This window comes from Pongo abelii, chromosome 14 (assembly GCF_028885655.2).
Source record: "Pongo abelii isolate AG06213 chromosome 14, NHGRI_mPonAbe1-v2.0_pri, whole genome shotgun sequence".
In the NCBI taxonomy this organism is placed as follows: Eukaryota; Metazoa; Chordata; class Mammalia; order Primates; family Hominidae; genus Pongo; species Pongo abelii.
The window spans coordinates 62337013-62409101 of NC_071999.2; the positions used below are offsets into that span (position 1 = coordinate 62337013).

The 72089-nt window shown below is 40.0% G+C and overlaps 4 protein-coding genes across 4 annotated transcripts; all 4 read left to right on the plus strand.

Annotated features, from left to right (window-relative positions):
- Positions 1-214: 214 nt before the first annotated feature.
- Positions 215-3620, plus strand: LOC129054533 (proline-rich protein 20E-like). Its single transcript, XM_054546129.2, has 2 exons — positions 215-266; positions 1281-3620. Exons 1-2 carry the CDS (start codon positions 215-217, stop codon positions 1892-1894), a joined length of 666 nt encoding a protein of 221 aa, XP_054402104.1. The 3' UTR covers positions 1895-3620.
- A 3947-nt stretch (positions 3621-7567) lies between these two features.
- On the plus strand, positions 7568-9285 carry LOC129049624 (proline-rich protein 20E-like). Its single transcript, XM_054529347.2, has 2 exons — positions 7568-7619; positions 8634-9285. The coding sequence occupies exons 1-2, from the start codon at positions 7568-7570 to the stop codon at positions 9245-9247; spliced, it is 666 nt and encodes a 221-aa protein (XP_054385322.1). The 3' UTR covers positions 9248-9285.
- A 5635-nt stretch (positions 9286-14920) lies between these two features.
- LOC129054521 (proline-rich protein 20E-like) lies at positions 14921-18326 on the plus strand. The gene is made up of 2 exons (XM_054529348.2): positions 14921-14972; positions 15987-18326. The coding sequence occupies exons 1-2, from the start codon at positions 14921-14923 to the stop codon at positions 16598-16600; spliced, it is 666 nt and encodes a 221-aa protein (XP_054385323.1). The 3' UTR covers positions 16601-18326.
- A 4301-nt stretch (positions 18327-22627) lies between these two features.
- LOC129054530 (proline-rich protein 20E-like) lies at positions 22628-24777 on the plus strand. Its single transcript, XM_054529572.1, has 2 exons — positions 22628-22679; positions 24143-24777. Exons 1-2 carry the CDS (start codon positions 22628-22630, stop codon positions 24754-24756), a joined length of 666 nt encoding a protein of 221 aa, XP_054385547.1. The 3' UTR covers positions 24757-24777.
- The last annotated feature ends 47312 nt before the right edge of the window (positions 24778-72089 follow it).

Here is a 72089-nt window from a genome sequence, read left to right on the forward strand (position 1 = left end):
CTCCTAATTTTCAGATCTCCGGAGCCAGCTGTATAGGAAGATCAGGTGTGTGTCTTGGTGTCCCTGAGGGGTGGATAGAGCTTGGATGGGTGCAGGTGGGGACAGAATCCTAATTCCCCTAGAAAGGCCATGTCCATCCCCCTGCCTTGTCACCCCCGTCTTCCTAAATCCGTTCTCTCTCGTTTTTCTCCCCAGCCCCTCCGGCAGATTGCTGATGGAGGAACCAAGGCGTTCCAAGCGGCTTCGCACCATGGCCCCTAATCAAGGTACATCAAACGCCTGACACTCTCTTTTGAACCTCGTTTGTTCCCCAATTCTTCCCCAATTGTTTAAATTCGAACTCAATCAAGCACTCTCTGTTTCACCTTCTCATGGCCTGCCTCAACCTGGGCCGGTTGTTATAAGTCAGCTCCCAGCTTCCACGTCGTCTGGGAAATTCCTTTCCCTCTTTTCAATTGTATCCCATTTCCCAAATCTGAGATTTCTTGTTGTTCTTGTTCTTGTTTTGTTTTGTGTAGTTTTGTTTTACTGTTTCTCTGTAGTGGAGCAAGTCCTCACGCTACATCTTGACCTGTAATAAACCAGTACTTCCACCTTGTTCTTTTCTGGAGGAATTGGAATTTTATGGCTATTGCCACATTGTTCTCCAAACCATTTCCCTTCCTACACTGAGTGTCCTAAATCTTTTAATCTTGTCTAGCTTCATAGATGCAAAAAAATAGAGCATCCATTGAAAGGAAATCATTTAAGATCTTGCTTATCTGAAACATCTTCATTCTACCCTCCCAGATTCTTCAGTGAAACTTTGGTTGGCTATGAAATTTTAGGTGGGAAATTCATTTCCCTTGAAATTTTGAAGTCACTTTCTGTTATGTTCTAGATTTGACTGCCGCTTTTGAGATGTCTGATTTTTGGGACGTGGAATCCTGGCCCTTTCCATGTCACCATTCCTTTCTCTTTCTCCCTCTCTCTAGAATCTTTTGGAATCTTCTGTCATCAGCACTCTGAAATTTTATGGTGATCTGTCTCAGTGACAATATACCTCTAATTTTCTTATACTTTATCCTTCTTTCCATCATTTTAGATTTTTGCTTTCTTCTCTGGGAGATCTTCTCCACTTCATTCTCAAATTTCCGTGGAGAGTTTTGTTTCTTCTCTCATAATTTTAGCATCAATGATCCCTATTTCCTCTGAGTATTTATTCCTAAAAGTATCCTATAACTGATTGATGGGTAAAATTCCTTCTATCTCTCTCTGCTCACACTCTGCTTCTCTTTTAGCCTCCGGTGGGCCTCCTAGAGAGCCAGGCTGCTCTGCTGTGGACCCTGAAGACTCCGTGGAAGCAGATGAGCCCGCACACCCAGCCCAACCCGCAAAACCCATTGCTTACGTGACACCCTTCAGATGGCAGCCCCCAGCTCCCACAGAGTCAGCTCGTCCGGCAGAGAGAGGCCGGCGCCGGGGAGGAAGCCGGCCTGCAGGGCGAGGCCGTGGCAGAGGCGGTGGGCCCCGCAGGGACGCTGGCCCGAGACGGGGGGCACAACGCTTGATGGGATCGGACGTGCACATCCAACTGGACCACCATGGAGAGCCAGGCCACCAGGGGGAACCGGAAATCAGGGAGACCGCAGCCTTCTCTCTTTCTGAAACAGGTCATCTGCCTGGAACTGCGCAGGAAGGCCCTGGCCCCGACGTGGCGCCACCTGAGCTGGGGCTTCAGGAGCCGCCCCCCGCTTCTGGGCCTCAGGCTGTCGCCGGGCAGCCCACGTTGACCCTCTATCCCTGCGTCGGATTTAGGGCTCTGGGTGACCCAGCTGTTTTACAAGTCATTCAAACCCCCCACGGCACCTATGTGAAGGGGGTCCCAGTGTTCTTCGCCGACATTGCATGCTGACCTCTATTTGCCACCCACGTTGTTCCCAGCCCCCCTTTCTTCCACCTGGACTTTCCCCCCAGCCCCAGTTCTGCTCCACTCCTCCCGTCCAAACCCAACCGGAGCCCTCACCTTGTGTAGTCAGAATGGAGTAACCACACCCTCCTCCCAGGATCCTGGCAGTAGTCCGTCTGCTTCCAATGCCCCTCTTGTCTCTGCTTTGCACCTTCTGTCAAAGTTACACATGCACGGAGTTCCTCAATGCTTGTTCAAATAAGCCAGCGGCCCCCCTAATCTTCTTGTGCTCATAGTAAAAGCCAATTAGAGATACTTGGAATGAAAAACAACGTTGTTGGAATCCAAAGTTATGTTGATGGTTTGCATCACAGAATAGACAGGACTGAGGAACGAATCAGTAAAAACTAGGTGCTTAGGCAAGAGAGAGACGGACAGTGTGAAAGAACAGTCATCCTGAGGACCGGAGGTCATCTAACATGGAGCTCTCCCGAGAGAGCCAGAACATGTGTATGACAGCAATATACAAAGAAATCATGGCCAATGATTTCTCCCAATGGAAGAAGTCTGTGAGTCCTGAGCAGGATACAAGAATAACACCCGTTGAGAGTATGAAGTATGGTGAAGAGAACATCCCAAAAGCTGCCTGAGAGCTGAGACTTACAAGGAAAGCAGAAGTAGGGTGACCTTAGACTTTGCCTGCCAGCATGGATGACTATGGAAAGCAATGGTGCAATATCCTCAGAGCTTCCAGAGGGAACTCACTCTGAATCTAGTGTTCTATGCGCAATCAAAGAAATTGTTGGGGAGAGAAGGAGGCAGGCAGTTTCCGCTCAAGGGCACGGCCACATGAAGGGAGGAATGGCATCCAGAAAAGGGAGGAAAAGGCAGAATCCTACTCAGACTGGACCTGAAGCCTGAGCTTCCCCTGAACTTAGACTACACAACTTATGACGTGCAAGCGGCTAAACCCCCTTTCTGTACAAGGCGACTGGAATGGAACTGTTATGCACAGTGAAAGTACAAGTCATGTTTTTCAGCCAGGAAAAAGCCAAACCAGACCACTTGGGAGAAGCGGGATGCAGCCACAGTCAGTAACCAGGGAAATTAGGAAACTGTATTATTAAGTCTAGATAAGTATGATTCTGGAAAAAGGATTGATGACCTAGAATTAAAATTCCAGAAGACATTGATATAGGCATGTGGGGCATGGGAAAATTCACAAGGAGCTAGAAGTTGCTAAAGTTCTTCTCTCATGCCTGGAGACGATATAGTGGCTGAATAGAAGAGCAATGAAACTCTAGACTCTGACACATTTTTAAGTCTCAATGCAGGTACCCGTTGGGAACCACTAAGAGAATTGGAATCAAAGAGATTGAGGAAAAAGGGGATCAAAGAAAATTTGATGAATCAAACAAAAGTTGTTAGGGGGGTTAACAGAAACAAGGAGAGTGCATGACTCACTGAAACCGCTGAATAAGGAATCGGCAATTCCATGGCAGCATCCTTGGCTTCCTCCTGACTTTAAGGGGAATATTTTAAATGTTTCACCATTAACCAAGATGTTTGCTGCAAGTTTTTCATAGATGTTTAAGTTGAGGTAGTTCCCATCTTTTCAGAGTTTGACAAAAGGTGTATTACGAATTTTTGTATTTTGTGTTCTATTCAGTAGGCTTTTATTAGCTGATTTTCACTCGTTTGTAAATGTCCAAATAAAATAAAGATAACTTTTTACATCAAAGATTGTTTTCTTGTGCATTCAATCCTTTTAAATAAACCTTTCTCTTAAGACTTGCTTTATACTACAGTTCTTTTACTAAAATTTCACCAATCACAAATATAAAATGTGTTTACTAAAAGCAGAAAAAAAGGTAGAAAAATAGTGTCTACGGTCTCTGTTCTCCATTCATATTGCATCTCTCCCCATAATCACATAAGTTTACACCAACAAACACATACAAGAAGAGCATCGTTTGTGGCTCGCGTTTAAAAACACCTGGCATGCCATGTGCCAGGGGTCATGCTGAAGTGACTATAGGGTCCAGGCGGGTAACGCGGGTGTGGTCAGGACCAGCGCCTCTGTGGAGCACGTGCGTCTCCAAAGTAGGAACAGGTGACTTTGTGTTGAAGCGTGGCGTGGATCACAATGAGCACTGTGCAGTGGGAGCTGCTTCTTGGCTTGCCTTTGGGGTCTGTCCTCCTTAAGCCAGAAAGCACCCTCACAGTCATCCTACACACATGTGCCACTATCTTCTTGCTGTATATCTGTCTGAAAGATGCACAGGTTTTACACTATGCAGGTGACGGTCCGCTGATACGCCGCTTCCAGGATATTTCTACCACCGAAGTGCTTCATTAAACATCTGTACGTGGAGTGAGACAGGGTCTCATTCAGTCACCCAGGCTGGAGTGCAGTGGTGCAATCACAGCTGAGTGCAGCCTGAACCTCCTCAGCTCAGGTGATCCTCCCACATCAGCTTGCTAAGTAGCTCAGACTCCAGGCAGGCTCCAAGATCTCTTGGTAATTTCTCTTGCTTTATTTATTCATTCATTTCTTGATTGATTTTCAAACAGAGTCTCACTCTTTCACCCAGGCTGGAGTGCAGTGAGTGGCTTCAGCTCACCGAGACCTCCATTCCCGGGGTTGAAGCGATCCTCATGCCTCAGCCTAATAAAAATAGAAAAATTAGCCAGGCATGGTGGTGGGCCACTATAGTCCCAGCTACTCAGGAGGCTGAGGCAGGAGAATCCTTTGAAGCCAGGAGGCGGAGGTTGCAGGAAGCCAAGATTGCCCCATTGCAGTGATCCGAGGTCATGCTATGGCACTGCAGCCTGAGTGACAAGAGGAAAAGTTTGTCTCAAATTGGAAAAAAAAAAAAAAGAAAAGAAAAAAAGAAAAAAAAAAGTTACCCAATAAGAAAGATAAAAGTGTTGAATGGAACCTTCATAAAAGAATCTATGGGTGTGGTCAGTGAGCACAGGAAACCCCAATAAGGATGAGAATAGGCAAATAAGCGTGGAGCATCCTGTGGTGCCAGGGAGAAAGGAGCAGCCCAAAACCAAACAAAACCAAAAGCTGCAGTGATGGGAGGTTGACAAAAGGACACAGAAGCCAACTAAAGGAGCTCCCGGTGGCCAAAGGTGGAAACTTTGAGTGACAAAGTAACTCACTAAATAATAAGTAATTGAATATTTAAGTTAAATATTTAACAAAATAATTAGTTCAATTATTAAATCATTCATCCCCTGAAGTATGGGATTATAAACCAAAGTATACAATAGACGTCCATAAGTCCATACTGATATAAATGAATGATTAAATAAATAAACACATGGGGAAGAATAGGCAAATCCTCCACCCAGGAGAACTCCAGATAATTTAGGTAGCTATTCCCCTGCAAGGAGATAAAGTATAACTTCCCTTTTTTAAAGTATAGGCTACAGGTAGTGACTTCCAAACAATACAGTAGAGAAAGAGTTGGGAAAATCACTTGATGGTGGAGAAACCTAATCAACACTGCCCCAGCCAGGTGACCAGGACTAATAGCAGCAGTGACAAGCCCTGCTGATGGTGCCTAGTCTAGACAGGATGGGATGGGAACGGCACTTTCCCTCTGCAATCTTCCTTACAAAAACATATAATTCCAGTCAGATCAGACGAACTTCAGGAGAGGACATCCTAAAATACATCTGACCAGTATTCAAAGTGTCAAGGTCAACAAAAACAAGGCCAGTGTGAGAAACTGTGACAGCCAAGGGGAACCATGACTCATTGTAATGTGGTACCCTGGATGGGGTCTTGGGACAGAAAAGGTAAGTTACGACAAAACATAGCAAAACCTAAACTCAGCGAAAAACACAAACCAGAAAAATAATTAGCCGGGCATGGTGGCTTGCCCCTGTGGTCCCAGCTACTCGGGAGGTTGAGCGGGCAGGATCTCTTGAGCTCGGGAGTTCCAAACAAGCCTGGGCACATAGCGAAACCTCATCTCTCCAAAAAATACAAAAATTTTCCCGATGTGGTGGCGCGCACCTGTAGTCCAGCTACTGCGGAGGCTGAGACAGGAGAATCACTTGAACTCATTCTCCTGTCTCAGCCTCCCAAGTAGCCGCAGTGAGCCGAGAACGCGCCACTGCACTCCAGCCTGGGCTACAGAGCGAGAACCCGTCTCTCTAAAAAACAAGAAGGCAAACCAACCAACTAACCCACTGTGGGTTCCCCTCCAGTGTCCTGGTGTCTTTCCTGCTGTCTTCCTCCGCCCGTGTGTGCACCCACAGCAATAAAAGACGGTGGTGTGTGTCTCACAACGCATCTCCAGCCCCATCGCCGTCTCTCTCTGAGCTCGACTCGTTTTACGAAAGGCCGTTTGACAACCTCACCGGGCAACTCAAAAGCTCCTTCAACCCGATGTGCGCAAGCCAAGCTCCGCGTCTTCCCATTCAGAGCAGGTTCTTGGTCCACCTCTGTCTGAATGAACGGGCGGGCTACCAAGGCCGCAGTCTCTTCTCCAAGGACTGTCCACACTGCGTCTCGCTTTCTCTTGTAAATTTCTCTCCCACCAGGGAACTTTCTCCTCCTCTACCTCCCTCAGTCTCAGTCTAATAGGACCCTGCGCCCAACCCCGAGGGCTGCAATAGCCTTCTTGCCTCTCCTGACTTATTCTGTGGACCCTGGGTTGGCTCTCCTTCACAGCCAGGCTGGTCGTTTTTGAAATGTGAACCCACTGCAGGACACCGTTCCATGGGTTTCCGCTGCCTTGGAACAAGACCAGCTCCTGCGCGGCCCCTGCCTCCACCTCGCACCACCTCTGGGCTTGGCCCTGGCCTCCCGTCCGTTCCCAGAACGTGCCGGACTCCCTTCCAGTCCGGGCCTCGGCACACTTTCTTCACTCCCCTGCCTCTCCCAACCCGGTTCAGGTCGACTCATTTCAAATTTTATGTATTCCACTTTTCAGCCCAAATATCCCGCCTTTGGATGCTTTCCTTGACCTCGCTCAGATGTAATCTAATCAAAATCTTCCCATTAGCCACTTTCAGGGCACCACACCTCCCTTTTCCTGGCACTTAAAGGTCGCTCTGCATTTTTTTCCTCAATGATTAGATTAATCAATCAACCACTGACTTCTAGAAATGGCGGCATCTCAGCAGGGCCCCATTTGACTGGCAGGGGACTGACCCAATGCACCTCGCAAGCCCGGCCAGGCCCGCCCCAGCGGGCCCCCCTCTGACGACGCCCTTCCCTTACGTGATTGCCTTGCTGCCATATAAGAGGGACCGCGCTCGGCCTCCAGCAGTCGGCTCTCTGCTGGGCTCGGAGCCAGAACCAGCTGCGCGCTCCTGCCTGCCTGCCTGCCTGCCTGCCTGCCTGCCTGCCTGCCTGCCTGGCTGCGGGAGGACGACCTCAGAGCTACAGCGGTGAACCTGTGGACACCTCCAGCTCCTCAGGCCTCTCTTCGTCGAAGAGTCTCCTAATTTTCAGATCTCCGGAGCCAGCTGTATAGGAAGATCAGGTGTGTGTCTTGGTGTCCCTGAGGGGTGGATAGAGCTTGGATGGGTGCAGGTGGGGACAGAATCCTAATTCCCCTAGAAAGGCCATGTCCATCCCCCTGCCTTGTCACCCCCGTCTTCCTAAATCCGTTCTCTCTCGTTTTTCTCCCCAGCCCCTCCGGCACATTGCTGATGGAGGAACCAAGGCGTTCCAAGCGGCTTCGCACCATGGCCCCTAATCAAGGTACATCAAACGCCTGACACTCTCTTTTGAACCTCGTTTGTTCCCCAATTCTTCCCCAATTGTTTAAATTCGAACTCAATCAAGCACTCTCTGTTTCACCTTCTCATGGCCTGCCTCAACCTGGGCCGGTTGTTATAAGTCAGCTCCCAGCTTCCACGTCGTCTGGGAAATTCCTTTCCCTCTTTTCAATTGTATCCCATTTCCCAAATCTGAGATTTCTTGTTGTTCTTGTTCTTGTTTTGTTTTGTGTAGTTTTGTTTTACTGTTTCTCTGTAGTGGAGCAAGTCCTCACGCTACATCTTGACCTGTAATAAACCAGTACTTCCACCTTGTTCTTTTCTGGAGGAATTGGAATTTTATGGCTATTGCCACATTGTTCTCCAAACCATTTCCCTTCCTACACTGAGTGTCCTAAATCTTTTAATCTTGTCTAGCTTCATAGATGCAAAAAAATAGAGCATCCATTGAAAGGAAATCATTTAAGATCTTGCTTATCTGAAACATCTTCATTCTACCCTCCCAGATTCTTCAGTGAAACTTTGGTTGGCTATGAAATTTTAGGTGGGAAATTCATTTCCCTTGAAATTTTGAAGTCACTTTCTGTTATGTTCTAGATTTGACTGCCGCTTTTGAGATGTCTGATTTTTGGGACGTGGAATCCTGGCCCTTTCCATGTCACCATTCCTTTCTCTTTCTCCCTCTCTCTAGAATCTTTTGGAATCTTCTGTCATCAGCACTCTGAAATTTTATGGTGATCTGTCTCAGTGACAATATACCTCTAATTTTCTTATACTTTATCCTTCTTTCCATCATTTTAGATTTTTGCTTTCTTCTCTGGGAGATCTTCTCCACTTCATTCTCAAATTTCCGTGGAGAGTTTTGTTTCTTCTCTCATAATTTTAGCATCAATGATCCCTATTTCCTCTGAGTATTTATTCCTAAAAGTATCCTATAACTGATTGATGGGTAAAATTCCTTCTATCTCTCTCTGCTCACACTCTGCTTCTCTTTTAGCCTCCGGTGGGCCTCCTAGAGAGCCAGGCTGCTCTGCTGTGGACCCTGAAGACTCCGTGGAAGCAGATGAGCCCGCACACCCAGCCCAACCCGCAAAACCCATTGCTTACGTGACACCCTTCAGATGGCAGCCCCCAGCTCCCACAGAGTCAGCTCGTCCGGCAGAGAGAGGCCGGCGCCGGGGAGGAAGCCGGCCTGCAGGGCGAGGCCGTGGCAGAGGCGGTGGGCCCCGCAGGGACGCTGGCCCGAGACGGGGGGCACAACGCTTGATGGGATCGGACGTGCACATCCAACTGGACCACCATGGAGAGCCAGGCCACCAGGGGGAACCGGAAATCAGGGAGACCGCAGCCTTCTCTCTTTCTGAAACAGGTCATCTGCCTGGAACTGCGCAGGAAGGCCCTGGCCCCGACGTGGCGCCACCTGAGCTGGGGCTTCAGGAGCCGCCCCCCGCTTCTGGGCCTCAGGCTGTCGCCGGGCAGCCCACGTTGACCCTCTATCCCTGCGTCGGATTTAGGGCTCTGGGTGACCCAGCTGTTTTACAAGTCATTCAAACCCCCCACGGCACCTATGTGAAGGGGGTCCCAGTGTTCTTCGCCGACATTGCATGCTGACCTCTATTTGCCACCCACGTTGTTCCCAGCCCCCCTTTCTTCCACCTGGACTTTCCCCCCAGCCCCAGTTCTGCTCCACTCCTCCCGTCCAAACCCAACCGGAGCCCTCACCTTGTGTAGTCAGAATGGAGTAACCACACCCTCCTCCCAGGATCCTGGCAGTAGTCCGTCTGCTTCCAATGCCCCTCTTGTCTCTGCTTTGCACCTTCTGTCAAAGTTACACATGCACGGAGTTCCTCAATGCTTGTTCAAATAAGCCAGCGGCCCCCCTAATCTTCTTGTGCTCATAGTAAAAGCCAATTAGAGATACTTGGAATGAAAAACAACGTTGTTGGAATCCAAAGTTATGTTGATGGTTTGCATCACAGAATAGACAGGACTGAGGAACGAATCAGTAAAAACTAGGTGCTTAGGCAAGAGAGAGACGGACAGTGTGAAAGAACAGTCATCCTGAGGACCGGAGGTCATCTAACATGGAGCTCTCCCGAGAGAGCCAGAACATGTGTATGACAGCAATATACAAAGAAATCATGGCCAATGATTTCTCCCAATGGAAGAAGTCTGTGAGTCCTGAGCAGGATACAAGAATAACACCCGTTGAGAGTATGAAGTATGGTGAAGAGAACATCCCAAAAGCTGCCTGAGAGCTGAGACTTACAAGGAAAGCAGAAGTAGGGTGACCTTAGACTTTGCCTGCCAGCATGGATGACTATGGAAAGCAATGGTGCAATATCCTCAGAGCTTCCAGAGGGAACTCACTCTGAATCTAGTGTTCTATGCGCAATCAAAGAAATTGTTGGGGAGAGAAGGAGGCAGGCAGTTTCCGCTCAAGGGCACGGCCACATGAAGGGAGGAATGGCATCCAGAAAAGGGAGGAAAAGGCAGAATCCTACTCAGACTGGACCTGAAGCCTGAGCTTCCCCTGAACTTAGACTACACAACTTATGACGTGCAAGCGGCTAAACCCCCTTTCTGTACAAGGCGACTGGAATGGAACTGTTATGCACAGTGAAAGTACAAGTCATGTTTTTCAGCCAGGAAAAAGCCAAACCAGACCACTTGGGAGAAGCGGGATGCAGCCACAGTCAGTAACCAGGGAAATTAGGAAACTGTATTATTAAGTCTAGATAAGTATGATTCTGGAAAAAGGATTGATGACCTAGAATTAAAATTCCAGAAGACATTGATATAGGCATGTGGGGCATGGGAAAATTCACAAGGAGCTAGAAGTTGCTAAAGTTCTTCTCTCATGCCTGGAGACGATATAGTGGCTGAATAGAAGAGCAATGAAACTCTAGACTCTGACACATTTTTAAGTCTCAATGCAGGTACCCGTTGGGAACCACTAAGAGAATTGGAATCAAAGAGATTGAGGAAAAAGGGGATCAAAGAAAATTTGATGAATCAAACAAAAGTTGTTAGGGGGGTTAACAGAAACAAGGAGAGTGCATGACTCACTGAAACCGCTGAATAAGGAATCGGCAATTCCATGGCAGCATCCTTGGCTTCCTCCTGACTTTAAGGGGAATATTTTAAATGTTTCACCATTAACCAAGATGTTTGCTGCAAGTTTTTCATAGATGTTTAAGTTGAGGTAGTTCCCATCTTTTCAGAGTTTGACAAAAGGTGTATTACGAATTTTTGTATTTTGTGTTCTATTCAGTAGGCTTTTATTAGCTGATTTTCACTCGTTTGTAAATGTCCAAATAAAATAAAGATAACTTTTTACATCAAAGATTGTTTTCTTGTGCATTCAATCCTTTTAAATAAACCTTTCTCTTACGACTTGCTTTATACTACAGTTCTTTTACTAAAATTTCACCAATCACAAATATAAAATGTGTTTACTAAAAGCAGAAAAAAAGGTAGAAAAATAGTGTCTACGGTCTCTGTTCTCCATTCATATTGCATCTCTCCCCATAATCACATAAGTTTACACCAACAAACACATACAAGAAGAGCATCGTTTGTGGCTCGCGTTTAAAAACACCTGGCATGCCATGTGCCAGGGGTCATGCTGAAGTGACTATAGGGTCCAGGCGGGTAACGCGGGTGTGGTCAGGACCAGCGCCTCTGTGGAGCACGTGCGTCTCCAAAGTAGGAACAGGTGACTTTGTGTTGAAGCGTGGCGTGGATCACAATGAGCACTGTGCAGTGGGAGCTGCTTCTTGGCTTGCCTTTGGGGTCTGTCCTCCTTAAGCCAGAAAGCACCCTCACAGTCATCCTACACACATGTGCCACTATCTTCTTGCTGTATATCTGTCTGAAAGATGCACAGGTTTTACACTATGCAGGTGACGGTCCGCTGATACGCCGCTTCCAGGATATTTCTACCACCGAAGTGCTTCATTAAACATCTGTACGTGGAGTAAGACAGGGTCTCATTCAGTCACCCAGGCTGGAGTGCAGTGGTGCAATCACAGCTGAGTGCAGCCTGAACCTCCTCAGCTCAGGTGATCCTCCCACATCAGCTTGCTAAGTAGCTCAGACTCCAGGCAGGCTCCAAGATCTCTTGGTAATTTCTCTTGCTTTATTTATTCATTCATTTCTTGATTGATTTTCAAACAGAGTCTCACTCTTTCACCCAGGCTGGAGTGCAGTGAGTGGCTTCAGCTCACCGAGACCTCCATTCCCGGGGTTGAAGCGATCCTCATGCCTCAGCCTAATAAAAATAGAAAAATTAGCCAGGCATGGTGGTGGGCCACTATAGTCCCAGCTACTCAGGAGGCTGAGGCAGGAGAATCCTTTGAAGCCAGGAGGCGGAGGTTGCAGGAAGCCAAGATTGCCCCATTGCAGTGATCCGAGGTCATGCTATGGCACTGCAGCCTGAGTGACAAGAGGAAAAGTTTGTCTCAAATTGGAAAAAAAAAAAAAAGAAAAGAAAAAAAGAAAAAAAAAAGTTACCCAATAAGAAAGATAAAAGTGTTGAATGGAACCTTCATAAAAGAATCTATGGGTGTGGTCAGTGAGCACAGGAAACCCCAATAAGGATGAGAATAGGCAAATAAGCGTGGAGCATCCTGTGGTGCCAGGGAGAAAGGAGCAGCCCAAAACCAAACAAAACCAAAAGCTGCAGTGATGGGAGGTTGACAAAAGGACACAGAAGCCAACTAAAGGAGCTCCCGGTGGCCAAAGGTGGAAACTTTGAGTGACAAAGTAACTCACTAAATAATAAGTAATTGAATATTTAAGTTAAATATTTAACAAAATAATTAGTTCAATTATTAAATCATTCATCCCCTGAAGTATGGGATTATAAACCAAAGTATACAATAGACGTCCATAAGTCCATACTGATATAAATGAATGATTAAATAAATAAACACATGGGGAAGAATAGGCAAATCCTCCACCCAGGAGAACTCCAGATAATTTAGGTAGCTATTCCCCTGCAAGGAGATAAAGTATAACTTCCCTTTTTTAAAGTATAGGCTACAGGTAGTGACTTCCAAACAATACAGTAGAGAAAGAGTTGGGAAAATCACTTGATGGTGGAGAAACCTAATCAACACTGCCCCAGCCAGGTGACCAGGACTAATAGCAGCAGTGACAAGCCCTGCTGATGGTGCCTAGTCTAGACAGGATGGGATGGGAACGGCACTTTCCCTCTGCAATCTTCCTTACAAAAACATATAATTCCAGTCAGATCAGACGAACTTCAGGAGAGGACATCCTAAAATACATCTGACCAGTATTCAAAGTGTCAAGGTCAACAAAAACAAGGCCAGTGTGAGAAACTGTGACAGCCAAGGGGAACCATGACTCATTGTAATGTGGTACCCTGGATGGGGTCTTGGGACAGAAAAGGTAAGTTACGACAAAACATAGCAAAACCTAAACTCAGCGAAAAACACAAACCAGAAAAATAATTAGCCGGGCATGGTGGCTTGCCCCTGTGGTCCCAGCTACTCGGGAGGTTGAGCGGGCAGGATCTCTTGAGCTCGGGAGTTCCAAACAAGCCTGGGCACATAGCGAAACCTCATCTCTCCAAAAAATACAAAAATTTTCCCGATGTGGTGGCGCGCACCTGTAGTCCAGCTACTGCGGAGGCTGAGACAGGAGAATCACTTGAACTCATTCTCCTGTCTCAGCCTCCCAAGTAGCCGCAGTGAGCCGAGAACGCGCCACTGCACTCCAGCCTGGGCTACAGAGCGAGAACCCGTCTCTCTAAAAAACAAGAAGGCAAACCAACCAACTAACCCACTGTGGGTTCCCCTCCAGTGTCCTGGTGTCTTTCCTGCTGTCTTCCTCCGCCCGTGTGTGCACCCACAGCAATAAAAGACGGTGGTGTGTGTCTCACAACGCATCTCCAGCCCCATCGCCGTCTCTCTCTGAGCTCGACTCGTTTTACGAAAGGCCGTTTGACAACCTCACCGGGCAACTCAAAAGCTCCTTCAACCCGATGTGCGCAAGCCAAGCTCCGCGTCTTCCCATTCAGAGCAGGTTCTTGGTCCACCTCTGTCTGAATGAACGGGCGGGCTACCAAGGCCGCAGTCTCTTCTCCAAGGACTGTCCACACTGCGTCTCGCTTTCTCTTGTAAATTTCTCTCCCACCAGGGAACTTTCTCCTCCTCTACCTCCCTCAGTCTCAGTCTAATAGGACCCTGCGCCCAACCCCGAGGGCTGCAATAGCCTTCTTGCCTCTCCTGACTTATTCTGTGGACCCTGGGTTGGCTCTCCTTCACAGCCAGGCTGGTCGTTTTTGAAATGTGAACCCACTGCAGGACACCGTTCCATGGGTTTCCGCTGCCTTGGAACAAGACCAGCTCCTGCGCGGCCCCTGCCTCCACCTCGCACCACCTCTGGGCTTGGCCCTGGCCTCCCGTCCGTTCCCAGAACGTGCCGGACTCCCTTCCAGTCCGGGCCTCGGCACACTTTCTTCACTCCCCTGCCTCTCCCAACCCGGTTCAGGTCGACTCATTTCAAATTTTATGTATTCCACTTTTCAGCCCAAATATCCCGCCTTTGGATGCTTTCCTTGACCTCGCTCAGATGTAATCTAATCAAAATCTTCCCATTAGCCACTTTCAGGGCACCACACCTCCCTTTTCCTGGCACTTAAAGGTCGCTCTGCATTTTTTTCCTCAATGATTAGATTAATCAATCAACCACTGACTTCTAGAAATGGCGGCATCTCAGCAGGGCCCCATTTGACTGGCAGGGGACTGACCCAATGCACCTCGCAAGCCCGGCCAGGCCCGCCCCAGCGGGCCCCCCTCTGACGACGCCCTTCCCTTACGTGATTGCCTTGCTGCCATATAAGAGGGACCGCGCTCGGCCTCCAGCAGTCGGCTCTCTGCTGGGCTCGGAGCCAGAACCAGCTGCGCGCTCCTGCCTGCCTGCCTGCCTGCCTGCCTGCCTGCCTGCCTGCCTGCCTGGCTGCGGGAGGACGACCTCAGAGCTACAGCGGTGAACCTGTGGACACCTCCAGCTCCTCAGGCCTCTCTTCGTCGAAGAGTCTCCTAATTTTCAGATCTCCGGAGCCAGCTGTATAGGAAGATCAGGTGTGTGTCTTGGTGTCCCTGAGGGGTGGATAGAGCTTGGATGGGTGCAGGTGGGGACAGAATCCTAATTCCCCTAGAAAGGCCATGTCCATCCCCCTGCCTTGTCACCCCCGTCTTCCTAAATCCGTTCTCTCTCGTTTTTCTCCCCAGCCCCTCCGGCACATTGCTGATGGAGGAACCAAGGCGTTCCAAGCGGCTTCGCACCATGGCCCCTAATCAAGGTACATCAAACGCCTGACACTCTCTTTTGAACCTCGTTTGTTCCCCAATTCTTCCCCAATTGTTTAAATTCGAACTCAATCAAGCACTCTCTGTTTCACCTTCTCATGGCCTGCCTCAACCTGGGCCGGTTGTTATAAGTCAGCTCCCAGCTTCCACGTCGTCTGGGAAATTCCTTTCCCTCTTTTCAATTGTATCCCATTTCCCAAATCTGAGATTTCTTGTTGTTCTTGTTCTTGTTTTGTTTTGTGTAGTTTTGTTTTACTGTTTCTCTGTAGTGGAGCAAGTCCTCACGCTACATCTTGACCTGTAATAAACCAGTACTTCCACCTTGTTCTTTTCTGGAGGAATTGGAATTTTATGGCTATTGCCACATTGTTCTCCAAACCATTTCCCTTCCTACACTGAGTGTCCTAAATCTTTTAATCTTGTCTAGCTTCATAGATGCAAAAAAATAGAGCATCCATTGAAAGGAAATCATTTAAGATCTTGCTTATCTGAAACATCTTCATTCTACCCTCCCAGATTCTTCAGTGAAACTTTGGTTGGCTATGAAATTTTAGGTGGGAAATTCATTTCCCTTGAAATTTTGAAGTCACTTTCTGTTATGTTCTAGATTTGACTGCCGCTTTTGAGATGTCTGATTTTTGGGACGTGGAATCCTGGCCCTTTCCATGTCACCATTCCTTTCTCTTTCTCCCTCTCTCTAGAATCTTTTGGAATCTTCTGTCATCAGCACTCTGAAATTTTATGGTGATCTGTCTCAGTGACAATATACCTCTAATTTTCTTATACTTTATCCTTCTTTCCATCATTTTAGATTTTTGCTTTCTTCTCTGGGAGATCTTCTCCACTTCATTCTCAAATTTCCGTGGAGAGTTTTGTTTCTTCTCTCATAATTTTAGCATCAATGATCCCTATTTCCTCTGAGTATTTATTCCTAAAAGTATCCTATAACTGATTGATGGGTAAAATTCCTTCTATCTCTCTCTGCTCACACTCTGCTTCTCTTTTAGCCTCCGGTGGGCCTCCTAGAGAGCCAGGCTGCTCTGCTGTGGACCCTGAAGACTCCGTGGAAGCAGATGAGCCCGCACACCCAGCCCAACCCGCAAAACCCATTGCTTACGTGACACCCTTCAGATGGCAGCCCCCAGCTCCCACAGAGTCAGCTCGTCCGGCAGAGAGAGGCCGGCGTCGGGGAGGAAGCCGGCCTGCAGGGCGAGGCCGTGGCAGAGGCGGTGGGCCCCGCAGGGACGCTGGCCCGAGACGGGGGGCACAACGCTTGATGGGATCGGACGTGCACATCCAACTGGACCACCATGGAGAGCCAGGCCACCAGGGGGAACCGGAAATCAGGGAGACCGCAGCCTTCTCTCTTTCTGAAACAGGTCATCTGCCTGGAACTGCGCAGGAAGGCCCTGGCCCCGACGTGGCGCCACCTGAGCTGGGGCTTCAGGAGCCGCCCCCCGCTTCTGGGCCTCAGGCTGTCGCCGGGCAGCCCACGTTGACCCTCTATCCCTGCGTCGGATTTAGGGCTCTGGGTGACCCAGCTGTTTTACAAGTCATTCAAACCCCCCACGGCACCTATGTGAAGGGGGTCCCAGTGTTCTTCGCCGACATTGCATGCTGACCTCTATTTGCCACCCACGTTGTTCCCAGCCCCCCTTTCTTCCACCTGGACTTTCCCCCCAGCCCCAGTTCTGCTCCACTCCTCCCGTCCAAACCCAACCGGAGCCCTCACCTTGTGTAGTCAGAATGGAGTAACCACACCCTCCTCCCAGGATCCTGGCAGTAGTCCGTCTGCTTCCAATGCCCCTCTTGTCTCTGCTTTGCACCTTCTGTCAAAGTTACACATGCACGGAGTTCCTCAATGCTTGTTCAAATAAGCCAGCGGCCCCCCTAATCTTCTTGTGCTCATAGTAAAAGCCAATTAGAGATACTTGGAATGAAAAACAACGTTGTTGGAATCCAAAGTTATGTTGATGGTTTGCATCACAGAATAGACAGGACTGAGGAACGAATCAGTAAAAACTAGGTGCTTAGGCAAGAGAGAGACGGACAGTGTGAAAGAACAGTCATCCTGAGGACCGGAGGTCATCTAACATGGAGCTCTCCCGAGAGAGCCAGAACATGTGTATGACAGCAATATACAAAGAAATCATGGCCAATGATTTCTCCCAATGGAAGAAGTCTGTGAGTCCTGAGCAGGATACAAGAATAACACCCGTTGAGAGTATGAAGTATGGTGAAGAGAACATCCCAAAAGCTGCCTGAGAGCTGAGACTTACAAGGAAAGCAGAAGTAGGGTGACCTTAGACTTTGCCTGCCAGCATGGATGACTATGGAAAGCAATGGTGCAATATCCTCAGAGCTTCCAGAGGGAACTCACTCTGAATCTAGTGTTCTATGCGCAATCAAAGAAATTGTTGGGGAGAGAAGGAGGCAGGCAGTTTCCGCTCAAGGGCACGGCCACATGAAGGGAGGAATGGCATCCAGAAAAGGGAGGAAAAGGCAGAATCCTACTCAGACTGGACCTGAAGCCTGAGCTTCCCCTGAACTTAGACTACACAACTTATGACGTGCAAGCGGCTAAACCCCCTTTCTGTACAAGGCGACTGGAATGGAACTGTTATGCACAGTGAAAGTACAAGTCATGTTTTTCAGCCAGGAAAAAGCCAAACCAGACCACTTGGGAGAAGCGGGATGCAGCCACAGTCAGTAACCAGGGAAATTAGGAAACTGTATTATTAAGTCTAGATAAGTATGATTCTGGAAAAAGGATTGATGACCTAGAATTAAAATTCCAGAAGACATTGATATAGGCATGTGGGGCATGGGAAAATTCACAAGGAGCTAGAAGTTGCTAAAGTTCTTCTCTCATGCCTGGAGACGATATAGTGGCTGAATAGAAGAGCAATGAAACTCTAGACTCTGACACATTTTTAAGTCTCAATGCAGGTACCCGTTGGGAACCACTAAGAGAATTGGAATCAAAGAGATTGAGGAAAAAGGGGATCAAAGAAAATTTGATGAATCAAACAAAAGTTGTTAGGGGGGTTAACAGAAACAAGGAGAGTGCATGACTCACTGAAACCGCTGAATAAGGAATCGGCAATTCCATGGCAGCATCCTTGGCTTCCTCCTGACTTTAAGGGGAATATTTTAAATGTTTCACCATTAACCAAGATGTTTGCTGCAAGTTTTTCATAGATGTTTAAGTTGAGGTAGTTCCCATCTTTTCAGAGTTTGACAAAAGGTGTATTACGAATTTTTGTATTTTGTGTTCTATTCAGTAGGCTTTTATTAGCTGATTTTCACTCGTTTGTAAATGTCCAAATAAAATAAAGATAACTTTTTACATCAAAGATTGTTTTCTTGTGCATTCAATCCTTTTAAATAAACCTTTCTCTTAAGACTTGCTTTATACTACAGTTCTTTTACTAAAATTTCACCAATCACAAATATAAAATGTGTTTACTAAAAGCAGAAAAAAAGGTAGAAAAATAGTGTCTACGGTCTCTGTTCTCCATTCATATTGCATCTCTCCCCATAATCACATAAGTTTACACCAACAAACACATACAAGAAGAGCATCGTTTGTGGCTCGCGTTTAAAAACACCTGGCATGCCATGTGCCAGGGGTCATGCTGAAGTGACTATAGGGTCCAGGCGGGTAACGCGGGTGTGGTCAGGACCAGCGCCTCTGTGGAGCACGTGCGTCTCCAAAGTAGGAACAGGTGACTTTGTGTTGAAGCGTGGCGTGGATCACAATGAGCACTGTGCAGTGGGAGCTGCTTCTTGGCTTGCCTTTGGGGTCTGTCCTCCTTAAGCCAGAAAGCACCCTCACAGTCATCCTACACACATGTGCCACTATCTTCTTGCTGTATATCTGTCTGAAAGATGCACAGGTTTTACACTATGCAGGTGACGGTCCGCTGATACGCCGCTTCCAGGATATTTCTACCACCGAAGTGCTTCATTAAACATCTGTACGTGGAGTAAGACAGGGTCTCATTCAGTCACCCAGGCTGGAGTGCAGTGGTGCAATCACAGCTGAGTGCAGCCTGAACCTCCTCAGCTCAGGTGATCCTCCCACATCAGCTTGCTAAGTAGCTCAGACTCCAGGCAGGCTCCAAGATCTCTTGGTAATTTCTCTTGCTTTATTTATTCATTCATTTCTTGATTGATTTTCAAACAGAGTCTCACTCTTTCACCCAGGCTGGAGTGCAGTGAGTGGCTTCAGCTCACCGAGACCTCCATTCCCGGGGTTGAAGCGATCCTCATGCCTCAGCCTAATAAAAATAGAAAAATTAGCCAGGCATGGTGGTGGGCCACTATAGTCCCAGCTACTCAGGAGGCTGAGGCAGGAGAATCCTTTGAAGCCAGGAGGCGGAGGTTGCAGGAAGCCAAGATTGCCCCATTGCAGTGATCCGAGGTCATGCTATGGCACTGCAGCCTGAGTGACAAGAGGAAAAGTTTGTCTCAAATTGGAAAAAAAAAAAAAAGAAAAGAAAAAAAGAAAAAAAAAAGTTACCCAATAAGAAAGATAAAAGTGTTGAATGGAACCTTCATAAAAGAATCTATGGTTGTGGTCAGTGAGCACAGGAAACCCCAATAAGGATGAGAATAGGCAAATAAGCGTGGAGCATCCTGTGGTGCCAGGGAGAAAGGAGCAGCCCAAAACCAAACAAAACCAAAAGCTGCAGTGATGGGAGGTTGACAAAAGGACACAGAAGCCAACTAAAGGAGCTCCCGGTGGCCAAAGGTGGAAACTTTGAGTGACAAAGTAACTCACTAAATAATAAGTAATTGAATATTTAAGTTAAATATTTAACAAAATAATTAGTTCAATTATTAAATCATTCATCCCCTGAAGTATGGGATTATAAACCAAAGTATACAATAGACGTCCATAAGTCCATACTGATATAAATGAATGATTAAATAAATAAACACATGGGGAAGAATAGGCAAATCCTCCACCCAGGAGAACTCCAGATAATTTAGGTAGCTATTCCCCTGCAAGGAGATAAAGTATAACTTCCCTTTTTTAAAGTATAGGCTACAGGTAGTGACTTCCAAACAATACAGTAGAGAAAGAGTTGGGAAAATCACTTGATGGTGGAGAAACCTAATCAACACTGCCCCAGCCAGGTGACCAGGACTAATAGCAGCAGTGACAAGCCCTGCTGATGGTGCCTAGTCTAGACAGGATGGGATGGGAACGGCACTTTCCCTCTGCAATCTTCCTTACAAAAACATATAATTCCAGTCAGATCAGACGAACTTCAGGAGAGGACATCCTAAAATACATCTGACCAGTATTCAAAGTGTCAAGGTCAACAAAAACAAGGCCAGTGTGAGAAACTGTGACAGCCAAGGGGAACCATGACTCATTGTAATGTGGTACCCTGGATGGGGTCTTGGGACAGAAAAGGTAAGTTACGACAAAACATAGCAAAACCTAAACTCAGCGAAAAACACAAACCAGAAAAATAATTAGCCGGGCATGGTGGCTTGCCCCTGTGGTCCCAGCTACTCGGGAGGTTGAGCGGGCAGGATCTCTTGAGCTCGGGAGTTCCAAACAAGCCTGGGCACATAGCGAAACCTCATCTCTCCAAAAAATACAAAAATTTTCCCGATGTGGTGGCGCGCACCTGTAGTCCAGCTACTGCGGAGGCTGAGACAGGAGAATCACTTGAACTCATTCTCCTGTCTCAGCCTCCCAAGTAGCCGCAGTGAGCCGAGAACGCGCCACTGCACTCCAGCCTGGGCTACAGAGCGAGAACCCGTCTCTCTAAAAAACAAGAAGGCAAACCAACCAACTAACCCACTGTGGGTTCCCCTCCAGTGTCCTGGTGTCTTTCCTGCTGTCTTCCTCCGCCCGTGTGTGCACCCACAGCAATAAAAGACGGTGGTGTGTGTCTCACAACGCATCTCCAGCCCCATCGCCGTCTCTCTCTGAGCTCGACTCGTTTTACGAAAGGCCGTTTGACAACCTCACCGGGCAACTCAAAAGCTCCTTCAACCCGATGTGCGCAAGCCAAGCTCCGCGTCTTCCCATTCAGAGCAGGTTCTTGGTCCACCTCTGTCTGAATGAACGGGCGGGCTACCAAGGCCGCAGTCTCTTCTCCAAGGGCTCTCCACACTGCGTCTCGCTTTCTCTTGTAAATTTCTCTCCCACCAGGGAACTTTCTCCTCCTCTACCTCCCTCAGTCTCAGTCTAATAGGACCCTGCGCCCAACCCCGAGGGCTGCAATAGCCTTCTTGCCTCTCCCTTATTCTGTGGACCCTGGGTTGGCTCTCCTTCACAGCCAGGCCTGTCGTTTTTGAAATGTGAACCCACTGCAGGACACCGTTCCATGGTTTTCTGCTGCCTTGGAACAAGACCAGCTCCTGCGCGGCCCCTGCCTCCACCTCGCACCACCTCTGGGCTTGGCCCTGGCCTCCCGTCAGTTCCCAGAACGTGCCGGACTCCCTTCCAGTCCGGGCCTCGGCACACTTTCTTCACTCCCCTGCCTCTCCCAACCCGGTTCAGGTCGACTCATTTCAAATTTTATGTATTCCACTTTTCAGCCCAAATTTCCCGCCTTTGGATGCTTTCCTTGACCTCGCTCAGATGTAATCTAATCAAATCTTCCCATTAGCCACTTTCAGGGCACCACACCTCCCTTTTGCTGGCACTTAAAGGTCGCTCTGCATTTTTTTCCTCAATGATTAGATTAATCAATCAACCACTGACTTCTAGAAATGGCGGCATCTCAGCAGGGCCCCATTTGACTGGCAGGGGACTGGCCCAATGCACCTCGCAAGCCCAGCCAGGCCCGCCCCAGAGGGCCCCCCTCTGACGACGCCCTTCCCTTACGTGATTGCCTTGCTGCCATATGAGAGGGACCGCGCTCGGCCTCCAGCAGTCGGCTCTCTGCTGGGCTGGGAGCCAGAACCAGCTGCGCGCTCCTGCCTGCCTGCCTGCCTGCCTGCCTGGCTGCCTGGCTGACTGCGGGAGGACGACCTCAGAGCTACAACGGTGAACCTGTGGACACCTCCAGCTCTTCGGGCCTCTCTTCGTCGAAGAGTCTCCCAATTTTCTGATCTCCGGAGCCAGCTGTAGGAAGATCAGCTGTGTGTCTGGGTGACCCTAAGGGTTTGATAGATCTTGGATGGGTGCAGTTGGGGATGGAATCCTCATTCCCCTAGAAAGGCCACGGCCTTCCCCCTGCCTTGTCACCACTCTTTTCCCGAAATCTGTTCTCTGTTCCCACCTTTCTTCCCACTTCCCCTAAGGAGGAATCATTCCTCCAGGAAGCCTACTTTAGTCTCCCCTCTCCCAGTTTTGCCTGTAGGAACTGGGATAAATTAAACCGCCTCTAGGCCAAGCCCTGCTGGCTACTAGCTTCCCCCACACCCTTTATGGTATGGAAGTCCGCCACAACCGCAACCCCCACCCCAATCCCTACCTTCATACCAGTCCTCTTGGGTGGCCCCGTGGGCTCGGTTGGTGCCCAGGCAGCCAAGTACTCGGAGGCCTGTGGGAATCGGAGGCCCTGGAGGAGGGTGTGTGGTAGGGGTCTGCATCAATGCCTGGCGCTTGGGAAATGAGGCTGTGGTTTTACCCTGCTGATGTGTTTTTCTCCCCACCCCCTCCCGCAGATTGCTCATGGAGGAACCATGGCGTTCGATGCAATTTCGCTCCACGGCCACTAACCAAGGTACGTCAAACGCCTGCCACTCTCTTTTTCATTTTTTCTGGATTTTTACTTTACCTTTGGTATTGACTTATAGAACTTCAAGAGGCAAATGTGGCGTGCTATGAAATGCAGCAGCTCCTGCTCCTTCTCAATCTCCCACACCTTTAGGAACAGCATCTCCATCTGTGCAGCCAATTCTTTAGCATTCCCTCTCATTCTTTAAATAACATGCATACACTACTGCTATTTCTTTTCCCATTTAGAGTTTAGTGATGGCCTTCCCTCTAGAGTAGAGGAATATTTAGCTGTAGTTTAAACATTGCCACCCCCACCACCAATCACCCAAGCACCATGCCACACACTCCCCAGGACACACACCCTCTGTCCCTCCCCCAGTGCCTGGGAGCGGGGAGAATATTAAGAGGATTACTTTCCTCTTCCTGCATAACTTGAATTTTCCAGGACTTAATACTTACCTTGGGTGATTATGGGCTTACTTATCACTAGTTCCTTCTCTAATTCTTCCCCAACTGGTTAAATTCAAACTCAATCAAGCATTCTCTGTTTCACCTTCTCATAGCCTGCCTCAACCTGGGCTGCTTGCTATAAGTCTGCTCCCAGCTTCCACGTCGTCTGGGAAATTCCTTTCCCTCTTTTGAATTGTATCCCGTTTCCCAAATCTGGTGTTTTTTTTCTTTTTCTGTTTTATTTTTCTTGTTTTACCATTTCTCTGTAGTGGCACAAGTCCTCATACTACATCTTGATCTATAATAAACCAGTACTTCCACCTTGTTCTTTTCTGGAGGAATTGGAATTTTACGGCTATTGCCACATTGTTCTCCAAAACATTTCCTTTCATACACTGAGTGTCCTAAATCTTTCAATCTTGTCTAGTTTGATAGATGCATAACAATAAAGCATCCATTGAAAGGAAATTATTTAAGATCTTGCTGGTCTGAAACATCTTTATTCAACCCTCCCTGATTCTTAAGTGAAACTTTGGTTGCATATGAAATTTTAGGTGGGAAATCCATTTCCCTTGAAATTTTGAAGACATTTTCAGTTATGTTCTAGAATTAACTATTGCTTTTGAGATGTCTGATTTTTGAGACATGTGGAATCCTAGCCCTTTCCATGTCATCTTTCCTTTATTTCTGTTTCTCCCGCTCTCTAGAATCTTTTAGAATCTACTCTTCATAGTCAGCACCCTGAAATTTTATGGTGATCTGTCTCAGTGACAATATACCTCTAATTTTCTTATATTTTATCCTTCTTTCCATCATTTTAGATTTTTGCTTTCTTCTCTGGTAGGTCTTCTCAACTTCATTCTCAAGTTTCCATGGAGAGTTTTGTTTCTTCTCTCATAATTTTAACTTCAAAAATCCCTATTTTCTCTGAGTATTTATTTTTAAAAGTATCTTGTAACTGATTGATGGGTAAAATTCCTTCTATCTCTGTCTGCTCACACTCTGCTTCTCTTTTAGCCTCAGGTGGGCCTCCTAGAGAGCCAGGCTGCTCTGTTGCGGACCCTGAAGACTCCGTGGAAGCAGATGGGCCCGCACAGCCAGCCCAACCCGCAAAACCCATTGCTTACTTGACACCCTTCAGATGGCAGCCCCCAGCTCCCACAGAGTCAGCTCGTCCTGCAGAGAGAGGCTGGCGCCCGGGAGGAAGCCGGTGGCCAGGGCGAGGCTGTGGCAGAGGCGGTGGGCCCCGCAGGGACGCTGGCCCGAGACAGGGGGCAGAACGCTTGCTGGGACCAGACTTGCACATCCAACTGGACCACTATGGAGAGCCAGGCCACCAGGGGGAACAGGAAATCACGGAGACGGCAGCCTTCTCTCTTTCTGAAACAGCTCCTGTGCCTGTAACTGTGCAGGAAGGCCCTGGCCTGGAAGTGGCCCAGCCTGAGCTAGGCCTTCAGGAGCCGCCCCCTGCCTCTGGGCCTCAGGCTGTCGCCAGGCAGCCCATGTTGACCCTCTATCCCTGCATCGGGTTTAGGGCTCTGGGTGGCTCAGCTGCTTTACAGATCATTCAAACCCCCTACAGCACCTATGTGCAAGGGGTCCCAGTGTTTGTCACCGACATTGCATACTGACCTCTATCTGTCACCCACATTGTTCCCAGCCTCCCTTTCTTCCACCTGGACTTTCCCCCCAGCCCCAAACACCAGCCCCATTTCTGCTCCACTCCTCACCTCCCATCTCAACCGGAGCCCTGACCTTATCTTGTCAGAATGGAACCTCCAGGCAGTCCTCCTAGGATCCTGACAGTAGTCCATCTGCTTCCAATGCCCCTCTTGTCTCTGCTTTGTACCTTCTGTCAAAGTTACACATGCACGGAGTTCCTCAATGCTTGTTCAAATAAGCTAGCAACTCCCCTAATCTTCTTGTCCTTATATTAAAAGCCAATTAGAGATACTTGGGATGAAAATCAAGGTTGTTGGAATCCAAAGTTATGTTGATGGTTTGCATCACAGAATAGACAGGACTGAGGAACGAATCAGTAAAAACTAGGTGCTTAGGCAAGAGAGAGATGGACAGTGTGAAAGAACAGTCATCCTGAGGACCGGAGGTCATCTAACATGGAGCTCTCCCGAGAGAGCCAGAACATGTGTATGACAGCAATATACAAAGAAATCATGGCCAATGATTTCTCCCAATGGAAGAAGTCTGTGAGTCCTGAGCAGGATACAAGAATAACACCCGTTGAGAGTATGAAGTATGGTGAAGAGAACATCCCAAAAGCTGCCTGAGAGCTGAGGCTTACAAGGAAAGCAGAAGTAGGGTGACCTTAGACTTTGCCTGCCAGCATGGATGACTATGGAAAGCAATGGTGCAATAACCTCAGAGCTTCCAGAGGGAAATCACTCTGAATCTAGTGTTCTATGAGCAATCAAAGAAATCGTTGGGGAGAGAAGGAGGCAGGCAGTTTCCGCTCAAGGGCACGGCCACATGAAGGGAGGAATGGCATCCAGAAAAGGGAGGAAAAGGCAGAATCCTACTCAGACTGGACCTGAAGCCTGAGCTTCCCCTGAACTTAGACTACACAACTTATAACCTGCAAGCGGCTAAACCCCCTTTCTGTACAAGGCGATTGGAATGGAACTGTTATGCACAGTGAAAGTACAAGTCATGTTTTTCAGCCAGGAAAAAGCCAAACCAGACAACCTGGAAGAAGTGGGATGCAATAAGATTCAGTAAGCAAGGAAATTAGGAAACTGTATTATTAAGTCTAGAGAAGTATGATCATGGAGGAAAGATGGATGGCCTAGAATTAAAATTCCAGAAGACTTTGACATAGACATGTGGGTCATGGGAAAATTCAGAAGGAGTTAGAAGTTACTAAAGTTCTTGTCTAGTGCCTGGAGATGATACAGTGGCTGAATAGAAGAGCAATGAAACTCTAGACTCTGACACATTTTTAAGTCTCAATGTAGGTACCCATTGGGAACCACTAAATGAATTGGAATAGAATGTAAAATTTCAAACAGATTGGGGAAAAAGGGGATCAAAGAACATTTGATGAATCAAACAAAAGGTGTTGGGGGGGTTAACAGAAACAAGGAGAGTGCATGACTCACTGAAAATGCTGAATAAGGAATCAGTAATTTGATGGCAGCACCCTTGGCTTCTTCCTGGCTTAATGGGAATATTTTAAATGTTTCACCATTAACCAAGATGTTTGCTGTAAGTTTCTCATAGACTTTTAAGTTGAGGTAGTTCCCATCTTTTCAGAGTTTTATAAAAGCTGTGTTATGAATTTTTGTATTTTGTATTTTATTAAGTAGGCTTTTATTAGCTGATTTTCACTCATTTGTAAATGTCCAAATAAAATAAAGATAACTTTTTACATCAAAGATTTTTTTGTGTATTCAATCGTTTTAAATAAACCTGCAGTTAAGACTTATTTTATACTACAGTTCTTTTACTAAAATTTCACTAATTACGAATATAAAATGTGTTTACTTAAACCAGCAAAAAAAAAGGTAGAAAAATAATGTCTACGGTCTCTGTTCTACATTTGTATTGTATCTTTCCCCATAATCACACAAGTCTATACCAACAAAGATATACATTAAGAGCATCGTTTGTGGCTCGATTTTAGAAACACCTGGCATACCATGTGCCAGGGGTCATGCTGAAGTGACTATAGGTTCCAGGCAGGTAACGCAGGTGTGGTCAGGACCAGCAACTCTGTGGAGCCCATGCCTCTCCAAATTAGGAACAGGTGACTTCGTGTTGAAGCATGGCATGGATCACAATGAGCACTGTTCAGTGGGAGCTGCTTCTTGGCTTGCCATTGGGGTCTGTCATCCGTAAGTCAGAAAGCACCCTCTCAATCATCCTACACACATGTGCCACTATCTTCTTGCTGTATATCTGTCTGAAAGTTGCACAGGCTTTAAGTTGTGAAAGTGACGGTCTGCTGATAGTCTGCTTCCAGTATGTTTCTACCACCAAAATGCTTCATTAAGCATTTGTACGTATAGTAAGACAGGGTCTCATTCAGTCACCCAGGCTGGAGTGCAGTGATGGAATCATAGCTCACTGCAGCCTGTACTGCCTGAGCTCAGGTGATCCTCCCACATCGGCCTGCTAAGTAGCTGGGACTACAGGCAGGCACAAAGACCCCTTGGTAATTTCTCTTAGTGTATGTATGTATGTATGTATATATGTATGTATGTATTTATTTATTTATTTATTTTGAAACAGAGTCTCATTCTTTCACCCAGGCTGGAGTCCAGTGGCTTCAGCTCACTGAAACCTCTCCTCCCCTGGTTGAAGTGATTCTCGTGCCTCAGTCTCCCAAGTAGCTGGGACCACAGTCCTGTGCCACCACGCCTGGCTAATTTTGTATTTTTAGTAGAGATGGAGTTTCACCATGTTGGCCAGGCTGGTCTCAAACTCCTGATCTCAAGTCATCTGCCCGCCTTGGCCTCCTAAACTGCTGGAATTGCAAGCATGAGTCAACACACCCAGTCAACTGGGGTTTCATCATGTTGTGCAGGCTGGTCTTGAACTCGTGAGCTCAAGCCATCTGCCCTCCTTGGCCTCCTGAAGCACTGGGATTATAGGTGTGAACCACCGCACCTGGCCTTTTTTGTAAAAATCTTTATGAAATAAATTCTCAAAGTGAGATTCCTACACCAATTGGTATGGCCGTATTTTATTTTATTTATTTACTCTTAATTTAACAGTTAAGTTCCATTAATTTATCTTTTATGTTAAATTAGGATCCAGCGTGTGTTGTTCCCCTCTATGTGTCCATGTGTGTTCATCGTTTAGCTCCCACCTATAAGTGACAGCACTGTGGTAATTGGTTTTCTGTTTCCATGTTAGTTTGTTAAGGATAATGGCCTCCAGCTCCATCTGTGTTCTTGCAAAGGATATGATCTTGTTTTTGTCATGTCTGTGTAGTATTTCATGCTGTGTACATTGATGGGTATTTCAGTTCATTCCGTGTCTTTGCCATTGTGAATAGTGCTGCAATGAACATACCCATGCATGTGTCTTTATAATTGATTTATATCCCTTTGGGTATATACCCAGCAATAAATGTTGGGACACTCTAATTTTTTCCTGTCTCTTGGATGAAAATGTTATCTTATTGTTTTTCGAATTTGAGTTTCCTCCTACTAATAAAGTTCAGTATCTTTTTGTGGATTTATTGGCCACTATTATAATCTTTTTCTGTTAATTTCTAATATATCATTTTTACACAATTTTCTGTTGGATTTGATATATTCTGCTTATCAATTTGTAGGAATTCATGTGAAAAGTGCATAAGTTCTGCAGTTCTGCTCCATCTTCCAATATTCCTCAGGCTTCCTGGGGTTCTCCTGGCTCATCCTCTAAGACCCTGTCCTCATCCCTACAACTTTGCTAAACAAGACCTAGTTCCCTTTACTTCCCCAGTTTTGGAAATCCTGCTTCTCCTTTGGAAATCCTGCTGTGTTTGTGGAAGTAGTTCTCTTGGGCCATATGTGGAACCAGCTTCAGTTGTGGGTGCAGGTAGGTGCATCAGCAGATCCTGGGCTGGTGAGATCTCAGTGCAGGACAGTCCTTTCGGTAGAACCAGGTGCTTACATGGAAGCAGGACTCCTTTGGGAGTCAGGCTGCTGCTGATCTCCCCACCCTGGAGGAGACGGAATTCTTTTCTGAGTTATGGAGGATATCCTTGGTGCCCTGGAGGGCACTCAGACCACAGCCAAATCAGCCTATGGGTTCCAGTAAGTGATGTAACTTAGAGCCCATGAGGCTTCCTTGTGGGACCCCTCTGCAAGCTGCCTCAGCCTCTTCAAGTTTCACTGCCCACCTCCACCCCCAAGGTGGAGGGCAGACTCCACCTGATCAGACCAGGCTTCAGTGTCCCCACATAGGACCCCCTCTCCTGAGACCTCACCTTAGGGGAATCCAAGCATGGGAAGAAATAAGTGAGCCTGAGGGAGGGGAGGCAAGTCTAGAAACCAGGAAGCTTATTGCAGGCTGCACACCACGTCCCCTGTGTTTCAAAACATTTGCATTTCTCTGCTGACCCTGTGATGCTCCCTAATGCCTGTTCCTATGTTTCTTGGCCATGTGGATATCTATTTTATAAAGTGTCTGTTCAAGTCCTTTGCCTATTTTGCTATCTGCTGGCCTTCTGATTCTTGTGTAATTTTTATTTTTATTTTTCATAGGTCAGATACTTTAAAAAGCAAAGTCAAACTCTCTTATACTGCGTGCTTCAGTCTCAGGCAGGTTTTATGTCATTGTTATGTTCCCAAAACAATGTAGAGTCTTATTTCCAGTATTTTCTTTTTGCTTTTTCTTTTTTTTTGATGGAGTCTCACTCTGTTGCTCAGGCTGGTGTGCAGTGGTACGATCTCAGCTCACTGCAAGCTCCACCTCCCAGGCTCACGCCATTCTCTTGCCTCAGACTCCCAAGTAGCTGGGACTACAGGCACCTGCCACCATGCCTGGCTAACTTTTTCATTTTTAGTAGAGACGGGGTTTCACCATGTTAGCCAGGATGGTCTTGATTTCCTGACCTCATGATCTGCCCACCTTTGCCTCCCAAAGTGCTGTGATTACAGGTGTGAGCTCCCACACCCAGACTGTTTTTCTTTTCTTTACTTTTCTTTTCTTTTCTTTTTTTTTCTTTTCTTTTCTTATTTCTTTTCTTTTCTTTTTTTTTTTTTCTTTTTTTCAGTTGGAGTCTCACTCTGTCACACAGGCTGGAGTGCAAAGGCACATTCTTGGCTCACTGCAACCTCTGCCTCCTGGGTTCAAGTGATTTTCCTTCCTCAGCTTCCCAAGTAGCTGGGATTACAGGCACCCACCAGCACACCGCTAATTTTTGTATTTTTAGTAGAGATGGGGTTTTATCATGTTGGCCAGGCTGGTCTCGAATTCGTGACATCAAGAGATTAACCAAACTCAGCCTCCCAAAGTGCTGGGTTTACAGGCATGAGCCACTGTGCCGGGCCTCCAGTATTTTCAGGTCTTATATGAATGGTATTCTACTATATATATCCTTTTGTCATGGTATCTTTTGGGTGTCACTTATCTGGCTGGAAACCTCTGTGGCTGATGGCAACTTTGTCCAAATTCTTGTCCTGTGTGCAGGAAGAATAAGGTACACAGAAAAGTGGAGGGTGAGCAAGATGAAGAGGAACTTTTCTGAGTGTTAGAACAGCTCAGAGGAGATCTGCAGTGGGTAGATCCTCTCTGTAGGCAGGCCATCCCATTGAGTGTTAAGGGCTCAGCAGAGAGGAGGTCTGGAGTGGGTGGCTCTTCTCTGATGGTAGGTCATCCCAGTGAGTGTTCAGCTCTCAGCAGAGAGGAGGCCCTGGAAAGGGTGGTTCCTCTCTCCAGGCAGGTTGTTCAAAGGTCTGCAGCATTCAGCAGAGAGGAGGCTCTGGAGAGGGTAGCTTCTCTCTGTCCTTGGTCGTACCACCATCTGCTCAGCTCTGGCTGAGCCTGGGGATTTTATGAGCCTCAGAGAGAAGAAAGTGTGTGCCAGTTGGTCCTTGGGTGGCCATGGGTGGGCCCGGAAAAGGCACCACACATTCCCACTCTGGTCCATCAGACAGGCAGCCTAGACCCCAGCCCTCAGGCCCTCCCTGGTCTGAAGGTGTGGCCCCACTGGGGACCCTCTCTCTTCTATCCAGGAATCTCTCTGCCTCCTGCTGCCATTCATGGCCCCCAGGCTCAGCCCTGACTTTGCTCTGAGATCAAAGTAGACTCCAAAAGCAGGGAGAAGCCAGTCAGCAGGAGGAGGCACTTCTGAGCTTGTGAGGGCAGGGGGGCCTTCCCAGGCACCCAAGAGTGTAGGAATGCCTGAGTCTGAATCCAAGGTTTGGGCAGCTGCAACTGCACCTGGGGTGGGTTGGGGTCCCTGACTACCCCATGGAGTGGGAGTCGTGGGTCTGCAGCTATGGTTTGGGTGGCTGCAGCTGTGCCTGGGAGGGTGGGGCTTCTGTCTGCTTCTGGCCCCCCAAGAGCACAGGGAACCTGGAATCTGCAGCCACAACTTGGGTGGCTACAGCCCTGCCCAGGAGGGCAGTGCTCGTGCCCACTCCGTAGACCTGGAGGCACAGGTTTGCAGCTGAATTTGGATGGCTGCCATGGCACCCAGGGAGCTCCTGCTCCAACTCAGAGGGATGGGGCTTCCACTTGTTCCTAGCCCCCACCAACTCCATGGAGCATGCAGCCCCAGCCACACCTTCCTGATGCAGCCAGCATGATAGCAATGGCAGGCCATCTGGAATGTCTGCTGCCATCAACTCCCACCTCTGAGGTGGTACATCTAACTGCTGTTAGGATAGGGCTGATGACCACTCTTTACCGCTTCATGCTGACAGGGCGTATTGTTTGGGGGTAAATGACAGTTAGATCTCTCTCAGAGGCATATCTAAGTGTCCCAGGTAAAAAGGGAGCCAATCATTCAAGGTTCCGGTTGCATGTTTGCTTGAACTTTGATGGTTTCTAGGCAAGAAGAAACAAATTTTACAAGGAGGTTAAAGTTTGCAGTGGGCTACAGCTGTTTCATTCTGGTGGAAGAAATTGAATCTTGGATGCAGGCAATTAAATTTTAAGAGAGAAATAGATGTTTAGGTGGGTATTTAATACTTTGGGAAGGGGTCCTTGACAAAGATGCCTTATGATGAGGAACAGAACAAAGGTAAGAACAGTAAGCATAGGATATCTGTGGAAGGTTAATTATTAGTACTTATCTTTTTAAATTTTCAGTTTGGTGTCCCTGATTTTTTCATGCCTATACTTCAGGTGCGCTCATGGGTTAATGGAACAAATTTTGTCAGTTCCCCAGGCCTTAACTCGGGTATAATGAATCCAACAATTTATTCCAGTGACCTTCACTGCCATAGGAGTAGGAAGAAGTATAGTGTAAAGTCTCTCCTATTCCTAGCCTAGAGAAAGAGAAAGTGAAGGAAGTGTCATTACTAGTACTAAGTCTGCTGGGTTGAATAGAGGGACAAAGTTCATGGGATTGAGAATCCAACATTTGTTTCAGTTCGTGTTGGAAACAGGCCAAAGAAATTATACGTTTAATTAAATCAGAAGTTTCTTGCTCTAGCAAGAAATCATTGGTGAGAAAAGGCTATCCACACATCATTTCAAAGGTACTTAAACCCAGCTTCATCGGGTGTTGCTAACACATATAGGGCTATAAGGAGAAGAGTAATCCAGGAGAGATTAGTTTCTTGAGATAGTTTTCTAAGGTGCCTTTTGATAATAGCATTTGTCTTCTTTTTTTTTTTTTAACTTTCCCTGAGGATTGTGGTCTCTGAGCACAATGAAGATGGTATTGTATGCCTGGTGCCCTTGAGAAACCCTGGGGGACAGCTGCCTTGAACGAGGAGCCATTATCACTATGATCACTATGAGGGCACTTAGGAAGTCTAAAGTGAAGAATTATCTCAATAATTAGTACTTTTATCACCTCAGAGACTTTCTCTGTCCAGCATGAGATTGCTTCTACCCAGTTAGTGAAGGTATCTACCCATACTAGGAGGTACAGGATGCCCCTTGTGTTGGCATATGGGTGAAATCCATTTCCCAGACTTCCCCAGGTAACCCCACATTTTTTGTGTTCTGGGGGAAAAGAAGCCATCCATTGAGGGGATTATTTTTCAGGCAAGTCTTACAAGCATTAATGTCCTGTTTGACCATTTTTAGCAAATTTTTGCCTGAGAACAACCTTTCAGCCATATGATAGGTTTTATCCTTACCTAGCTGGAAGGCACAGTGGAGGATTTTAAGAACTTTCCATTGGCTGGAAGCTGGTAAATGAAGTTTGCCATCCCCTGATTGCACTCATCCTGAGGACTGAAGGGTATATCCCCAAGAAGTAGCCCATTTATCTCCACAGAAGAATACTGAAGTCTTATTTCTTTTATGAAGCCCTCAGAGATCTGAGGGGGCTCTACTGGTTCAGAAGTCTGGGGCCCTCTCATTACAGACTTAGCTGCTTGGTCTGCCAATTTATTTTCCTCAGCTATTTTATGTGGCCTTAACAATGTGTTAATGACACTTCCCATGGAAGGAAGACTGAGGATAATATTTTGTTGATTTCCCGATGATATTAATGGAAGACCCACTGGCTGTGAAGAAGTCCCTCTCTTTCCAGATAGTGGCATGGGCATGGAGGTCTTGGTAAAGGCATGAGTAAACAAGAGATCTCCCCAGCTACAACTAAGAGGTTGGGGAAAATATCAGGTTAAAGGTTTTCCTAAGACTCCCCTCATGGTCATGCTAAGACAGGAGGGAAAGCCTGGATCAGAGAGGAGAGGTGAATGGCCTGATCCAGTGTCCAGGAGGAGGCTATCTTCCTCTCTGAGTTCCAGAATCACCTGGGGCTCCTGGATGTTAATGGTAGTCTGGACCACTGGAGCTGGGGAGAGGAGCCCCATGACCCATCAGTCCTGCTGGACCATTTGAGAGACTGGCTCTAGACCCCTTGACATGTGTTTCTGGGTACAGTACAGTCTCCAGTGGCCCCCATTGCAAATTGGACAGTGTCAAAGTGGCTTCCTCCTGCTGTTCAGACAGTCCTTCATAAAGTGCTCTGGCTTGCTACATTTGTAGTAGCTAAAAATGCATCTCAGAGACTCTGAGGTTTGTGAGCCTGCAGGGAAGTTATTAGAGCCTCTGCCTTTTCCTTGTATCTTCTTTCTCTTTTTTGGACTTCCCCCTGGTTCCTGTATTAAAGACCAAGGTGGCTACTTTCAGAAAATTCTCTAACATACTATTTGGTACTATAACCTGTTTCTGTAGCTTCCCCTGATATCAGGGGCTGTCTGTGTGATAAACTTATCTTTTAGGATTAGCTGTCCCTTGACTGAATCAGCAGACAGAGAGGTAGGCTTTACCAAGGCCCCTCTTAGCCTTTCCAGGAAGACAATGGGATTCTCACCTAATCCCTGGCCTATCATGGATGGCTTGGGTAATTGAAAGACTTAAATCTATTCCTTCATAAGACCTCCAGTATGCATACCTGAAGGTGTTTCTTCCTCCATTCTCCCATTTCATCATCAGGGTCTCATTTAGGATCCACCAATGGTACTGCTATTCTTCCAGTCAGATAACTTTCATCCCCTTCCTTGGCCCTTTATGAGATGCAAAAAGTCATCCCCAAAATTATCTGCTGTTTTTAGAGTGGCCTTTCAGCAGTAATCAGGGTTTGATTCACAAGCAAAATGACATCATTCCAGGAGAGCTCAAATACTTGGGTTAAATTCAGGAAAGCCTCTATATACACCTGTCAGGATCGTCTGCAAACTTGCCAAGATCCCCCTTAATTTTCCTTAAGAACTGTAGAGAAAAGGGGATTTGGACCTTAATGCGGCCATATTCACCAGGCCTGTTGCAGGGGCAGGAGTGACACTGGGACCTGCCTAAAATATGGTTTTTAGGATGAGGTAAACTTGGAAGACAACCTGGATAGAGAGGTGTAGAGGCAGTTGATTCCTTAACTGGTGGTACCTCTGGGGTTTGCTTCCCTAGTTCCCTGAAATTGCCCCTTGCAGCCTCTCCTGAGGTGGATGCTAGGAGGGCTGAATCAATCCTACAATGTTGGCAAAGGTCTGGACTATCCTGCAAGACAAAAAAGGCTTGCACAAATGACACCTTAGGCCACCTGCCCTCACATTTCCAGAAAAGGTCCAGCTACAGAATGGTATTAAAAAAATGCTTCCTTCCTGAGGTTAAGCTTCTCCTTCCTGCATAACATAATTCAGCCACACCATTGTGCAAAAGAATATGAGGCACTTTTTCTTCAGAGTCTGAGGGTCAAAGTAGTCACAGTGATTCAGGATACACTCTAGAGGGGTGCAGGCTGAAGAGTGTTGGTTACACATCTGGAAAAGAGGACAGAGGAGGAAAAAGTTTTCTTCCTCTCTCTTTCTAGCCTGAGGGTCAAAGGGGTCCCAGTGATTCAGGATGCACTCGAGAGGAGTCAGGCTGAAGATGGTTGGTTACTCACCTGGAAAGAAGGAGAAAGGCATCCTTTTGTTATTTTATCTTTCCAGTGAATACCTGGGGTACATGAGGAAGAGAAAAAAGGCATCCCTTTTTTTCTTCCAACCTTATATTCCTGAGTCCTGGTGACCTGTGCAGGTGGCAACCATGGGTGCAAGTGTGACCTTGACCCATGAAGCAGGAAGCCGTAGCTGGCAGGAATATTCACACTCACCCGAGCTGTGCCTAAGCTTTCCACTGTCAATAACCTTTAAGTTCTCTAGACCGTATCTAAGCCGTGAATGTGAGCATGACCTCCCTCCATGAAGCAGAAGAGCCTAATCGGCAGGAATTAGTTATGCTCACCTGCGCTGTGCCCCTAGACTTATATCTGTATTTTGCCTTTGTATCCCTCAGATCTAGTTTTCCTTTCTAGGGCCTCAAACTGAAGCTTGGGAAAAAGGTGTCTCAGGAGGGTGTATGAACCGATTAAATTAGTCCCAGGCAGCCCTCACCAAATTGCAGCCAGTAACCAGTAGGGCAGCCCTTCCATTGCTTCCCTTTCATAAGCCCACAAAGCTGTGGGACTAGGGCCTCCTCAACCAAGGGAGAGGAAGGGAGTCCCTGGAGTTGGGGATCTGGCCTAACAACGTGCCTCCCAAAAGGACAGCTTAAGTGCACGGGAGGGGAAGGTGCCTAGGGAAAAAAGCCTCTTGCCCTATATGCATATGGGTTCCTCCAACAGAGGAAAGAAAACTCAATTGTTATATTCTCCTTGATTCTAAGAATAGACAGACACCACATTGTTCTCATTTACACTCCTGATGACTAAGCCAAATGCTCATTCTACCCAGTAATATTTCTGTAGTTTACAACAACATTATATACATTTAGCATTATATACAAAGAAGAGATAGGAACCATGATAGCCATGAAAATAAGAAAGGAAGAACAATAGGAAAGACTGGATGGAGGTCCTAGTACTGACACCCTAATGGGCAATCAGGGACTAAAGTTAGTCCAGGGGCCTTTGGAGAACTTTGAGGTGTAGCCTCAGCCAGATACCCTCAGTTTCCCCTGGACCTCCTTCTGGCCCCATATGACAGCCAGATCTTTGTGAAGGGAAACTGGGTTGGAACAAAGCCAGCATTCCCAACACCCAAGAGTGATGGGGGATTGCCGGTGTCCTCCCCAGCAAGCCTGTCCTGTGTGTCTTAAGTCAGGCAGATGCTCCCTCTCTTCCTCTTTTTCTCTTTCTCTTTCTCCCTCTCCTCTTCTATCCTATCTTTTAATCTAATATTCCTCTACCTAAACATTCAGTATCAAAATTCTTCAAGTATTTATTTTAGGCTCAGTAAAATTTAAAAATCCAGATAGTAAATATTTTAGGCTTTGCAGGCCATATGGTTTCTGATGAAACTACTCAATTTGGTCTTTATGACATAAAAATAGCAGTATATATTATAGAAATTAATGGCATGGCTGTGTTCCAATAAAACTGCATTTACAAAAGCAGACAGCACCCAGATTTGACCAGCAAGTTGTAGTTTGCCAATGCCCTCTTTAGGCTCTCTCTTTCTCTCTCTCTTTCTCCTCTCTCTGTCTCTCATCTGTAAGTTATGGTATCTTTCCCATATGTTAAAATACATATGAACTCTGACCACCAGTTAATAATATACATTGAGTCCAAAACTCTTCTGAGCTCTAGTCCTGTTTCCAATAAAATATTAGGTATTGTTCCACATGGATGTATCAATGGAACTGAGACAAAATATATCACAAATGCAATGTATGATTTTTCTTATCAATTTTCTCTTATTTCAACTTCCCAATATAAATATGTGGTGATACCATCCAGCCATTGTTGAAAATAAAGTACAGGCTCCTTCGGCTCTTCTCTCTTCATGAAGCACCAGTGAATTACCAAGTTATATTGATTTAACATTAAAATGTATCTCAAATTCAGCCAAGTTTCTCCGTTGCAATTGTGAGTTCTCTAATTTAATCTACAATTATATCTTGCCTTTAATGCCTCCTATTTGTCTCTTCACTGTTTAACACACCACCTATTATTCTATTCTCCTTAAGTTAAGTTATACTCACAAAGTGGAAGGAAGTAAATTCAAATTATTTTCCTTCTTAAAATTATTTGATCTTAGTACAAAAAAAGAATTTCCACATTTCACCTACAAGTTCTGTCATGATCTGGAAACTTTGTAGTCTCTTCCCACATCAGTCCTTCCTCACTCATTCATTTCCATCCACATTAGCTTACTTTCAGGTCATTGAATCCACTAAACTTTTTTTCTTATTTCTGAGATGAAAACATATGATGCTTCTTCAAACTGCAATATTCTTCACTGACTCTTTGCTGATAACTTTCTATTTACCCTTCAGATCTCACATTATTACAAATTTCTCAATCATGCATTCCAAGAACCTCGATCCAAATTTGGTATCCCTGTTGTAATTTTCATATTATTTATATTTTCCTTAGATAAATTGCAACAGTTTGTTATCATTTTTTGTTTGATATGTGTTTAATTTCTTTCTCTCCTTACAGTGTAAGCTCTAGCAAAATAAGGCTCACATTTATGTGTATCACAATTGTATGTCTAGTACTTTAAAAAGCGCAAAATATAATAGGATTTTAGTAAGTATTTAAAAATATTTGTCTGTACAAATAATTCAAAAAGTAGCTGGGTGTGTGCACACCTGTAGTCCTAGCTACTCTGAGGGCTAAAGTGGGAGGATCAATTGAGCCTGCGAGGTTGATGCTGCAGTGAGCCCTGATCATGCCACTACACTCCAGCCTGGGTGACAGAGCAAGACCCTATCTCAAAAATAAAAATAATAATGATAATAATTGATATTTAAGCAATATTCCAAGATAGGAAAATAGCTCAGTAATTTATAATATACTGTATGGCTTTAAATAATTAAAATCATTTTATTCTTATATAATAAATTTAAGGACAGTAATATAAAGAAAAAACACTAAATATTTGGCCAAATATTCTGTGCAGTAGCAATAAATTAATACACAAATCTCCATGTAATGGGGAAGAAGAAGCTGCCCAAATTATCTTTTAAATGAAGGAAAATCTTGTAAATACATAATGTGGTTTCACCACAGAAAATTCTAACGTTTTCCTATTGCTTCACCTCTTTCCCAATGTTTGCTTATTATTTTACTTAATAATTTCTCTTGTTTTGTTATTGCTGTTTCTACATATCAAATTTTGTGTGAAGTTAGATCACTAGAGTCACACCCATTAATTTCCACCCTCTATTGACTAAATAAGGTAAACTCATTTATAATTCAGTGAGCATAACTGGACATTAACTCAACATTTTAGGGCTAAAATCCCTTAAAAGTGATCCTTTACAAATGAAAGCTGCTGTGGTGCAAAAGCAAAGCCTGCGTCCATTTACACAATAGCACTTCACGGGCCATATCTCTGCGTTAGCTTTCTGTCACTCTCTAGTACGTTAAAATACATATCATGTAAACAGTCCTCTAAGAAGAAGTAGCAATACATTTTTAATAAATTCTTAGCCAAATTTCCAGTTTCAGTGACAAATATTTTGCCACAAAGTTATCACTGACAAATTATATTTAAATAAATAAACTAAAATCTATTATTAAATGGCTTATCTCCTTTTCTGGAATGCAGAGTTCATATTTGAGTTTGTCAGGAATTAAATAGCCATGCCTTTATAATAAAGCATGGATGAATATACCAATCATTTGAGAGTTATTGACATATCTATATCTGTATGATAGTGTCTTATTATACTATTTCTGCTCTTTTCTTAATAGGATTTATACATTCAGTATTAATAATAGATGAAGAATTTTAATTCATTTCTGCTGTTGAATCCTATTTGTACTTCTGCAGGAACATTATTAAAACTTATTTTATAAAACTTATTTCTCATGACACATGTGTATAGGCATTACTGTTCTTTAAAAAAATTCTGTGTGACTACAATTCTCAAATTATTATAAGTAAATTATTCATTTGTTAACTGCCAGACATAACTGTTTTTTCTTGCACTGTTCTCCTTGAAGTGGCCTTAGAAATGATATACTTATCATTATGCAAGGAATATGTATTATCTACTAATCTTTTAGAAGGAGACATTACTCACCTTGCATACTGGTTTTCACTGAAATGCTAATAAATTTAGCCTACAGGTCTGAGGTAATCTTTATTTTACACAAATAAGCAGGAACATTTACGGTTTTCCAATAGTGGTCAGGTAATTTAAAGCTTCAATGTCCACTTGTGTTTTTTAATTCACAACCACACTGACAACAAAGGAATAACCCTGAATCAGTTTGTCTATGATATTAGGATAAAACGACCCCGCGTGACACGAGTTCTGTCATATCACAGTCTCGAAAATAAGAAACATATTTCATTCTCAAACAGTATTCTACTTATAAAAAGGAAATTTAAAAGTTACTCCTTTGATTTCAATGTCTAATTAAATAGACCCCAAATTTTTGCATTTATCCTATTGATATCAAAATATATTTCCCCAGCAATGTTTTTCAGGTTGTTGCTTTCATAAACCAGAAACAGTATAAACAGTTGTGGATTGTCATATTGTTAGAAAAATTTATTATTGATAAGACAAGACATAAAATAAAAACAAGTGGCAAATAGAACAAAATAAAAACAAACAAACTCTTACTATCTGCCGTTCACTAAACAGATGTTTGCTGAGCACCCGTTTCATGCTGTGCAGCACTTTGCTAGGAATAGCAGAGAGAAAATAAACTGAATCATCACCTTCTTGCTCTTAGGGACTGTATAGTGGGAAAAATAGAAAGAAACAAATATTCAAGGCAATAAATATATATTACAAATGATATGCTCTATGCTCTGCGATACTCTCTTAAAATACTGGGTAATGGATTTTAGGTTTCTGATCCAGGGAATGGCTCTGAAGAAATGGCATTTAAGTTGAAGACTTGAGGATAAAGGGTCAGTCAAGTATATTAGAGGAAAAGAACATGCCAAGAAGAAGAAATAATACGTGCACAAGGAGCAGATACATACTATTAAAATTATTTTATTTTTATTGCTATTATTGCTATTTTATTGCTATTATTGCTATTTTAAAAATTTCCATTATTCCCAGATGCATTTCATTCTATTATTCAAGAAAGTTTACACTTGGCCTGGAAGGTCCAAAGCAAACATGGCAGACAAGTATGGGTGCTAAATCTAACCTAACCTATGTGCTTCAACATGGAAGAATCTTCAGCGGGAGTGACATACTCAAACAAATTACAGATTGAGTTGGTCAGGAGAAATGGGGAGAGGCATAAGTAGTGCCTGTGACCAGGCTGAACAGAAATAAAGAGCAGTTTACCTCCTCAGGGGTCTTTCCAGATAAATTTGAAAGCTAGGATTGAAGTGCTTCAGCAGGACAGTGACATGGAGTGATTTATGTTTTTCCATAAATAAACTTTGTTTTTCAGACGAACTCTGACTACATGTAGAGAAAGACTATCTTGAAAAGAAAAAACAACAAAAAAACCGCATAAATACAGATAAAGCAGTTTAAAAATGTAGTTTTCTAGATATTCAACAATAGGTGATAAAGGATGGCAATGAAAAGTATAATACAAAAAGGACTCAAAGGAAGTTTAGCAGGTAGTGGCATTGACATGAATTAGTAATTTACTCAGTGGAGATAAGGTCAAATTAAATTACATCAATATCCCATTTAAATATTTTATCTAATATATAAATGCATATTTACAACAACATGACAACAGTGTATATCTATAGATTCTGAAACTATGCTTATTTTTAAGTTCATATTTTTAAAATTTACTCACAGTGACTACGTATCAAAATATGAAATGTATTAAAATATAGGAAATTTTGTTGAAAGTGTCAGCTATTCTGTTGTTTATATTTTCCTACTCAATAACCCAAAACAGCAATTTGCAGAATTTCTAAGGTAATAGTTCTAAATAAGATGCCCCTTATTTTTCTCCTTTATGAATGAAACAACCAAAAACTTCATCTTTATTAATTGACTCATTGTCTATTTGTGCCAAGGTCCCTGTCAGGAAAATTCATGATAAATTTTATTATTTTGATATGTCTGTCATTTTTTTTTCATAGCATGTATTTCCTACTTGCGGTACCCATGTGGTTAATTAACTTTATGGGCGGTAGCACGACACATATGAAAAAGTTAATGTCAAGGGAAGAACATGGATTCTGTGAATCCCTGATATCCAGACTGTAGCTATGAGTGAGATTTAATTGGCTGGCCTCAACCCTATTGTCCTGGTTCTTGGAAATGAAATGTACCCCTGAATGGCATCATGGATACATAATTACAAATATAGTACAACCTCTGATTCACACACAATATAATCCATATTTCTTGTTGGATTTACATCTGAGTCTTGGTTTTTCTGTCTGTTTTCCACCTGGAACTAGTCTTCAGCTCTGACCTTCAAGGCTGTAGCGCTGCAGTGGATGCTAATTCTTAGAGTTTATCTCTACTTGTATTATGCCTCCGCTGGTGCTAATCCTGTCACCACTCAAAAGAAAACTCTGGAACCAGGATTTTGGCATCTACCATACACAAAGAAGCATTTTTTTTTTCTAGGATTCCTTGACTATATTATTTTATTCCCAATTTTGAAGTTAGGTGACTTGCATATTGATAATATCCATGATTAATCTTAAATTACCCATGTCTTTTGTTCTTTGAGAGCTTGTTTTATGAAGGAATTGAAGTAGGATCTAGGGAGATATGATACATATCTAATTCCAGATCTTAAGAGCATGTATTTAAATTCACACATAACATTCAGTATCTGAAAAAGTATCATTTTATGTCTAAGTTTTAGATTACATGCACCTAGAAATCAGAGTACATCTAACTGTATCTTAAACTGCAGTAGGCCAAAAACTCTTTGCCTGATTGGAAAATTGTGCACATAACATAATTCCAAGACTGTATAAATATTTTCTTAAAGATAATTTTTCTGATTTGGCAGGTTGTTTGAAAGGTGTTGTTCTCATATATTTTCATACATTCTTTATAAAAGATCTACCTCAAAATAGGGGAAAAATCATGCTATCTATAAAACATTTAAAATTGTGTGTAGTCAATAATTTTACTCTCATGTTTCTGGACTGCTGAATATAAAATATTGGCATATTGAAGTTTTAAAATAGCTGCTTGCCATCATTTTTTTCAGTTTTTAAACATTTTTAACTGTATCACTTTGTGCTTTTTTTTTTTTCCTTTTCCAGATGAGAGAAAAGGGCTCATTAATTCTCAATCAATCTAAGGTCACAAATTTATTAAGTGGGGATAATAGGTGTAGGGCTTCTGATTTATGGTGCTTTTTGCAAGTTCTCTGCAGCCTGCTTAGTTTCTGCAGTCCTCTCTGACATATTCATTTGTTTATGGTCTCCCATCACTTCCTATTCTACACATGTCACTCAGAGAACTCCATTAACACTAGTGTAGTTCTTAATTACCTCTTTGTTAACATGAGTGGTTTGCTTTACAGATTCTTTCTTAATCAGATAAAACATTTCTAGGCACAATTTTAAAAGATTTTTTTTAACCAGATGTCTGAGCTAACAAATATCATGTTTCAGGCTATTTAAAGGTCTTTTAAATATTTGATGGTGGTATGGAATAAGTTGTAAATTTGCTGAAGTTTTGTTTTTATTAAAAAATATTAATAGCTTTGTTTAATTAGTTTAACCTCATTTACTTAGTAAACAAATTACTTCATACTATAAATTCAAAACCATTTTCTGAATGAACTAAGGCTTCTGTAAATAAGAATGTCTAAGGCAAATTTTTACTATAAGAAGTGTTACTGGTAACTAAGGATCAAAAGTCTAAAAGGACAGTTTCTTGTGTGTTAACACCAAAAAACTCCCAAAGTGTATGTTTGGATTTATTTTTCTGTTCTATTTCTGTTTCGTCTTAAGGGGAAACTCTAACTAATAGTAACCGGAAAAGCAAAACAAACAAACAAATCTGCCATTGAACTTAAAAATGCAAAAGTAATGTATATTTATGTGCATGAATCCTTTTTATTCTTGCTCTTATTGCATCGTCTTTTCTTTTGCAGCAGAAATCTTGTAGATCCTTAAACAAAGCCATACTTTTTCATATAAAAAATTAATAAATTGAACTTTCTAAAAAATAAATTTCTATTACTGTATGTTCAGGCTGTAAAGTAATAGGCTTCTGAGACATTATAAGAAGTGTCTTCTGTGAACTCAATGTCACAGATTTCTTTACTCTCCATATTGGAATATAAAATCTGAAATAACTTTATAATAAGATGAAGTTGAGAAAGAGAATGTAGTGATTGAAGACTGGTCCTTTCATTTTTCTTTAAAGGTTTTTTTTCAGTAATATACATCGATTACACTTTTTAATCACAATAAAGTTCTGTCTCTACATTACAAATACTATTAATTCAATTCTCATATATCTGCCATGTGCATAGTGCCACCTGTTCTGCAATAGCAGAGCTCCAACACCTGGCTTTTCTCTGTTTTGTATTATTAATCAAGCACATGTGTAGAAGTTTTATGTTGGCAGTTTGTACCACACTCATGTGAATCCTCATTCTTTGTAAAGTTAGGATGAAGAAAGGATGGAGAATAGAACCAGAGATATCAGTTGGCTTTACATATAACCTGCTTAGGTGGCTTCCTATATGGTGTGTTCTGGAATTTGCTTGCAAGCTAGCGTATCCTCAAATATGCTCCATTAATTCAAAACGGTGCCTGAAATGACTACCAGTATAACAGAAATGCACTTTTTATCTCTATACACTTCAGTTTTCCCAACTGTAAATTGAGAGCAAAAAATATCTAATTCAAGTGATGGAAAGATATAACTTAACTATCACAATGAGTATAAAATATATGGAGATATTGTGATTTTGATAATGCTTACATAAAAATCTATAAAATGACAAATAAGCAATAACATTCATAACAGCAAAACTGACATACAACTACAGTTAACCTTTTGGTATTCTTTTGTCTAGTCTCAATTCTGTGCATGTATATGTCTGATGATGGATATATGATTAATGTAAGCAAACAGTTTTTAGCTTGCTTTTTGATCATTTCGTCTGTAGGGAATAACTTAGTGTCTAGCACATAATTCAGTAAATATTTCTTGAGTAAATTATAAAACTTATTTCTGTATATGGTCTATAATTGTTGAATTATTTGTTTACATTTTTCCTTACCCTTTACTGTACCAGAGAGGTCAAATTTTGTGGTATCACCAATTTATTAGGGGTAACTTTAAAATTATGACTGTGAGTAGCCACAGGAAGTACACTGCCTCCCAACTATGTTTTTATAAACTGGAAGAGTGAGACCATTTATATTTTCACAAAATGTGTACGTGGAGGCATTCTAGGCTTTTAGCGGATGGGGACAAGAGTGCATGGTGTCCTGTTAGGCAAGGAAATGCCACACATATTAAATAATTATTTTGCACTTTCCATGAGTTTTGTATGTTCAACTTCTATTCATATAACAAAAAAGTTTGTAATCTGAGTATTAAAATGTACTTTATAAATATATAAATATATCAACATGAATTTTGTACATTTTCTTATAAATGCAATTTCAAAATCCAAGAATCTTGTGAATTAGGAAAAAATCCTGTTTAATTTTATTCAGAACTCTATCAAAAGTGATTCTGTATGAAAGTCAGGCCTCTGATTGTAATGGTTTTTATGGTACTGGATCACTAATATTAAAAAATAAATTGTCCTCACATGTGATTCCATCTGGGAGTGCAAGTATTCATTTTATCATTCAGCTTGGCCACACTGTAACACATTAAAACTCATATTTATTTTCTTATGAAGTATTTATATTTAGTAGTTTGTATTGTTAGGGAATTATATTTATGTTAAAAATTATGTGTGTAGATAGGTTGTATCGTCTTTAAATTCATTTCAAAAGAGTGTTGTAAGTTGAATAGTGTTTCCTCAAAAGATATGTTGAAGTTCTCATCCCAGGTACCTGTGAATGTTTCCTAGATGTAATCAAGTTAGGAATAAGTCATACTAAATAAGGGTGCAAACTAAATCCAATAACTTATGTCATAAAAGGAAAGGAAAGAGAAATTCAGATACAGAGGCAAAAAGATACCCGGATACCCAGGAAGGAAGGCCATGTGAAGACATAGTTAGCAATTGAAAGTGTGCCGCCAGAAACCCCAATTAGTACCAGCGACCTTCTAAAGATAGGATAAAGAAAGAAAGAAATATTTTTTAAAACTTCAGAGAGAACATGGTCTTGGAAATACCTAGACTTCCAGCCTTAAGAACCAGAAGATAATAAACTTTTCTTGTTTTAAGCCACCCAGTTTGTGGTATGTTGTTGTGGCAACTCTAGGAAACTAATACAAAGAGTAAGAGGTATTTCAATTGTGTTTAAAAGCAAATAGTAAATATTGGCTTCACAGCAAACAAAACTAACAGATTTTTAGGGTCTGTTTATTTTTATTTTTTATTTTTATTAGTACATAGCAGTTGTGTATATTTATCCCATAAATAATCCCATAACTTTATGTCCATAAGTTCCATTGTTTTGATTTTTAGCTCTAACACATGAGTGAGAACCTGCAAAGTTTGTCTTGCTGTGCCTGGCTTATTTCATTTAATATAATGACCTGCAGTTTCATCAATATTGCTGCAAATAACAGGATATCTTTCTTTTTTATGGCCGAATAGTGCTCCATTGGCTTTACATCCAAAATTTTCTTTATTCATTCATCTGTTGATGGGCACTTAGGTTTCTTCCCAATCTTTGTAATTGTGAACAAAGCTGCAACAAATATGAAAGTTCAGATACCTCTTTGATATACTGATTTTCTTTTTGGGAGGTATATACCTAACATTGGTATTGCCGAATCATACCATAGTTCCATTTTTACATTTTTTAGGAGCCCTCCTACTATGTTCCATAGGGGTGGTACTAATTTACATTCCCACCAACAGTGTACAAGGATTTCCTTTTCTCCACACCCTCACCAGCACTTTTTATTCCCTGTCTATTGATATATACCATTTTAACTGGGGTAAGGTAAAATCTCCATATAGTTTTGATTTGCATTTTCTGATGATCAGTGATGCTGGGCACCTTTTCATATACCAGATGCCATTTGTCTATATTCTTTTGAGAAATGTCTATTCAGATATTTTGCCCATTTTTAATTAGATTATTAGTTTTTTTCCTATTGAGTTTTTTGAGCTCCTTATATAATATATTCTGGTTCCTATTCCCTTGTCAGATGAATAGTTTGCCAATATTTTCTCCCATCCCATTCTATCAGTTGTCTCTCCACTTTACTGATTTTTTCATTTGTTGTGAAGATGCTTTTTAACTTAATTTGATCCCATTTGTCCATTTTTGCTTTGCTTGCCTGTGCTGCTGAGGTATTACTTAAGAAATCTTTGCCCAGACCAATATCTTGGAGAGTTTCCAACTGTTTTCTTGTGGTAATTTCATATTAGAGGTTTTGGGTATCAGTCTTCAATCCCTTTTGATTTAACTTTTTCATATGGCAAGAGACAAGTGTCTAATTTCATTCTTCTGCATGCAGGTATCCAGTTTTCCCAGCACCATTTATTGAAGAAACTATAGCTTCCTAAATGTATATTCTTGGCACTTTTGTAAAAAATGAGTTTGCTATAGGTGTGTGGCTTTGCTTCTGGGTTCTGTATTCTGTCCCACTGGTCTATGTTTGTTTTTATGCCAGTATCATGCTGTTTTGGTTACTATATCCCTATATTATAATTTGAAGTTAGATACTGTGATTCCTCTAGTTTTGTAATTTTTGTTTAGTATGGCTTTGGCTATTCTGGGTGTTTTGTGGTTACATACAAATTTTAGGATTCTGTTTTCTATTTCTGTGAACAATGTTATTGGCATTTTGATAGGAATTACTTTCAATCTATAGATTTTTGTGGGTAGTATAGACATCTTAACAATACTGATTTTTCCAATCCATGAATATGGAATATCTTTCATTTTTTGTGTCCTCTTCAATTTTTTGCATAAATATCTTATGGAAAAAATTTTGCATAAAAATTTTCATTATACAGATCTTTCACTTTTTGGTTAATTCCTAGGTATTTTATTTCATTTGTATTGATTACCTTCTTGATTTCCTTTTCAGATGGTTCACAGTGGCATAGAGAAATGCTACATATTTGTGTATGTTGATTTCATATCATGCAACTTTATTGAATTTGTTTATCAGTTTTAATCATTTTCTTGCAGATTCTTTAGGTTTTTCCAAATATAAGATTATATCATGTGCAAACAAAGATAATTTGAAATTTCCCTTTCCAGTTTGTATGCCCTTTATTTCTTTCTCTTGTCCAGTTGCTCTAGTGAGAACATCCACTATTATATGGAATAATAATGGTGGAAGTGGGCATTATTATCTTGTTCCAAATCTTAGAGGAAAGGCTATCAGTTTTTCCCCATTTAATGTGATACCAGCTATGAATCAGTTGTATATGGCTTTTATTGTGTTGAGTAATGTTCCTTCTATACCAAGTTTTTGGGGGGTTTTAATTATTTAAAAATGTTTAATTTTATCAAATGCTTTTGCAGCATCAGTTGAAATGATCATATGCTTTTTGTCCTCGATTCCGTTGATATGATGTATCACATTGAATGTGTGTATGTTGAACCATCCTTGCATCCATGGGAAAATCCCATCTGGTCATGATAAATAATATTTTTAATATGTTGTTGAATTTGGTTTGCTAGTACTATGTTGAGCATTTTGGATCAATGTTCATCAGGAATACTGGCCGACAGTTTATTCTCTTTTCTTGATGTCCCATTGTGTGGTTTTGGTATCAGGGTAATACTAGCCTCATAGAATGAGTATGGAAGTATTTCCTTCTCCTCTATATTTGGAATATTTTCAGTAAGATTTTCATTAGTTCTTCTTTAAATATTTGGCAAAATTTAGCAGTAAAGCCATTGAGTCCCAGGCTCTCCTTTGCTGGGAGAATTTTTATTACAGCTTTGATCTCATTACTTGTTACTGGTCCATTCAGATTTTGGATTTCTTCATGCATCAATGTTGCTAGGTTGTATGTGTCTGGAAATTTATTCATATCATCTAAAGTTTTCAAATTTATTGGCATTTAGTTGCCTATAGTTACCTCTAATTATCCTTTGAATTTCTTTGGTATCTGTTGTAATGTCTCCTTTTCCAGCTCTAATTTTATTTATTTGAGTCTTCTTTTTTTTTCATAATTATCCTGGCTAAATGTTAATGGGTTTTGCCTATCTTTTCAGAAAACAAAGTTTTCTTTTTAATTTTTTTCTTTTTTTTTTTTGGTTTCGTGTTTCGATTTCATTTATTTCTGCTCTGATTTTTATTATTTATTTTCTTCTACTAATTTTACATTTGATTTGTTTCTACTTGTCTAGTCTTTAAGATGCATCATTGGGTTGTTTATTTGAAGTTTTTTCTACTTTTTTGATGTATGTGCTCATTGCTGTAAACTTTCCTCTTACTACTGCTTTTGGTGTATCCTGTAGGTTTTGGTATGTTATGTTTCCACTTTCATTTGTTTCAAGATATTTTTAATTTCCTTTTTAATCTCCATACTGATCTACTAGTCATTCAGGAACATAAAGTTTAATTTCCAAGTATTAGTATAGTTTCCAAAATTCCTGTTATTATTGATTTCAAGATTTTTCCATTTTGGTCATAGAAGATGCTTGATATTTGTTTCAATTTTTTAGAAGTTTAAAGACTTATTTTGTGGCATGAGAAAGGATATGATCTATTCTTAGGAATAATCCATGTGCTGAGGGGAAGAATGTGTATTCAGCAGCCACTCGATGAAATGTTCTGTAAATATCTATTAGGTCTATTTGGTCTGTAGTACAGATTAAGTCCAGTATTTCTTTTTTGATTTTCTGTCTAGATGAGTTGTCTGATGCAAATTACGGAGTTGGAAGTCTCCAGCTATTTTTGTATTGGGATCTATATCTCTCTTTAGCTCTAATACTATTTGCTTTATATATCTGGGTGCCCCAGTGTTGGGTGCATGTATATTTATAATTGTTCTATCCGCTTGCTGAATTAACCCTGTAATCATTATAGACCTGCTTTGTCTCTTTTAACAGTTTTTAACTTGAAGCATATTTCACCTGATACAATTATAGGTACTCTTGCTTTTTTGGTTTATATTTGCAGGGAGTATATTTTTTCATCCATTTATTTTCAGTCTCTGTGTCTTTCTAGGTGACGTATGCTTCTAATAGGCAACAAATTGCTGAGCTGTTTTTCTTTATCCATTCAGCCATTTTACGGTTTTTGATTGGAGAATTTAGTTAGTTTACATTTGATGTAATTATTAATGGGTAAAGACTTGCACCATTTTGTTATTTGTTTTCTGGTTGTTTTGTGGTTTTTTTCCTTTCTTCTTTTCCTCCTCTCTTCCTTTTTGTCAAAGTGATTTTCTGTCGGTGGTATGTTTTAATTTCGTTCTTTATTTTCTGTGTGTCTTTTGTAGGTATTTTTAAATTTCAGTTACGATGAGGCTTGCAAATAGCATCCTATATCCATTATTTTAAAGTAATGACAACTTCACGTTGGTTGCAAAAACCAACAAGCAAACAAGCAAGCAAAGAGCAAACAAACTCTATACTTAAACTTTATCTCCCCACTTTTTAACTTTTTGTTGTTTCTTTTAAATTTTATTATATTGTCTTTGTCTTGAAAAGTTCTTCGTCTTTGAAGAACTTATTTTAGCTTTCCTTGTTGGATATGTCTGGTGTCGATGAAATCCTCAGTTATTGTTTGTCTGGGAAAGCCTTTATTTCACCTTCAAAGTTGAAGGATATTTTCACTGGATGTACTATTCTTTGAAAAAGGTTGTTTCCTTCAGCACTTTAAATATGCCATGCCATTCTTTCCTAGCCTGAAAGATTTCCACTGAGCAATCTGCTGCTAGCTGTATTAGAGCTCCTTTGTATGTCATTTGTTTCTTTTCTCTTGCTTATTTGAGGAATCTTTCTTTACCCTTAATCTTTGTGAATTTGATTATTAAACGCCTTGAGGTAGCCTTATTTGGGTTAAATTTGCCTCGTGTTCTATAAACTTCTTATACTTAAAAATTCCTATCTTTCTATAGGTTTGGACAGTTCTCTGTATTTATCTCTTTGAATAGACTTTGTAACTTGATCTCCTTACCTCTTCTTTAGGGCTAACTCTTAGATTTCCTCTTTCGAAGCTATTTTCAGTCCTTGAAGGTGAGCTTCACTCTTTTTCATTATTTTTCTGTTGTCTCTTCTTCCTGTGTATTTTCCAATAGCCTGTCTTCAAGCCCACCAAGTCTCTCTTCTACTTGATGACTTCTTTGGTTGAGGGGCTCTGATGCCTTCTTCAGTATGGCAATTGAATTTTTTAGTTACAGAAGTTCTGCTTGATATTTTAAAAAGCAACTCAATCTCTGTTAAATTTGTTTGGTGGGATTCTGAATTCTTTCTTTGTGTTATTGAAATGCCCTCATTGTCTGGAGTGACACCTGAGAATGTGTTGGGTCACACCTGCAGCCAGTACAGCACTGGGTCTCACCCAAGGCCTGCAAAGAGTACTGCCTGGTTACTGTTGATGTTTATTCAAGGCCCAAGGGCTGTTTAGTTAGCAGGTGATGAATCTTCCCAAAATGAAGTCCTTCCCTTCAAGGTAGCAGGTTCCCTTCTGGCCCAGAATGTGTCTAGAAATATTGTCTGGGAGCTAGGATCTGGAATGGGGGCCTCGGGACTCTCCCTAGTACCCTATTCTTATGTGGCTGAGTTGGTTTCCAAGTTGCAAGACAAAAGTCAACTTTACCTATTTCCTCTCCTCAAGCAGAAGAAAGGAGTCCCTCCTGGAGCTGCTAGCTGTTCTGCCTGGGGTTGGGTGGGGGTTACACATGCACTCTTTTGGCCAACCCAGATGGTGTCTCACTAGGCAACAGGCACCCCAAATCCACTCACTCTGAGCCCAGCAAAGCACCAGGACTTGCTCAGAAAGTGTAGTCCTTATGGCCTAGACTACCCTTCAAGTTAATTTAGGGCATCAGAGTGTTTCAGCCTGTGTTCGTTGTGTGGCCAGAGCTCAGGTTCTGACCCTGGGATGGACGATTCCTCTCTGGCTACAGTTTATCTACATGCTCCCTCTGTAGGCATTAGCTGACTTCTGTCTTGTATTGTTTCCACTGTGACACGGAAGCACTGAGTTCCAATCCGAAGTACCCCAGTGGCTTCACTTTCTCCCTCCCCCAAGCACAGATTCTCATTCCATGCCATGTGGCTACTGATGGAGGATGGGGGAAAGGTGGTGTCAGAGATTCAAGACTGTCTTTCCTACCTGTTTTAGTGTTTCTTTCCTTGTTATAATGTTAAAACCAAACACTGTGATTGCTCACCTGAGTTTTCCTGATTTTTGTTTCTTATTAAGCTGCTTTCTTGTGTAGCTACTTATTCAATTTGGTTTTCCAGCAAGGGAAACAATTAGTCATCTTGCTCCTCCTCCCTCCTCTTTAGACTGTTCTTTATTGACGTTCATTGTCTTTCAGGATAGTCTTATAATTTGCCATTTCCAACCTTTCATGTATCATAACAACACTGCCTTCACCTTACCTGAACACATACACACCTTTCTTTGTGTTCATAATTTTGCTGGAAATTACAATTATCTAATTTCTATCTGATTAAATAATAACTTATGTACAGCCCATTTCAAAGGCAAAATCCTCTCTCCTGTACTCACTCCAATCAGATGTGCTATGGACGTGCTACCTTGTTTCACCTTTTAAAAACAACAAGCAAACAATTATACTCTGCTTTATAATGTGGTGGAATGTATACAAATACTTTCTTCCATAATTTTTGAGAGCAGTAACTATGTCTCACCAATCTTCATATTCTCCACTACACTGACCATAGCATTTTGAATATAATTTGGAATCAATTAAATACATGAACAAACAAGTAAAATTTTGTGGTGCAGGGAAAGTATTATTATTATTATTATTATTTTAAAATGGGCTCTGAGACGTAATCTACTTTTCTGGGATAGTACCAAATAAAAATGAAATCAAGAATTTAAAGCATTCTGAAAATACTGAGAAAGACCATTAAGAAAAAAGAAGGCTAAGAGTTTGTTTAAAAATATGAGAAATAAAAAAAAAGATCCATATAACTGACTATAGCAAAAGCATGTATTTTCTGAAGTAAGTAAAGCAGAAAGTAAAATAGACATCCTTTTAATACCTCTCATTTCTATGCAGCGATGGCCAAGGTCTGGTAGTGATTTTCATGATAATGGGTCTGGGAAGCTTATTAATTTGTAACCAGTTTTATTACCCGCCCCCAGCAAAAGGCATTTGTTTACCTTCTTTCCTCTTTTATTCACTTTAGACGTGAAGAGAAGTATCACTGCTTCAGAATTAGGCTATTTCAATAAGCAAGGCAATTTTATTACAGATATCAGATGCAACACATATTTGGTAAATCTTAGTAACCATATTCTTACACCTACACAATAAATTACTGGTAAAAACTGCTTTAGCTGTCACATTTTCACTATTTGCATTAACATGAACCCTTACATAGGCATATATTCCAATTTTGAAAAGAAAAGCTTTCACAAACATTATGACATTTGATTGAATTGAGTAACTTAAAAAAATGCCTTATTAAAATATCTTATAAAATTGGATTTATCTTCAAAAGCAATATAAAACAAGTCTATAATTACATCTAGCACTTTTTCCTCAAGATGACATAAACTATTTCTTATAACAATGTTTCAGAACTTTTCATTGCCCCTCTCTTTCTGTCTCTGTCCTACACAATCAATGATTTAAATCTTCAAACTTCAACTTAGACTTTAATTATCTGATTCTCATGGTTCCTCAGTTCACTATTCAAATTCTTTGAACAGATGAACAAAGTATTTCATAGTCAAACTTGAGTAGATTGTTATAAAACAATATTTAAAAGTCACTGAAGAATTCCTATTCTTAAAGTTATTTGTATTTTGGAAGAAGATGCCCTAAGTGTCTATAAAGCAAAAGTATAAATGGAAATAAAGTAAATAATAGAAATCACCCAAATTTTAAGCATTATGGAAACTAACTGGGTAGACATCCCCATGAGAGTTTCTCAATAAACCATGCTGCCTGGGGCATGTCATACTATGCTCCATTTAACTATCTTAATTTGACCTCTAGCTCAGATGTTTTAATTTTGTTGCTGGATGTTTTACCCTTTCTTTAAGTGCTTAAGTGAGTAAAAATAATTGAAAATCATATACAATATTATAAAATAGTTAATATTTTACAGCTTTTACATAAACTGTCTTAATAACTTTATGTGCAATAAGTCATTTAATCCAGTTGTTCTCAACTAGAAGTGATGTTACCTCCTAGGGGACATTTGCAATGGAAACATTTTTTGTTTGTCAGTATTGGAGTTGGCTACTGATAAAATGGGTAGAAACCAGGAATGCTACTAAGCATCTTGCAATGCATAGACAGAACTAACTCTTGAAAAAAAAAATATATCTGCTCTCGATAGTGTCAAAACTGAGAAACTATATTCTTTTTACAAAACCTGTGAGATAAGTCGCTCTTACCATGAGTTTAGTGATTCTTTCTTTTTCTTTAATGAGGAAATTATAGTGTTAACAACTTTCCAAAGTTACATGGAAAATAAATAATTGAGCTGAAACTTGAATCTAGGCAAACTTAAGTAATTTGGCAGAGCGTACATGATCACAGGAGCTATGCACTTGCACCAATGTTGCAATAGGCAAGTTCTGAAATGGCTCCCAATAATCCCCACTTCCTTGCATTCATATGCATGTGTAATACCCTCCATCTGTGTATTAAATAGGGCTAGTAATTTCTTTCTTGAGAATGGCTTGGAGCAACATTCTTAGAATGCTGGGATATCATTACCAGTATTAGGTTGCACAAAACTGTGATACAGCTTTGGCTGGTACACACTTCCTTTGGATTTTCCAGCTTACCATTTTTTGTTAAAGCAAGTTACTATGTTGTAACCTGCCCTACAGAATGAATACTTCATTTAGCAAGAACCTATGTCCAAAAACCCTGGAGAAAGTGAATCCAGCCACCAGCCATGTGCGAGAGCTTGGAAACTGATAGCTTCCAGGCCAAGTCTTCACATAAAACTGCAAATATGGCTGGTTTCTTGATTTTATCTCATGAAATATCCAAAATAGAGGACACACTTAAGCCATCACCTGACATCTGACTCACAGAAACTGTGAGATAACAAATGGTACTATTTTAAACCACAAAATTTTGAGATAATTTTTATGCAGCAATAGATTACCAAAACAGATAAATAATTTGGAATTCATTTTAAATGTGTCTTTGAAAAATATTCACAAGATGTTGACATCTTTGGAGAAAGAAAATCATCCTGTTTCATCATTATAAGCTGTATCCATCCACTCCTTTTACCCACTTTGAGCAAAATGATTGGTGTAAACAAATTAATGAAGGAAAATTGTTTAATAAGGGCTTTACTATTATATCACTGGTGAAGTAAATGTCAGGGCTATGACAACATTAATACACATAAAATCATTTAAATGTCATAGGTCAATCATAATGATTGATTATAGGGCAAATAAAAGTTTTATTGGTATTTTGTTACTGTCACAGTGCTGATGTAAGTTAAATAATGGCTAATACACATTATAATTGATTCAATTTCAACAATATGTGATGTGGTTTTAAAGCTCAAAAAACACTAGTTAATTAAAAAAATTGGCAGAAGATGGTGAGTAACTTAGCCACAGACTTCAAAATTGCATTCTATAACAATGTTGTGATCAGCATGGTAAATATACATAATTTACTAGTTTGATTTACTTCTGCCATCATGTAAAACTTTAGGTTTCTGTTATATTCATACTGTACAGAAATCAAACTATAAAGACAAGCTTTCCTAATACAACTTATAGATATGATACAGAATTTAATACAAGCACCATTTAAAAATACTTCTCATGAATTAGTAAAATGAAGCAGAAACATTACTACGTTTTGAGCTCTCTTAACAGTGTCTAGTACATAACAAGGCCCAGTTTATATTTACTGTCACATTAAAACTGTAAAAGTTTATAAAAATATCAAAATGTTTTCATCACAATAGAAATATATAATAATTTTTAAAATATCAACAATAAAAATACATTAAAAAGAAAAGTATAAATTCAGTGTTAGATAGCAGAGTACAGTGACTATACTTAACAAAAATATATTGTATTCGGGTGGAGGATACCCTAAATACCCTAACTTGATCGCTACACATAATACACATGTAACAAAATTTCTCATATGTCCCAAAAACTTTACATATAAACAAGAAAAAGTATAATTCAATAACATAAAAATAACATCATTCCTTCCAGCTATGTCTTTGTGTATATTAGTGAATTTTTTTGTGAAATAATTCAACAAATATGTATTAAATGCCTACTATGTTTCAAACATAAGATTAAATACTGACAACATACTATTGAAAAAAATGAATAAAGTCATAATTCCTATGCTAATGGACCCATATAGAAGAGTAGGGAAGAGAGAAAAATCAATAAATGTTTAGTAACATATTGCAATTAGTGCTTTAAATACATAAATGAAAATTCTATGAGACAGGGAGACTATTTATTTTAGGGAAGAGGCTGTAAAGAAAGCCCCTCCCATCATTATATATTCTACATGTAACAGATGAAATTACGAACCCCTCCCTTACTGTCAAGTGTTTGCCACCAATGATACTGAAGCTATGAATATACAGATTATGAAGTCTAAATTTTGACTATACATAATTCCTACAACAGATGTAGAGCCAGCAGAGCTATGATTACTCAAAGTAGGCAATTGAATAGTCCTCCCTATAGAAATATCAATTCATATACTAATTTCATCAAATGTTTTACATTCATGAGCCATATCGTAACTAGGCCTGAAAAGAGACACAATTCCAAGACGTTTAAACAAAACAAACATAACGTCTACACAACCAAGACTTTACTACGGTCAATGCACAGAAATCTGCGGGTCTAACCATAGCTTTATACCCATTGTTCTTGAAATAGTATCCCTAAAACACTTCAAAAACTTGTCAGCATTCATATTATAATATCGATGTGAAGCTAACTAGCATTAACCTTTTAATTTAAAGACTGAGAGCCAAAAACCTCTCCCCAGTGAAATGCCTTAACTGGACACCTCTACTCATCTACATATTTCTATTTTATCTATAATTATATCACTGTTCATCCTACTTCCAGTAAAAGAAAAACTCAGATTTACTCACCAGGCAAATCCAATGCTAAAAACCTTTGAATCACAGGAACAGGAGACCCCTGGAGAATTAAAATGAATGAAGATCTATTCGTCTCTTTCTTTATCCCAACAATAATAGGACTACCTGTAGTTATTCTAGTTACCTTAGAATACATTTTATTCCCAAACATTTTTTTCTCGTCCCTTAGTCTCCTGATTTATAATCGACTAATTTCTACACAACCTAGAAAGTTACTTCATAGGAAGTAACTTTTTAAACTGATTCCTGAATGACAAATAAGTGATACCAAAAGGCAGGCAGAGAATTGTTCCAAGCAGCAAATGAAAAAAAAAAAGTTCAGCCCCCAAACTGTAAGATAAAAACCATAATCTTGCTAGAATCTTGCACCTAAATCTACTAGCTATTATAAGGCTGATGGAATTGTATTAAGAAAAAATGACGTCCTAGATTATTCGAGCAGTTAACCCATAAAATTGAAAGAAGTTAAGGACTCCTTGTCCTAGCACTCACTTTATGCTCTTGGGCTTGGAATCTAGTCCTAATAAAATTGATACATGGCATTATTATGCTCCTTCATTTCTTTGTTAATTATGAAAGCACATTCCTACAATTTTCTAAGGTGCTACCAACTTAAACGTTGAATGACTGGCCCTTGACCTCTATGCTCCACAGGGTTCCACAACTATTTGTCTCAGAGTAATGTGATTATGTTAATAAAAAAGCTGTTAGTCACAGGAATTACATAAAAAGTACCACTCAAAGGCCTTCCATACCTCTTGTGTTTTTTTTTAAAAAAGAAAAGATTTTAAGATGTAGCATGATCCGGGGTGTCTGCAAGCACATTAAAACACTGATATGCTTACAAATAGACATCCCTCTTCCAATGTAATTTTGTTTTATTTCGTTTTACAAAATGTCTCTATCTTATTGAAGATAAAGAATCTTTCAAATGGTATTTCTAATTAGGATAGTTTGTTAACTATGGGATTTCATTCCATTTTTAAAATTATTATTCATTTGGTACCCATTTTCTTTAGTAGGTGACAGGTAGGCACAGCCATGTTCTCATAGAATTTGATGACAATGAAAAGATAACTAAAATAGGTATTTGTAGTAAGGTGTTATACCTTATTATTATAGGGGAAATAGTGGATGCAACAGAAGCAAAAAAAATAAAAATAATAATGAAAAAAGAACTAACTTAGTCTCAGGGCCAGAAATGTGTCTCAGAAGAACCGCTATTTAAAGGAGAGACTTGGAAGATAAATAAGGGTTGCGCAGAAAAAAAGGAAAATGTGGAGAATGACATGTAGTCAGGGGGAATGAATGTTGAGAGGCTGGCTTTTGGACACAATCTTGCATGTGCAAAAGCCTATAAACAAGAGATAGCTGGTGACTTTGATGGGCAAAATAGTTCAGTATATCTGAAGTTCAGAGTTTATGGGCACTGAATGTGTGATTGGGAGAATGCAAGAGACGATGCGGGAAAGAAGGCAAACCTCCATGATTCAGGGCTGCATATGTCAGGCACCTTTATTCTTAGGGCTTGGGAATTTAATGAATGAATTAAAGCAGAGCAGACATGGTTTAAGGGAAAATTCTACTACACTGTGCAAATTTGATAAGCCATTTAATATTTTGTTGTACTAGTTCAGGCAGCAGATAATCTGATCATTGTCTTTATCAGAAAGATGACTATAGATGAATTTGTGAGATGTTTCAGAAATAAATTGTCAGTACTCAGTGTCTTAACAGTGTCACCAAAGACAAAAGAGAAATCACAAGCGATCTCCAGGTAATTAGTTTTGGAAATAGTTTTGAAAATATAATTAATTATTGTGAGAGGAGGACTTCAGTTTAGAACTAAATGTAATGCATTCAATTTTGGCCATGAAAGTTGATGTGCCTGGGAGATTCAAGCAGAAATAACCAATGAACAAGAAGCTATAATGTTCTACAATTTCCATAATACTTTTAAGAGTATGGAGGAATTTCTCAGTCTTCTGAAAATTGTAATGTATTTCCTTCTATAATTTTTCTGTGATGCTGATCCATGCCATGCAAAGGGACAGATCACTTTGGCGTAAAAAATTGTTTCACAACTGCTCTTAAAGTAAAAAGTGAGATAATATTGAGGACCTAAGGAAAAACTTGAGGTGCTAAATTATGATTAGGTGGAGTAGACAACTATTTTTCTTGAAGAACCTAGAATTGTAGTACTCTGTGAATGTTTTAGTAGTAACTACATTCACCTGCTTTATTGTTTTTATTATTTTATTTTATTTTTGTGTGTGGCAAGCCTCAAAGAGGCCCATGTGTCTTCAAAAATCTCTTGCTTTAAAAAGAATAACATATTATATATTTTGGATTTTTGCAAGATCCTCTCAGCCACTTCTGCATTCTCAGAAAGAGTTAGGAGGAAATAATTGTAGAAGGATAAATGGGGGAGGACAGAAATAAAAAGAGATGTAAGGGAGGAGAGTCTCTATTATTTGAGGACACATATGTCTACTTCAAAGTGATCAAGACAGCTCTTCAGAGTTTGTTTACAGCTTCATTTTCAATCCTGGCCTGCGGAAGGACTTACTTACTTGTGGAAGTTTTAAAACATACCTATTCTAAGTTCACCCAATAAGTATAAAATCAATATCTCTGGGTTTAGGTGCCAAGTACGGGTCCCTGTTAAAAAGCTCTATTAGTTATGCTAAAACCAATTCCTTATTAAGAGAAGCTAGCTTATAATCTCTATTGAAAGGGAGAATTCCAAAATCATTAGAATATACTTGACACTTTTTTATTTTTTAAAAATTTATAACTTTTTAAGTGTGAAATGTAATATGAACAATCGTACTTAAAAATATTAGATTATTATTTCCCTAACAACCAAAGGTTTTCTTTTGAGACCACAATTCCAGAAATCACAACAGTAATATATTTGAACATAATGCTGATTCCTTGAAGAAATTTTTTTTTTAAATAAAACCTATTAAAGGTGATTACTTTTCTTTCTTGGAGTGATGCTAGGGGACACTTAATAGTATGCAGCTTGTCTCCAAATAATGTTGACTTAGTATTAAAATAAAGTATTTTTCTATATCAATAGCTTAAAAATATATTTTTAACATATGAAAATAAATTCTAATCATAATACTTCGAAAAATACAATTTGGCCAGGTGTGGTGGCTCATGCCTATAATCCCAGCACTTTGGGAGGCCGAGGTGGGTGGATCACGAGGTCAGGAGATTGAGACCATCTTGACCAACATGGTGAAACCCTGTCTCTACTAAAATACAAAAAATTAGCCAGGCGTGGTGGTGCACATCTGTAATCCCAGCTACTTGGGGGGCTGAGGCAGGATAATTGCTTGAACCCAGGAGGCGGAGGTTGCAGTGAGCCGAGATCACACCATTGCACTCCAGCCTGGGTAACACAGCGAGACTCCATCTCAAAAAAATAAAAAAAAAATTAATTAATTAATTAATAATAAAAAATAAAAGAAAAGAAAAACAAAAACAAAAAACAAAAAACAAAAATACAATTTTTATCAGTCGGTTCTTGTATAACCAATTGCAGCAAGAATATACACTTTATTTAGAAAAGGATCTGCCCCCCAGTCCCCACACTTTTCAGTTTATTTTTTCTTCTTCTTAGGGGGAGTCAATCAGTGATAATTTCATTGTTTTTCCAGACCAGGCCAGAAATACACCAAAGCAGAACAAATGGGGAAAATTAAAGTGGAATATGGTTAAACTTTTCTCTTTCTGCACCTCAGTTTCCTCATCTATAAAACGAATAAATCCTTTACCCAAATTTCATTAAGCTAAGTACAAGGGTTGCTTAAAATAGTTTAACATTTCTCCCTGATCTTTTAATCAAAGATCCCCTAATTAAATGAATTTTATGCTGTGGTGTCTGATGAATACTGTAATTTCATTTAAGATAAATAAAAAGTTTATCAAAAGTATTTTGGCTACTACTAGAATAAGATATAAATTCTGAAATTTTGTGGGGACCAGCAGCCCCCAAATATCCCCACAAAATATATATTTTTTAAATTTTACTTTAAGTTCTGGGATGCATGTGCAGAATGCGCAGGTTTGTTACATAGGTATACATGTGCCATTCTCAAGCCAGTTAGAATGGCCATTCTTAAAAATACCTTTTTAAAAGTATGTGCTGACAGACATGTAAAATATAGCCTCTTTCTAAATACAAGTTAACAATATTTTGAAACATGCATACCAGTTTTAAGAATGTCTATCACTTTGTATTCAAGCATTGCTACATACTAACTTCAAACTAAATGTGCATATTTGTTAAATAGTATTTTAATGTGTAGGTGGTCTTTATGAAACATTTAAATTACTTATTCTAACAGAAGTCACATCAGCAAAACAATGTTGATTACAATTTGCCAACTGCAAATGGAAATTTATTTCTTGTAGGGAAATAGAGATATTTGTTTATATGAGCTTCCTGTATCCGGATAAGATTAAACTAAAATGAAATCAATTGCCTCATATAATCTAGTCCTCACTCTACTGTGGATTTCCAGCAGCCGGGGTTGTGGTTTTCCAGCAGCCGGGGTTGTCTTTAAAATTTTTTCCATGTGTTTCATGATGAAAGAAGAAATAGTCATGTCTAAGTTGGGTAACAGAAGTAGCACCATAATCTGAAATGGAATAAGTGATCTATATGAAAAAAACACTATCTGAAAATAAAAATGTAGATAATAATAGGCTTAACTCATTATCAACATTTCATTCATTTAACAGGTGTTTATTGAGTACATACTACATGCTAGGAATTGGGGATAGAATAGTGATATACTGAGTAAGGCACAGAGCAGATAATCTAGTGTGAAAACTGTTTACAATCATATGCTTATTTTATTAGCCAAAAATGTTTATTTCCAGTGTTTCTAAAATGTGTAGAAATTTAATATTATTAATAAATTAATTTAACCATAAGGCATATGTGAAATATTCAACATAATTAATAAAAAAGTCTTTCAAACCCATATCCAAATTATTTTTCCCTAGCTCCTTTGGACAAGTAGCAAAACAATTATCATCCAAAATAGCAAATCATATTCATAAGCTCTGATAACTAAAGAAAATTATATTGCTGACTTTACCAAAAAGAAAAATACAACACTTGAGTCTCAAATATGAATCTATTCTCTAGTTTTAAGTAGCTATATTGCCTTAAAATTAATGAATAAACTCAGAATCTTGGAAAATATATTTGAGCAGCCTACACCCCAAATATCAACATTGTGTTATGTGTCACACTCAGGCCTTTGAAATCCGTTTACGTCCTGCCATGATTTCTATCTGCTCTCTGAGCATCTATACCCTTGCATTCATTGTTCTGACCCAAGAACATTCTGAATTACTTCATCTATGTTATTGATTTTTATGTGTGAAGTTAACATCAAAGGAGAGCTTTCCTAGAAATAAATTAATTAAAGAAAATTCAAGCATGTGAGGTTTCCCCTAGGAAAGAAAGATAACTTTACACTTTTTTTTTGTTGTTGTTCCAGACAGGATGGCATATTAGCATAGGCTGATAAGCTTCTACCTACAACTCGACCAGGAAGTTTAATAGACCAGACTTCTCACAGAAACACACACACACACAAACACACACACACACAACTCACACACAAAACCTTGACTTAGGAATTAGAAAATGTACGTGTGTGTGTAGTGGTAGTGGTGGTTGGAAAGTGCAGTTTGGTGTAAAGAAACCTAGGAAGAAAGTGAGAGAGCCTCCATGAGTGGAGTTTTCTGATAGCACCCTTTCCTGTCCCCAGCTTTGCCCACCTGGTCATCAGTTCAGAGTAAGAAAATATAAATGCCCAGGTCAGCAGGGATAATCAATCCATGGGGTGTGCAGAGTAGTGCAGATGTGTGCAGAGCAGTGGACACCCAGCAGAGGTGTGCAGGGTAGTGGAAAAGGACAAAATGGATAGCTGGATGTTAAGATTAGTACACCTCTCAAGCCAAAGAGCTATACAATTACAAATAAGTCATCTTTTGAACAACAACAGCCTTGCTCAGAATCTAACGTCTGAAAGTTTTCGGTTTGCTCACGGTCACCCATATAAATGTACAGGAAGGAAGAAATGTGGAAAATCTATATATATATATGTGTGTATATATATGTGTGTGTATATATATATGTGTGTGTGTATATATATATATATACATATGTCTATGTATTTAAAGTGTGGTTGAGCTTATGCTGCAAAAGGCAGGGCCCCTCCCCAAAGGCTCTTAATATACATATATTATATATATAATATATATATAATGTATAGTATATATTATATATTATATAATATTAAGTATTATATAAATACTTATATATTTATATATTATATAAATATATAAAATATATATATTATATATTATATAAATATATAAAATATATATATTATATGTTATATAAATATATAAAATATATATATTATATATATATATAGTATATATTATATATTATATAATATATACTATATATAATATATATATTTTATATAATATATATAATATATATATATCTCTGTGTTTGAATTCTTAACATACATTCAAGGACCTAAAACACTGATGCAAGTCAAAATGTTTCAGTGAATATGCTTCGGCACTTCAACTTCATAACAATTATAAATAAACCTATTAAAGTTTTTTTTTGAGGGAAATTGTATTTGTTTGAAACATGAAATTATGTTTAATCTTAAGAAAGAAAATCCTAGGGGATATATACTGGATGTTCAAAAACATTTTAAGAATTTTCAAGTGGAAAATTTATACATTTTGTATATGATATTGATGGATAAAAATAATTAGAATCAGTATCAAGAAGTTACTAAGATATATTTTCAGTCATGAAAGAAACAACTTCTAATTCATCAAAATAGGCCAAAGCTACATATAATAATTTGGAGGTGTCTCTTAAAGGTATTTAAGTATATGTTAGATAACCAATATTGGGAAATAGTTTTTTAAGTAATTAGCCGTTATTAGTCCAGTGACATTTAATACCCACTGATGGCTTTATTATATAAGAGATGATGCCTACACCATATTTTTCAATTCAGATGTTATATTGATGCCATTGGAGATTAAATACAAACTTACCATATTTAGGTAAAAAATTCTACATAATATTAAATTTTAAAAAAATCTTCTAAACTATTTGATTCTTCTCTCTTTTCTTCTTTATTAGTCTTGCTAGCTGTCTATCAATTTTGTTGATCTATTCAAAAAACCAGCTCCTGGATTCATTGATTTTTTGAAGGGTTTTTTGTGTCTCTATTTCCTTCAGTTCTGCTCTGATCTTAGTTATTTCTTGCCTTCTGCTAGCTTTTGAATGTGTTTGCTCTTGCTTCTCTAGTTCTTTTAATTGTGATGTTAGGGTGTCAATTTTAGATCTTTCCTGCTTTCTCTTGTGGGCATTTAGTGCTATAAATTTCCCTCTACACACTAGTCATTTGGCAGATAGTGCTAACTTGATTTCAGTAAAAAGACAAAGAGAGTCATTGTAAACAAGTCAGAAAAAAAAAAAACTTTTTCAGAATGAGCAAGGGATTTAGAACAATATATACAAATATTATATATATATATTTTAATGTACTAAAAAACTGAAGCTGCTTTGTAATAGATATTGTTTATGCTTTAAGAATGCACTCTTTCTCTAAAGGAAAGTGACTCAAAACATTCATGAATCATCTTTCAGACAGAAAACACAAGGATTTGCCAATATCAGTGAAGGTGAGCCTCTATAAGAGTTTTCTTTCTTTTTGTCTTCATACTCCACCGGGCCCTTAGATAAATTTAAAAATATCATTTGTACTTAAAGAATATATCTTAATTTAAATTTAAGTATAAAGAACTTTACAATTTAACAGAAAATCTTGATAATGCTTTGTAGTTTGTCTTTATAGGGAAGATTTTATAAAACAAAAGACAGCACTAAAAAATGACTTTGCAGTTTACAACTATAAAAAATAAATCTGCTGCCAGGAACAACAAAATATGAAACAAGGCTGGAAATTCACCAATACATTTTTTTTTTTTATCCTGGAGCAGAGTTGGCCGAACAGATGTGGTGGGATTTATGTTTAGGAAGTGAAAAGTATCCTGGTTCCACACAAAAGGGTTATTTGTTCAGTGGATTGTCCTGTGGGATGTCCATGTTGAGGCAGCAACACTTGTAACCCTGGTTTATTCCCTAGAGTCAAGAAAGCACAAGAACATTATTCACTCATGTTTCCTCATAAGAGATGGTCTGGCATTAAAATTAAGAGTAAGTACTATGAAAAACAATATAACAAGCACTATTTTTAATTTAACAAGATGAATTAATTATAAAATAACTCAAATTTTAATTATATATTACAATAAAATCCGATGAAAAGGTAATGGAGTTTGCTTAATCAAGACAAACAAAATGTTGTTTTTAATATTTTTATAAATGTTTTTGGATATAATTATATTAAATAATCCAGACAGTTCACAATTCATATAGCTCATATAAATGCCAACATTAACAGTTTTAAGCAGTTTGTGGGAAAATGATCAGCCAAACTACATATTCAAAGTCACCTTCTGCAAAGTTTCCATTTACTATGACTTTTTACATTCATCAATTATTGATGAATGGGTATATACCTGAAGGAATTGAAATCAGCTTGTTGAAGAGATGTCTGCACTCCTATGTTCATTGCAGAATTATTCACAATAGCCAAAATATGGAAAAACCTAATGTGTATATATACACATTCCAATGTATACGAAACTGTGGCATATATACACAATATTCAGCCTTAAAAAACTGAAAATTCTGTCATTTGAAACAACATAGGTCAACCTAGAGGATATTATGTTGAGTGAAATTGTATAAAACTGTTAATGTTGGCATTTATATGAGGTATATGAATTCTGAACTATATGGATTATTTACGATAATTAAATAATAAGAGAGAAAAATACTATATGATTTCACTATACGTGTAATTTAAAAATTCAAACTCATAGAAGTGGAGAGTGGAATGATGGTTACTAGAGGCTGGGGGCAGGATGTGGACAGGGAAAGGGGAGAAACTGGTCAATAGTGGAAAGTTTCAGTGAGATTGGAGGAGTAAGTTCTGGCGTTCTAATGCACAGCATGGTCATGAGAGTTGATGATAATCTATTTTATATTTCAAAATAGCTAAAAGGAAGAATTTTGAATCTACTCATCACAAAGAAATGATAAATAGCTGAGGTGATGAATATAGTAATTGGTCTGATTTGATTATTTCACAATGTATAAATGTATTGAAGCCATCACATCATATCAATTAAATATATACAATCATTATTTATCAATTAAAAATAAAGCTAAAATAGAGAAAAATAATAATCGATGTAAACCTAAATAGTCTGCAACTTAGAGTAGCTCCTTTATTTGGTCAAACATCTGAAGCTTGTGTCCAAGAAAAGGAAAAATAAATAAATAAAAACCTGGTCATATGACATAAAATACAGTATTTGGAAATGGCTCACACTCCCAATGGCCAATAGCACACACATTCCATTAAAGCAAATTGCATAGTAAAGCCTTATATCAGTGGGACAGGACAGAACCCAGAAGAGAAAGAAAAAACATATTTTGACTAATAAAATCTAAAACAACACGTGTAGATAAAGATATAGCTATATTTTAACACTCATGTCAATATCTTAATTAAGCCAATCCTCATCCTCAATTGTAAATGGGTTTGTTAGAATTTGGTATGGAATTGTAATAGATTCTGATTTAATAAACTGGTTAGCTCTCCAGTGTTTAATGTTTAATGGCTAATATACTTAAATGACATACTGTTTATTGATAATGAAAAATATAGGAAAGCTCCTAAAAATCCTAATTAAAAATTTCACTGAATTGTAAGTATTTATGAATCTTAAATGCTGATTTGAGAAAACATATATAAATATTATTATGAACCCTGGAACATAAACACACAATTTTAAGGGTAATCTGAATTAAATTTTTAAAATATCAGTGTCTTTGATGAACATTGACTGCATTGGTTTTTTACAAGTAATGATTTCACAGCTATACTAGTGACTTAAATCACATATTAATTGATCATTAATTTATCTTAAGCTTCTCTTAAATTACCATTCAGGATTGTGGTATGTTTTAATTCTTAAGGTAAATATGTGCTAAAACTAAAAAAGGTTCTAGTGAAAAGAAAGCAGATAAAAATTACATGCAGAACACTAAAGGTATTAGAACATAAAAATTAAAGAAAAGGAGGGAAAGCAAAACATGAAAAATACTTTGGTAGATATAATAATATGATTTTTAAGAGCTGTCAAAGACAGAACAAAAGGATAGTAATATGACACACAACTGATACCTGCACGAGAAGTAAAGACTACAGAAAAACTAGTGGAGATAATTCATATATCTGGCAACATATCCATCTTTGGTCAGGAAGACTGATTTGTTACCTAGATTATGAGTCATAAGAATCAGGAAAACTTAAAAGTTTTTTTTTTTTTTGGAGTATATACAACATATGTGCAAGTGTTTTCTGACTAAAATGAGATAATATGTTCTAGTTGAGCAATAAAATAGGAAGAATTTTTTAAACGGTATTCAGATTTTATATTCTTGGTGTGGTGCAAGGGGGAGTGGGTAGACAAGAAGTTGAAAGTTGCAAAAGTCTAATATGGTAGAATATGCAAGAAAGAAGTATTACAAGGAACATGCAGAAGAAAGGCAAGCATGGTTTGAACAAATGAATTAGTGAATAATAAGAAAGAATTTAGTTCCAATAGTCTTATTTTTGTTTGTTTTAATACTGATGGAATTTAACTTTGACTGGCTATGCTGAGCTACAAAAGTTCTATGTTCCCAACTCAGGTCATTCATTTTGATTATCGATTATTATATTCAAGGTAAATGGATTTATATGTGAACTTCAAAGAAATAGTAAGTAGGCAACCAAGAGTGTGCTGAAATCACTTAAAGTTTAGAAAAAATAACTTTTGGGTGAAAAGTGTTTTACATAGATGATGAGATCAGGTAGGATTTTTTAAATTATTGTTCTATTTTCATTGCTTGTTTTACCTTTAAGTTTTACCTTAAAGTATGGATATTGTTTTTAAAGTACCAAGCAATAAAAATAATGTTATATAGGAAATTTAAACATGAGATGTGAGGTGGTATTAGAATTTTTACACAGAGTTGAAATTATGCCCAAATGTTACCCTCTACTAAATGTAAACACAATATTGTATTATGAGAAAACAAAAATAATTTAAGATTATACAGTGAATATGATATTTCTGTTGTATATATATTACATTTCTTCAAATTTTACTTCCTTTTTATGTTCTATTTTTCTTTAACACTATGATAGGTTGAATTACATGTGTATATTTATATATATACACACTCTTGAAGTTGTTTACAGTTTTATCTTGGCTATAATAAATGAAACACCACACATTCTGTCTATGCAAGTTGCCTATACTTCCCGCTGCATTTTCTGGAAGTGCTAAGAGAGCAAAATATAAACTGCAATAGTGGCACCCTCCTTAGATATATTGCAGTCTTTGCATATCACCGACCTTATGAGTTGGTGTTAGAATACAAACTGTATGGCCGGGCGCGGTGGCTCAGGCCTGTAATCCCAGCTCTTTGTGAGGCGCAGGCAGGCGGAACACGAGGTCAAGAGATGGACAGTGTCCTGGCTAACACGGTAAAACCCCACCCCTACTAAAAAAAACTATATATATATATACAAAAAAAAAATTAGCTGAGTGTGGTGGCGTGCGCTGGTGGTCCCGATTACTCAGGAGGCTGTGGCAGGAGAATGGGTTGAACTCGGGAGGCGGAGTGAGCCAAGATCGCTCCACTGCACTCCAGCCTGGTGACACAGCGAGACTCCGTCAAAAAAAAAAAAAAAATCTACCGGTATAAAAGGCACCCATATGGAATGACGGTTAAATAAAATCATATCAACCTTATCCTTCTGTTTGAGGCTGAATTGCTTCTCCCCAAAATTCATAAGTTGAGGTCGTAACCTCCAGTGCCTCAGAGTGTGGCCATGTTTGGAGATGGTGTCTTTGAAGGGGTGCTTAAGTTAAAATGAGGTCTTTAGGGTGGGTCCCAGTCCAATACCACTGGTGTCCTTATAGAAACAGGAAATTTGAACACACAGAGAGACAGCAGGCACACGTGCAGAAATAGATGATCGTGTGAAGAGACAGTGAGAAGATGGCCATCTGCAAGCCAAGTAAAGAAGAAACAGAAAACACCAACAGCCCTGCCAACACCTTGATCTCAGATTTTCAGACTCCAGAATTATGATAAATTAAACACGTTGTTTAATCCACATAATCTTCAGTATTTTGTTAAGCCAGCCCTAGAAAATTAACACACTGCCTGTTTAGACTGTGAATATACATCATGAGTAACCCATTGCTTTGATTCTTTTGATTTCTATGATTTTTTTTGTTGTTGTTACAAACAACACTTATCAGCATTTAACCTTCACTGAAATAACCAGTTCGGAAACAAAAAACATTAAGAAGTTATTTTCTGTGTATGAGTATCATGAAGCTTTAAAGAGCCTTTATACAGATGCCGCTATAGCTGAGGGAATTTATTAGGGACATAGCAATCGACCTGTTTATCCTTTATCATCTCAGACTGGCAAAATTAGTTCATTTTTCCTCAAAGTTTTGCCAACCCCAGTCCCTGACAGAAGAACCATCCCTTCAATCCAACCTAAAATATTTTTTCTAAACATTTATCAGTCCAGTCCAATCCTCCATCTTTCACTGCTTTCTTCATACCTTTCACTACTTTATTATTATTATAGTAAACTTTTCTATACATCTAGATCTATAATATTTTAAATTACATTTTCTTTCTTTGCTTTTATGGAAAACAGCTGTCAATTGGGCAATACTTCTCCTATAACCCCATCAGTCTGAAACTATTTCTGTTGTTTCATATACCAGTATTTGGGCAGTAAAGTGGTATACCACAGTTGCCACATCTGGATCATTAGTGTCCTAAAAGACACGACCGCAATCAACCACAGAAACCATCAGATCAAAATTTCTTTTTTACTGTGCATTACTCAGGGCTAAACTATTCTCATCCCTTCTTAAGTGCCTTCGCCCATTTACTTCTCAATCACTCCCCTGACATCCACTGAGGAATTCAATTACTTGTGTATCATTTTTCTCCTCTCCATATTTTATCATTTACAGTTACATCAAAATTTAATGGCTAATATTTTATCAGTTAAAACTCTCATTTATACTGGCCTTCTTTTAGTTTCTTGATCCAGCCAAGCTTTTTAAATTCTGAACTCATACCTTTTCCTAAAATGCTCTTAGTCATCTTTCTATGCATAAATTTCTCAGTACGAGGTCCAGCTTTGGAAATACAGATTCTATATTATGTCTTTTCTTGGTCTAAATATGTCTTTCAGAAAGAGAAAGAAAGATCCAAAGAAGGAACAATATAATGAAATGGAACAAGGGCAAAGGAAGATTAGAATAAATGTGAAACCTCTACAATTTTTACCATATAGAGCAGGAAAGAAACATAATCTAAACCATATTTTTCCATCATACTCTTAATAAACACACCTCTGCATGTTATTTTGAAGTTCTGTGTCTTTACTCTCCAGATTTTTTTAAAAAGTAAACCACTTTGGCCATGTACCAGATAAAATGCATTTTAAAAACTTTACTGAACTATGGCCTCAGGAAAAAAAAATATGTTAGCTACTGAAGTATATAATTTTGAAAAATTGCAAAATGTGCATAATGGACACAGAATAAAGTGATGTCACCAAAAATTGGTGTCTGCTACTTTTTAGTCAGAAGACAAAGTTTAAGGGGAAGAATATATCCGAAATTCGTTGAAGTAACAGGGCAAGGATAACATCATGAACCATTTCCAAAGAATTAAAAGACCAATTTTCATTTTTTTGTTATGAAAATATTGCATGTTATGCTTCATAATTAAGTCACATGTGAGGCCATACCAGGAGTCAAAGATAATTCAGGAAGTTGATTAGAAAATGTACCTTTCAGCCATCTTGCTTTCAGCTTATCTGAACCTGACACTTGCAGCCGTTTGCCACGCATATTGAGGCAGTGAAATGATTTTTATTAAAAGGCAGTTAGTGTTGTCAGTTTGTTTCCAAAACTTGGTCTTGGCTAAAAGAAACATTCCTTCCAAATATCCACCACCCAATTCCACAGGGTTTGTATTTGCTCTGTTTGAGTATTCAGTTGCCAGTTTTCAACTGTAAAATTCTTATGGAAGAGTTGTTTTTTTTTTTTTTTCTACAGAAGGCAAAGAAAATATCACACAAATATAATTTTCGTAAAATCTGCAGAAATCCTGCTAAATTGCAGCATTATTTTCTCGATTAAAATATCTTCTAAAAGCTTTTAAATGTTTAAATAGTTTTTAGTCATAAATACTGCTGTTTAGGATGGCAAATTCAATTCATGACTGCACTCCCACAGTGTCTTTGTTTTTCTAGAAATTCCCTTATTCTTTCCACTTTTTCCTCTAACTTGAATATACATATGATCTTTCCTGGTTTGCAAACATTTTGAAGGATGTAGTTTCCTCATTCGTATAATAATTACATAGAATTAATAGAAAAGGAAATCTGTTTTTCAGCCAAGAGGAATGTAGGGTATGCATTGGTCTTTCCTTATCCACTAACGCAATCCTATTATATTCAAATTCAGTATAGATTTGAGTAACTAATTCATAAAATATAATTTCTTATCCACTACCTCCTATTGAATTATCAAACAATGGTTTTTAAAATATATCTAATAAATTAATGTTCTTTCAAGCAAATTTGGAAAATGAATGTTAATATTTTGTATATATGATTTCTTAGTAATCATTGCTGTCATTCAGAAATTCTTTGTGTTACTTGTCAATCAGCCAGAAAATTGAAAAAATGCCATGACGTTGAAGCAAGATGTGAATAAAAATTGCTTTTCACTTTGACCAAAACAATAAAGCAACCATAAGCAGTCATTGAAAAGCGTATTAATAGGCTGGGCACCGTGGTTTATGACTGTAATCCCAGAACTTTGAAAGGCTGAAGTGGGTGGATCACTTGAGATTAGGAGTTGGAGACCAGCCTGGCCAACATGGTGAAACCCCCGTCTCTACTAAAAATACAAAAATTAGCCAGGCATGGTGGCCCACACCTGTAACCTCAGCTACTCCGGAGGCTGAGGGAGGTGAATCACTTGAACCCAGGAGACAGAGCTTAAGAGTGAGCTGAGATCTCGCCACTGCTCTCTAGGCTGGGCGACAGAGGGAGACTGTCTCAGAAAAAAACAAAACGAAACAAAACAAAAGCATATTAATTGTTTATGGTATGAGATTGTTATTTACAAGTACACATCATGCCAAAGCTATAAGCAACTATCTTTGCTTCTCACCTCTACATAGGCTACTTATGTAGATACTTTGGTTT

What these genes read in the sequence shown, in the direction of transcription:
- LOC129054533 (XM_054546129.2), top strand. Translation starts at nt 215, where the DNA reads ATGGAGGAACCAAGGCGTTCCAAGCGGCTTCGCACCATGGCCCCTAAT. An exon ending in CACCATGGCCCCTAATCAAG is followed by an intron (nt 267 to 1,280) that starts GTACATCAAACG and finishes CTTCTCTTTTAG; the next exon opens with CCTCCGGTGGGCCTCCTAGA.
- LOC129049624 (XM_054529347.2), top strand. Translation starts at nt 7,568, where the DNA reads ATGGAGGAACCAAGGCGTTCCAAGCGGCTTCGCACCATGGCCCCTAAT. An exon ending in CACCATGGCCCCTAATCAAG is followed by an intron (nt 7,620 to 8,633) that starts GTACATCAAACG and finishes CTTCTCTTTTAG; the next exon opens with CCTCCGGTGGGCCTCCTAGA.
- LOC129054521 (XM_054529348.2), top strand. Translation starts at nt 14,921, where the DNA reads ATGGAGGAACCAAGGCGTTCCAAGCGGCTTCGCACCATGGCCCCTAAT. An exon ending in CACCATGGCCCCTAATCAAG is followed by an intron (nt 14,973 to 15,986) that starts GTACATCAAACG and finishes CTTCTCTTTTAG; the next exon opens with CCTCCGGTGGGCCTCCTAGA.
- LOC129054530 (XM_054529572.1), top strand. Translation starts at nt 22,628, where the DNA reads ATGGAGGAACCATGGCGTTCGATGCAATTTCGCTCCACGGCCACTAAC. An exon ending in CTCCACGGCCACTAACCAAG is followed by an intron (nt 22,680 to 24,142) that starts GTACGTCAAACG and finishes CTTCTCTTTTAG; the next exon opens with CCTCAGGTGGGCCTCCTAGA.